Raw genomic sequence first — 71,603 nt, 5'->3', positions numbered from 1 at the left:
ATGAATTGTGACGACCCGTCCCGAATTATAATATATTTTATCTTCAAAAGCGTGGGAATGATGATTTTACCCTTGAAACGATGTGTGGTGGTTGTATAAGCTGGCTAAGGAATTGGACCAATTAATATACCTCTTACTTTCTTGGGTCCAATTAGAATTGTGGGTTTATTTTTATTTAAATTGTTAGCCCTAAACCTTATGGCCTAATCAGGGCCCTGCTCTTTTAGGATCTGCCTAATCCTGTAGCTCAGTCACATACACACCCACACGTACAAACTTTATTTCCTTCTTCTCTCTTCTCAACTCTTCTTCCTTGTCTGTACAATCCGAGCTTTCAACTCTCAAACACCATCCAAACCTCATTGATCGAGCTTGAGCTTTGCATCAACGTGTTTTTGGTGACTTCACGAACCTATCCGTACCATTAGATCAAAGAACGGATCACGGGAACCCGAGAACCTAAGACCTCTGGCGTGGTGCTCTGCAGCTTTGGCATGATCGTGGTTAGTTCACGGAGTTTTAAGGCTTAAAGAAGTCTTAAAACTACTTTATAGAGACCTAGGAACAATTTTTGGAGAATTTGGACGTCGGGATAAGTCAGTTCCACGAGTTCCAGTTTAGTCGGAATTTTCCAAAGATTTTCTGACCACTTTTCATCGGTTTTATGACCTCTAAGAGGATCGTGTTCTTCTAGTTCAGGGCTTAAATTTGATATAAAATTCATGAAATTTGGTTGAAAAATGGCGAAGATATTAAAGTTCAAAATTTTTCCAGAAACCGGCGAGTGCAGTGATGGCTGGCACTGGAATCCAGTAAACCATCGGAGAAGACAAGGAATATTCCGTCAACTTTGATGGAATATACTGACAGCGTAAGATAACACCGTTAGTTTTTAGACAGTATATGCTAATATTTAACGGAATATCCCCTAACGGTGTTAGGGTTACCGCTAGCGTGCCAAGCACGTGCCTACGCGTATGACCGTGCCTTGGTCGGCGCGTGGGGGTGCGTGGGATGTCGAAAAATTATTCTAAAAATATGGGGATGCTCGGGGTGTTGAGTAGGCCACGATCGTATATTCAAACACCCCAATTGAGCAACGTATGAGAAGTTATTTCATAGTGATAGTTATGTGCTTAAAAAAATAACGTTAAATTAGTTGTTTCACATATAGGTGATACGTTTCCAGAGGACGAGTGTAGCCAGGCGAGACTTGGGGGTTATAACCCGACTATATACCAGTGAGTGGGCTTGTTGGTTTTATATATATATATATGCCTTATGTTTTAAATGCCATGTCGTATGCATTATATATTAGAATATGCTTTATTATAGCTTTGCATATTACTGCTCGATGTTGTGGACGCTCAGGTAAGCTTCAGGTGAGTATATAGTGATGATTGTGATAGTAGTGAGTATGGTTATGATGAGTTGCTTTTAGTGATTTATATCCTGCACCTTGGTGTTAGTGCTCTGCCCGTGGAGGGGGCCTAGCCTTCATGTGATCGTTCACCTCCCGCACCACACGTTTACCTTAGATCCAAGGCAAGTGCCAGCTTGTCATACAAACCACATTAGGTGGTTTCGACTCATAGGTGTGATACTTCGCACAACCTTCACTTGATCGTAACACTTGAACATACTTATTTACACCTAGCCTGTCGTACAGACCACATAGGTGGTTTCGACTCGTGTGCAGGATTTGATTTAATTATTGAGTTATTGATTCAGCCGTACATGTCACGTTAGGTGACTCCGGCTAAGATGTCACTTTATATTAGTGCAATTCACCTCGCTTACTTATTCATGGTTGAGATAATTGTCATGGCATACACATGGTTCGGTTATTCTTGAGTATAGTTTTCATATATGTTTACTGTATTATTTTCTAGGAAACTTATATGGGTTTTATAGTGAGGGGTTATTACATTTAAAAAGATAAATGGTTTTGAAAGTTTTGTTTTTGCCCACTCACACTTTCTGTTTTGCGCCCCTCTAAGTTCTAGATAGAAGTTCGTGTCAGTGGCTCACGAAGACTTCTCAGCGGTTCTGACAGAACATCCTCCAATGTAGGGTTTCTTTTATGATCTGTATAATTAGTAGTTAGTCTTCTGGGCTGCACTTCGATACCTATGCTCTGGTTATGTGTGTCTTTACTCTAATCACTTACACTCATACTTATAGGCTAGTCTAAGGTAAGATAACTAGTGGTTTTTATTTTTTTATTCACATTTTCATATCATTACCGTTTCCGCATAGCGCACATGGTTACGTCACCCTTACGTGACAGCCAGCATGCCTCGATTGAGGTCGGGGTGTGTCATGAATCTATGTTTTTATGAACCTTATTTATCTTTCCATATTTCAACTCTTAATAATCTTTTATTATTTTGTTTAATTATTATATTGCAAGACATTTATGGAGAGTTAAATTAAGTCAATTGTTGAGTCTGGAGAAGAAGACACCTCTGAGGTTAGAACACAGATTATGGTCATGGGGTGATACCTGAGATGGTGTCATATGCAACATCTTCAGGTGCTAGTTCTTCCAGGAAATCATCCAAGGGTGCATTGGCCAAGGTGCTAGCTGAAAACAATGAATTAAGGAGGAGGGAGGAAGAAGCTTTGTTTATTTTATTCACTCATTAAATAATTTTTATTTTATTTTTATCCATTCATTAAAAAAAACAAATAGAAAGATCCGTTTATTTTTTAATATTAATGTTTTTCTGTTAGCTGTGGACGACGGAAAATAGTTGTTTATAATAGATTTTATTTTTTTTTAAATGTTTCTGTTGGTTAGAACCTACAGGAACATGATGTCAATGACAATATTTTTAATTTCCTAGCGGTTACGAACGACATTAATTCATAATATCCGACAATAGTTAAGTATTTATTGTCGCATATATCTGACACAATTCTATCAGTTTTAGAGCCTTAACTGACAGAAAATTCATTTCATGATGCTGGCAATTCTGTCGCTTATTATATCCACCACTGCATCCATTTTCTATCGGATTTTTCTTAATATCCGACAGTAATATACGTTTCTTGTCAATTATCATAGCGACACTAATAAATGGCTTCGTAGTAGTGCTAATTTATATTCTACTTGGAACCTCCAACATAGAATGTATATCTAACATGCAACCCGTCCGGACATTTGAATCAAATCTGAACATGAGAGACTCATTATATTTTATGAAAACCCTTTGAAAAACAATGCAACCCCTAAGACGTGGTGTTCATCTTAAGTGAAATTACAATTATTAACCACAAGAAGCCAACATCAATGTTAGTGAACATTCCGACCAAAATTGCATCAAATTACTTTTCTAAAGATCCTAATGGTGATCAGGCATTAAGACAATTAGATGGTTTAAAAAAGTGATCAATAATTCAAAGTATGCATGCAATCAATCATAAGCAATTAAATAAAAATCACATATTCATGCTAAAGCTCAAGGCTTAGCCCTAGCAAAACGAATTAGTTATGCATATTCCTAATTGAAATCATAGAAAATATTATTAAGAAGAAAATGAATGAAAACACCTTAAAGTAGAAAATCTCTAAGAACCCTAGCAATTATCTCTGTCTCCAAGATTGCATAAAAGAAAGCGTAGAGAAAAACTGGGGCTGGCAACGCCGTATACCTACGCCAAAAACCAACGCACAATCCCTAGAAAATAGTCTTTTGTTCCAACTAGGAAACCAAATAATAAATAAAATATCTTAGAAAATAAAGTCCTAATTATGCTAGGAGAATCTGCCAAGTACTTGTCCAGCCACGTTTTAGCCTCTGATATCCTCCAATTCTGGCCAATGATAGCTTGTTTTGAAGATCGGGGCGTTGTGACCATATCTCTAGAAGGCCACGAACTCATCCGAGGTCATCTTGGGATACAAAAAGACAATTCAAGCCCTAAACGTCATTATTCCATCACTGCACATCTCTCCTTTATTTTATTGCCAAAAAATCACCGCTAGATAGAAAAATTCCAAATTTTGATACGATTAAGCCAAGTGACTCATGAATGTCCTTGAACTGGAATTACTCCAAAATTCGTCAATTTGACCATGTTTTGCTGCAGAGGAAGTCGAAAGTCCTATATTAGAAATACAATTCAAAGTATCAAAATTCTTCTAAAATATTAACCAAAATATACTAAGAATAGGTTAAATATATAATATAAAATCTACTCATCAACAAGCTTGATGTCTCACATTTACGTGTGTTTGGGTGTGCATTCTATGTGCCAATAGCTCCGCCACTACGTACCAAAATGGGTCATCAGAGAAAAATAGGAATCTATGTCAGTTATGATTCGCCATCAATTATTCGCTACTTAGAGCCCTTGACAGGAGCTCTCTTTACAGCACACTTTGCGAATTGTCACTTTGATGAGACAATCTTCTCGTCGTTAGGGGGAGATAAGATTACTAACGTTCTTGTAGAACGCCGCGAATTGTCGTGGATTACTCCTACTTTGTCTCATTTAGATCCCCACACTCCTCAGCCTGAAACTCAAATGCGTTGTATTATAGATCTTCAGAGCATCACTTAAATCATGCCAGATGTTTTTACTGATCTAGTGAAAGTGACGAGGTCACATATACCCACTACAGACGCACCTGCAAGGATCGACATACTTAATCTACGTCGTAATAGCATCCTAGAAGGCCGAACCATCCCTGAAGGTGGGGCGGCCATACCTCCAATGCAGCCCGGTACATTGGTGACTAGCCAATCATCTGCTCCTACCCTAAAATATGGCAGACCTGCTGGTTCAAAGGATTCACAACTCCAGAAGAAGAAAACGGCACAAACTAGTGAACCGAGTCTAAATCCAACCATCGCTTACTCATCTGTTCCAACGCATAAGGTTATTCTAAATTACGGTGATGTCTTAGAAGAGACAAACCAACCTCCCGAGAATCGTGACATTTCCGTCCATTATGCAGTATTGGATGAGGTTTGGAATCGAAATGAGATGATTATCGATGCTGCATTTACGTATACAGTTATTACTGACATCATGCTTAGCGATAACATTGAACCACATTCCGTTGATGAATGTGGACGTAGAACCAATTGGTCAAACTGGAAATAAGCAATCCAGGTTGAACTCGATTCTCTTGCGAAATGTAAGGTCTTTGTTCTGTAGCTCTCACTCCACCGCATGTGAAGCCCCTGGGCTACAAGTGCATTTTTGTAAGGAAGCGTAATGAGAAAAATGAAATAATGCAATACAAAGCACGCCTCATAGTGTAAAGCTTCTCTCAACACCCTGCGATGGATTACAAGGAGGCGTATTCCCCCGTAATGGACATCATAACGTTCTGTTACCTTATCATTTTGGTAGTTTCCGAAAAACTGAATATGCAACTTATGGACGTGGTAACCGCGTATCTCTATGGGGATCTAGATACGGAAATCTACATGAAATTTCTAGAAGGACTTCCATTAATTGGTTCAAATAGTTTTAAACCACGAAACACCCTCTCGATCAGATTGAGGAGATCACTCTACTGATTGAAACAATCCGGACAGATGTGGTATAACCGTTTGAATGAATATTTGACAAGTCAAGGTTATGTGAACAACGAACTATGCCTATGCGTGTTTATCAATAAGTCACATTCCGGATTTGCAATCATTGCAGTTTATGTCGACGACATGGACCTCATCGAAACTCCCGCAGAGTTTGAGGAAATTGATCTTCACTTAAAATCGGAATTTGAGATGAAGGATCTTAGGAAAAGTCGATATTATCTTGGCCTAGAGATCGAGCATTGTTGTGATGGAATCTTAGTACATCAATCAAACTACACCCAAAAGATGTTGCGACGTTTTAATAAGGATAAAGTGAGGTCGTTGTATGGTCGTTCGAAGTCTAGATGGTAAACGATCATTTCCGTCCTAATGAGGATGAGGATGAGATTTTGGAGCCTGAAGTTCCATACCTAAGTGCAATTGGTGCTTTATTGTACTTGGCTCAATGCACTAGACCTAACATCTTCTTCGCTATTAATCTTTTGGCTAGATACAGCAATGCGCGCTTACACGCAGACAATGGAATGGTGTTAAAGACATTTTCCGCTACCTTAAGGGTACACCAGATTTGGGCTTGATCTACACCCATCAATCCTCAAGAGGAGCTGCCACCCCCAGTCCTCGGGTTGATTCTCGCCTCGTCAATTACACAGATACTGGTTATCTGTCTGACCCACATAGTGCACGTTCTCAAACCGGGCTATGTCTTTACCGTTGGAGTCATCGCAATATGTTAAAGGTCTACCAAGCAAATGCTAGTTGTGACTTCTTTGAACCATGTTGAGATTCTCACCTTGCATGAAGCCTCGCATGAAAGCAGTTATGAACACATTCGAAGCACTGGTGGTCTTATTACCGTTGTTGACCTTTCTACAACGATCTTTGAAGATAATGCAGCATATATCGAGTAGTTAAAGAAGGGATACATCAAGGGAGAAACACCAAGCACATTGCGCCGAAGTTCTTTTATTCTCACCAGCAACGACATCATCAGAACATTGAAGTCAAGTAAATCTGTTCCTAGGTTAACCTGGCCAATCTCTTCACCAAATCATTGCCCAAGTCTACTTTTCAGAAGCTCGGCCAAAGAATCGGTATGTGTAAATTATCTAAGGTTAATTGCTTGTAGTTTTCTTATTTAGAAGTTATGTCTAACTCAGGGGGAGTATCTAGAAGCATACTAATTTGATCTTAATGTACTCTTTTGCCTACGATTAGGAGCATTTTTTCCAATGGGTTTTTGCTACCTAACGAGGTTTTGATGAGGCAACCATCCTGCGATGATCATACTTCGTTGAGTTCACTACTTTTTGACGTTTGTTTTAGACATTATGCATACTTCTCATTTTTCTCCTTAGTCTATGGGTTTTGTACCTATCTTAGGTTTTACCATAGTGAGGTTTTGTGAGTTTTACTACCCATGCATACTTTCTTTAAATTTGAGACTCGCATTCGCCCGTTGTGCCGATGACTTCATCAACTGTTATACCTCAACTGTTTAAGACCTGATGCGATATTTTGTTTGAGTATTTACACACTTAAGGGGGAGTGTTGCACTCCTATTAGATTAGGAATGTGATCGTGTAAATCCTAGTGTATCTAGAGATATCTTGGAATATTCCCTAGGGTTAGATATTATCCTATTAGAGTTGTAATCCTATTAGGGTAAGAATTTAACCTTCTCTCTCTGTGCCGCTGGCTCCATCTCTCCTTAGTCCTAAATACAGTTTAGTAAATTAGACCTACAACACATATTAAATTTTAGACATACATATTTTTTAAATATAATTGTGTTTTGTACACCTCTGAGTAATTTGCATATACATTTATTTTAAATTAAATTATACATATTATACACGCACAAATATTTTTCATAGTTCTTTTTAATAATACATGTGAAAGTATACATATGTTAACACAATTTTGAAAAAATAAAAATAAAAATTTTGTAACAAACAATGCAAGTGTTTTCTCTCAAGGTTTGGAGGCTTTTCTCCTCGATGTTACTAGCTGGAGAGTGAATGCTAATGTTCAGAAGAAAACTTTGTGGAGTCATAGTAAGATCTGATTAGTTAATAGACCAAATCAGAATTAATGGTCCTCGTGATCGTGATGATGGTGTATTAAGAAGATAGTCCTCGTGGTAAAAAAATTAGAATTTAGACCCTTGTGGTAAAGACCATTAGTAAATTCAATCCAAATGTGAGATTTTTGTCAAACGTCCGTTAGATGCAGGGACAAAAATGTCTAGCCATCCTTTTTCTCGTGGGGAGTGGGAGGGCTTTAAGGTTTCCCTTCTTGTAGGCTTTGAGAGAATCCTTGGGCTGTGCATGCTTTTTGGGGGAAGCAGATTCTCTCCTGAGCTCTTACCAACGAAGTTTAAGGAGCAATTAATCATAGCATTTCAAATTGATCCTATGGTTAGGAAGTTGTTTTAGCTTACAAATTATTTCACACAAAACAAGGTGATTTTGTTTGCCTTTTGCAATTCCCGCGCTCCCCTATTCCCTGCTTTATCACTTCTTCTCCTCTCGAACTAATCTCTAGCATCCCCTTCCTCCGAAAATTTGGAAGCAAAAAAATTCAAATCCTGCATCTCTTTCCTCCGAAGTTCCGCATCTCCTTCCGCCAAAAATTTTGAAGGAAAACAAATCCAATTCCTGCATCTCCTTCCTCCAAAAATTTCAAGGGAAAAGAAATCATCGTCTCGCTTTGTCGCTCATCGGGTTGCCACTGGTCTTCAATAATAAAGGTTAGGCTTCCATTACTGAATTTCCTTTTCATGATATTTCTGCAATTAGATTGGATTTGGTGCATGTTTATGTCTGAAAAAGAGGAGATGTTGCGTTGCCTCTGCAGAAAAGCAGTTTCAACTTATATACAATTTCCCACTATGCCAATTTGGAATAAAAATCGTTTTAACTAAAATTTGGTTTGCTTATGTAGAAAATTTGATTTTTATTGGTTGAAAATTTATTCTTTTTTGCTCAAGTTGTCTGAATCTTGGTATATTTTTGTGGTAGAATTGGATAGTGAATGATATAATGGATAAACCAAATGATGGCATAGAAGGTACTTTGGAATTGAAGCCTACAAAAAATATGGAGTTTGATACTGAAGAAGCAGCATACGATTTCTACAAGTATGGTGGAATTATGGGGTTTAGTTTCGAAGAGAAAGTAGTGGCAAGAATAAAAAGACCCGTGAACTCACTTTAAGAATCTTTTCTTGTGCTAAAGAAGGGTTTCGAGCTGTAGATAAGCAAAATGATATGATTAAAAGACTAAGAGCAGAGATAAGGACTGGATGTGGTGCTCATATGGGTGTTAGGTTGGATAGGCATGGGGGAAAGTTTTATGTTTATACTTTTGTTGAACAACATAATCATCCCCTAGTAAATAAAAAATAAGCCCATATGTTACCATCCCAACATAAAATGATAGCCTCACAAGCCACTGAAGTGGACTTGGCTGAAGAATCGGGGATTCCACTTAGGTTGGCTTATGAGTTAATAAGCAAACAAGTAGGTGGAAGAGAGTCTTTGGGATATATTAAGCAGGATCATCTTCGAACAGTAAGGCAAAAGAAAATGGCATATGGAGAAGTTGGAGTTGTGCTACAATACTTTTCCAAACAAATATTAGAAAACCCATCATTTTTCTATGAACTACACTTGGACAAAGAGGAGCAAATAACAAACATGTTTTGGTCAGATGCTAAATGATAATTGATTATAGCCATTTTGGAGAAGTTGTAAGTTTTGATACAGCTTATAATGTATGATGAGACCGTTGCTTCATTTAGTTGGTTATTTAAGATATTATTGAAGGCAATGTCTAGCAAGGCTCCCAGAACTATTTTTACCGATCAAGATCATGCGATGGCTAAGGCTATTTAAGAAGTGATGCCTCAAACTTACCATAGACTTTGTTTATGGCATCTGATGTAGAAAGTTTGTATAAATGTGAATACTCTGTTTAGAGGTGAGGAAGGAGTTCACAATCCTTTGACAAATTGTTTTTTATCACATTGAGGAGGAAAGTGAATTTGTAGCTGCTTGGAATTTTATGCTTGATGAGTATGATGCACATGAGAATGACTAGTTGGCCACCACATTTAAGATTATAAAGAAATGGGCATATGCATATGTGAGATCGGCATGCTTTATAGGAATACGAAGCACACAAATTAGTGAAAGTTTTAATGTAAGACTGAAAAAATTATTTGAAGATCTCAATATTGTTCAATTTTTCACAAACTTTGAAATGGTTCTTACCGATACTAGGTACAAGGAGTTGGAAGCGGAGTATGACCTACAATGCAGAATTGCACATGTCAAATTTGACATCAAAATGTTGAAACAAGCTAGAGAATTTTACACGAAAGCTATATTCAAATTGTTTCAAGATCAATTTGAAGAATCTATTGAATTGTCAATAACAAATTATGTTGTTGATGAGGATGACTTTGTATACACGGTTAAACTAGACGATAAGTATAAGAAGCGTAAGGTGAAAAGGGAAGGTATATCTATTGTTTCTTGCAACTATAGACTATTTGAGATAAAAAGTATACAGTGAACAATATATACAGTGAAGAGGTGGAGTAAAGAAGCAAAAGTTGAGAGTGTGGTAGACTTGTGTGGGTGTGAGATTCAAGTGGAGCCTAAATTGTAGCAAGCTTTTAGATATAGGTCCTTGTGTTCTATATTGACTAGATTATCAACAAGGGCATTTGAAAATGTAAAGGCATACCAACTGGTGATTGAGCAAGCAAATAAATTGTTAAAAATGGTTGAAGACCTATTGCATCCACAAGTGAATGATGATGTGCATGAGAAAAGGCATACCAATTGTTATAGCCTTGGAGAATGTTGATGTTGTCATTCCAAAAAGAGCTTAAGAAGAAAGAAAAGTCTTGTCGAGGAAAACGAAGAATTAATAGTGCTTTGGAAAAAGCCTTACCAAGAAAAAAGAAGTCTAATCATGCCTCTGTGCTTAATATATTTACTTATAGTTTAATCGTTGACATGTTTTAGGTTACAATTCCACAACATACTAGTGGTATATCCACTACCACCCTCTCATTCATCATAGGTGAAGCACTTTTGAATGCATTTCAATCTTCATAGCAAGACTTGATTAGTTGACAAATATAAACATGAAATTGGTATGTGATATACAAGTTCCAGTTCACATGTTTGGCAATAATACCTATGTGCCAATTCCATATCATCCTTTTCAAGTTTGTCATCTATTTGCATTCTCTGTTTGATATCTATCATATATATATATATATATATAGTTGCAACCACATAATACACATATGCCGAACCCAATGCCTTGGCTGCCTTGTGAAGAATCTCAGTCGTCAGGTTCCCAACCTTTTCTACTTAAGCAAACCAAATTTTAGTTACCAAGTGCTTTTAGTTAAAACAACTTTTATTCCAAATTGGCATAGTGGGAAATTGTATAAAATTTGATACTACTTTTTCTACAGAAGCAACACAAACATCTCCTCTTTTTCAGACATAAACATGCAGCAAATCCAATCTAATTGCAGAGATATCATGAAAAGGAAATTCAATAATGGAGCCCTAACCTTTATTATTGAAGACCAGTGGCAACATGTTGATTGATCAAGGCGAGACGATGATTTCTTTTCCTTCAAAATTTTTGGAAGGAGATGCAGGAATTGGATTTTTTTTACTTCAAAATTTTTGGAGGAAAGAGATGCAGGGTTTGGATTTTTTTTGCTTCAAAATTTTCGGAGGAAGATGATGCGGGAGATTAGTTCTAGAGGAGAAGAAGTGATAAAGCAGGGAATAAGGGAGCGTGGGAATTGCAAAGGGCAAACAAAATCGCCTTGTTTTGTGTGAAATAATTTGTAAGCTAAACCAGCTTCCTGGCCGTAGGATCAATTTGAAAGGCTGTGATTAATTGATCCCTGGGCTCCATTGGTAAGAGCTTGGGAGAGGATCTGTTACCCTTTTTGGGATCTAAAAAAGATTCAGGTAATCTCTTATCTATTTTATTGGGTAAAGTACAAAAAACTACCTCAACTATTGGTGTCACGACACTTTCATACCTCATCTTTTAAAATTGACAATGTCATACCTCATCTTACGAATTCGTGTCAATGTTATACCTTCTGTTGGCCTGCCGTTAATTTGTCAGTTAAATGATGACGTAGCTTGATCCATACCCCTCTTTCTATTAAAAAAATAATAAAATATTAAAAAAAACTAAAAAAAATCATTTAATATTTTTAAATATTAAAATAATAAAAAAAAGTTAAAAAAAAAACAAAAATCAAAACCTTTCGTCCCATCCACCCCCTGCCCCTTTCTCTCTCTCCCCATCTTCTTCTTCCCTACGTAATCTTCAACCAAAAATAAAAAATAAAAAAAAATTGAAAACCCATCAACCCCCAACCCCCCGAAGAAGAAGAAGAAGAAGAAGAAGAAGAAGAAGAAGAAGCCCCGCCCCTTTCTCTCTCTTCCCATCTTCTTCTTCCCTACGTAATCTTCAACCAAAAAAAAAAAAAAAAAAAAAATTGAAAACCCATCAACCCCCAACCCCCCGAAGAAGAAGAAGAAGAAATAAAAAATACACCCAACCCAATTCGTCCCCCCTGCAACCCAAAAAGAAAAAGAAGGAGGAAGAAGACTCCCCATCTTATTCTTCCCTACGTAATCTTCAACCAAAAAAAAAAAATTGAAAACCCATCAACCCCCAACCCCCCGAAGAAGAAGAAGAAGAAGAAGAAGAAGAAGAAATAAAAAATACACCCAACCCAATTCGTCCCCCCTGCAACCCAAAAAGAAAAAGAAGGAGGAAGAAGAAGAAGAAAATAAAAAAATAAAATAAAATAAAAAAAAAACCCAGATCCCGTTCGCCAGGCCGATTCCGCGAGGGGTGGGTGCGAGGTTGGGTGGGTGCAAGGGTGGGTGTGGAGGGTGGATGCGGATGCGAGGGGAAGACGAACTGGGATTATTATTATTATTATTATTTCTAGGTTGCAGGTAGGGGCTTGGGTGGGGGAGAAGAGGGGATGGGGGTCGTGGGGGTCAGGGGGGGGGGGGAAGGGTGGGAAGGGATGAAGTTTTTCTTCTTCTTCTTCTTCTTCTTCCTCTTTTGTTTTCTGGGTTGCAGGCTTACAGCAGATAGATAGGGGAGGAAGGACTCAGGGGGGGAGGGACGAAGTTTTTTTTTTTTTTTTTTTTTCTTCTTCTTCTTTTGTTTTCTAGGTTGCAAGCTTGCAACAAGTAGACGGGGGAGGGAGGACGCGGGGGGAGGGTGGAAAGGGATGAAGGTTTTTTTTTATTTTTTATTTTTTTTTATTTTCCTTCTTCTTCTTTTGTTTTCTAGGTTGCAAGCTTGCAGCAGGTAGATGGGGGAGGGAGGGGGGAAAGGGACGAAATGTTTTGTTTTGTTTTTTTTTTTTTTTTCTTTTCTTTATTATTTTAATATTTAAAAAATGTTAAATAATTTTTTTTAGTTTTAAATAATATTTTATTAATTTTTTTAATAGAAAGTGGGTCCTGAATCAAGTTACGTCAGCATTTAACTGAGAAATTCACGCCAAGCTAACGGAAGGTATAACATTGGCACAAATTCGTAAGATGAGATATGACATTGTCAATTTTAAAAGATAAGGTATGAAAGTGTCGTGACACCAATAGTTGAGGTAGTTTTTTGTACTTTACCCTATTTTATTTTATTGTTGTAGTGAGCTATAAAGCAATACTCATAACCCAATTGTTGATAAAATCTCATATGGAAGAAATTGATTGATGGAGTGGATGTTGTCGAATTGCAAGGGCCTTGGAAGGCGAGATTTTGGGGCTCAATTAAAATCGTTGTGTTGCTTAAATAATTTGGACCTTTTTTGCTTAGTAGAACCTAGAGGTAGTTCATCTAGAGTGCCTCAGAACTTCCATGATGGTTTATTTGGCAAGTCATTTGCCACCCCAATATTGGGGCAAGCCGGTGGTATTTGTTTATTTTGGAACTCCGTATCCCCCCAAAGCTAAATGTTTAATTTGCTCATGCTCGTTTTGTTTATTGCCTGGTGCATGATATTTTGCAGGATTTTTTTTGGTATACCACTTTTGTTTATGCTAATCCTCAGAAAGAGGACCAATTACAGCTTTGGCAGGAGATTGTTGTTTTTAATCCTGTTGATAAACCCTGGTCGGCATTTGGTGTTTCAATTTCATTGCTAGTTTAGACGAAAAAGTTGGTGGTAATCAGGTTGTTACTAACTACATGATGAATTTTGTACAATTTTTAAGTAATGGTAGCTTACTCTCTCTCTACATGATTCTGGCATGCCTTTTACTTCGACTAATGGTCATAAAGATCATACGGTCATTTTTGAAAAACTGGATAGAGCTACTACTAATTTTCTATTGATAAATTTGTTCCCTGATTTTAAAGTCCATAACTTCCCAATTTATGGTTCTGATCAGTCTTGTGAAATTCACCCTGTACCAAAATAAAATAAGAAGAAAAAGCTCTTTTAAATTTGAAGCTATGTCCTTACAGCTTTCTGGCTTTTAGGATGTAATGAAGCAAAACTAGTATTGTAACTTGACACAACTCGACCTGGATTTCAGTAGGCACCAAATCGAGGCGTGCTGGCCATCACTCAGATGGGTGACGAAGCCATAATATGCATGAAATCGTAACTAAAATTATGAACTAATATAATCTATCGAAAATTCGACAAAACTTCCCCTAAAATAGGGATGAGCCCAAATAATAACACTTGCAAGTAGTCACTTTATATCAAAACATCCCAAAGGGCCATACTTAATGGATCTCCAACCCTCAGTTACGTGCATAATAATAGTTCAGAGCATAGTTGCCTAAAATACAACTTTTACTAATAATGCTGAGTAGATAACATACCTGGTAAGAATGTATCAGAGCTTTGGGAAGAGGCCTCAATGTCGAATAGGACCATTGCTACGTCTACTGAATCTTGTCTAGACTGAAAGCTGATACACACCTATATATTGAGTATCATCCACTTACCGTAGCTAGTGAAAGCTGGATAACAAAATCATGTCATTCGAGTAATCTCTAGGCAATGACAAGTTGAGACTACAATTGTTATCATGTCATTGCCGAGTAATCTCTAGGCAATGACAAGCTGAGAATATAACTATAACCATGTCATTACCGAGTAATCTCGAGGTAATAACAAGCTGAGAATATAAATGTAATCATGTCACTATCGAATAATCTCAAGGTAGTGACAAGCTATGAATATAATTGTGGTACCCCAACACACGTGTAAGCTGATATATATATATATATATATATATATATATATAATCATATAATCATTCACTAACCGAAGCTAGTGGAAGTTGGAAATATAATCACATCGTTGCCGAGTAATCTCTAGGCAATGACAAGCTGAAATGACATGTCCACGATGTGGACAAGCTGGAAGTACTCATACACGTGCAAGCTGTGTCCTACGGCCATAAACGTAGTACAAGATGAGAATATAACTATGTAATCATGTTATTACAAGAATTCACATAAAATTAATATTAGTTTATGATAATTTTTCTTGGGATGTGCATTCGAGATTCTGTTAGAAGGCCAATTATTGTTGGAGCTTGTTGAAAATATGGCGATGTGCATGCTGTTCTCTACAACAAATCACATATAATTAATATTAGTATATGATAATTTTATTGCCACAATTTATTAAATAAAATAAGAAAATAAGAAAAAATACTTATCTTTTGTAGGTAGATAGCGCTCTTTGTTGATCCTTGATTATAACAAGATTTTAGGTTGAGACGTGTAAGTTCATTGTCCTTAAGACTAGATTTCCCCCCTCTAAGACAATGTATTGGTGTAGCAGGTTATGGTGCCCTACTCTCTACGATACAACAAACCTATAATCCTCGTAAAAGTACACTCGTAGTACTTGAATCGGGTGAACAACTCAATTTTTTCATTTGATATGAGGGAGTGAAGATGAAGAATATAATAAAGCTTTCAAGAATGATGGATCAAAAAGATAGAAGAAGAAAGAAGAGGAGATGATTGTCATCTTCATTCTTGACAATGTAGATTAACAAGTATATATATAGGGTTAACAACATTGGGAAGCGAATACCCTTAAATTCAATACTAAACAATAACGTTATAAAGTGATATTAACGGATGCAATATGAATGTTGCCTGTTGGAATGGAAACCGTCCAATAGGAATTAAAGACCTTCAAATACCTTGAATTTGATAATAATGAGTCAATATAAATACCATTTGGATAGCAATTAAGAAGAGGAAAATATCTATATGACTTATATGATATTAAACACTTGTATTTTGAAAATACCCTTACATATTCCAATTCTCCACATATTTCAAAAGACAAGGAACTCAAGGATTATGAACCAGCCTTACGACGAGCTAGCAGTAACTCACAAAAATTTGGTGAAGATTAAATTTTCTATGAACCAAGATTTCTTTGTGTAAATCATAGGACTAGCCACCCACATTGAATCCTCATAATCGAGCTTGTATGAACCCGTTGAAGCGAATAGACCATGCGCTCACCTAGTTTTCATGAGCACTCTAGATAACCTACCTAAGCTCTCATAGGAAGCGTCCCCATTCCCACACTCATATGGGTGAATCCATCAAGTGTGCACTGCAAGTCAAGCACACCCCCCATATATAAGCTATGATATTAAGAAAATAAGTTCAACATTGGTCAATGCAGTACTTGCATATCTATATCATAAGGATAGACTCTCAACAATAATAACATTCGACATAAATTGATAGTGCACGGCCAACCAACAAGTGACTTGTTCTTACCCATATGAACTTATTTCCTGCTATCTCCATTCATATAGGTTGGGTTACCATCACTCTTGATTGATGTTATAGGCATAAAGTCTTATCCCCCTCGATGTCATAATCATCACTAGCACTTAGCTTAGTGGATTTGTCAAAGGATTAGCTAGAACCATTTCTGACTTCAAAATATTATATGGATGAATTATGCAAGATAAATTTATATTCAGCTCAAGCTTCAATAACTAGGTTAGCACCACATATAAACACAGATAAATTGGTATCTTCCACAAATAGTGAGATACCTCAATAACAAATATAGTAGGAACTAGTCTCTTACATATAAAGGATTTTAAGAACATTTGCCATCCAATGTTAGTCCTCTTTAAGACTACCAACTGGTATTTCATAGTGGACGTGCATGTCTAACTAGGATAGCTCTAGACATTGCATCTCAATATATCAAGGTAAGTATCACAGTGGAAATAAATATTATCATCATACATTTAACGTAAAACTCACCATACACTATCCATTAACAAAGAGTACCTCTCATATATTTTGTACGAAAAGTATATCTCTCTAAGACTTTTTAATGTACTCCAATTACGTGTTTCATCACATATGAATTCACAACAACTACATATTGCAGTTGTCTTGGTATCTTCTTAGCTATACCCCAGATTTTCAAGTATGTTATCACATGCATGAAGACTTTTCCGTACAAGGGCTCTCCATCCCCACAATTTAAATGGTATTGTGAAATTAACTTGCAAAAATTCATTAGTAATGACAATAGTCATATAGCTAAGTAAATGATTGTAGTCACCAATCAAATAAAAATCAAGCATTTAAAAGGAGGACAACGAGAGACATAAAGTTTTAGGGCTCGTATGGATATGTTTTTAAAATGAATGAAAGTGTTTTTAGAAAAAATATTTTTTGGTTCCAAAAGCCCTTAAAAATGCTTTCTGTAAGAAGCACCAGTTATGTGCTTTTTCAGGAAGAAATTAAGTGTTTTTCCAAAATTTATTTGCATTTTTACTAAGGATTGGTTCCAAAAACATTTTCAACAAAAAACGTTTTCAGTCATTTTAAAAGCACATCTAAACGAGTTTTTATGTATCAAACTAATGCTTCAATGTTCAGAACCGTCACAAAAGAAATTCGTGTTAAAACTTTAGTTCAAACTAATGCATGCCAGCAACAAAATAATGACTGCCGTTTAGAGTTAAATAATGAACGCAAGGAACCCCACAACAAAATTGTTACTTGCAGTTTACCTGAGAAGGTGTAAAGCAGCGTCAAGACCTGCAAAACACGAAGTAACGTAGTTCCACCTTTGTCTTAATCGGTGAAACGTATAACAGGCTCTAACAATGAATGGCTGCAAGTTAAATTAGAGAGTAAAGTACAAAAAATTACCTCAACTATTGGGGTTACGACAGTTTTATACCTCATCTTTTAAAATTGACAATGTCATACCGCATCTTACGAATTTGTGACAATGTCATACCTCCGTCAATTTTTCTGTTAGTTTTTCTATTAAGTGCTGATGTGGCTTGATTCGGGATCTACTTTCTATTAAAAAAATTATTAAAATATTATTAAAAACTAAAAAATAATTATTTAATATTTTTTAAGTATTAAAATAATAATAAAAAGTAGAAAAAAAAAAAAAAAAAAAAAAAAACCCTCATTTCGTCCCTCCCCTCCCCCCTCCTCCCTCCTCTCTCCTCTCTCCTCTCCCCATCTTCATCTTCTTCCCCCACCTGCAAATCCCAACAAAAAAAAAAAAATCCAATTTGTCTTCCCCCACACCCACACTTAGTTTCCCCCACACCCACACTCTTCTCCCTCCTGCAACCCAGAAAAAAAAAAAAAAACCCAGATCCCGTCGGCGGGATCTTGGGTGCGCAGAGAAGGTGGAGGATGGGTGCGGAAAAGGATGTGGAGAATGGATGAGAGTGGTGGATTTGGGGTTTGATGGGTTTTCAAAAATTTTTTTTTTTTTTTCCTCTTCTTCTTCTACCTCCTTCTCCTTCTTCTTCTTTCGCAGGGGAGTTGATGGTCTTCAAAAAAAAAAATTTCTTTTTTTCCTTCCTCCTTTTTTTTCCTCTTTTTCTTCTTCCTTCTTCTCCTTCTCCTTCTCCTTCTCCTTCTTCCGCAGGGGGGTGTTGATGGGTTTTCAAATTTTTTTTTTTTTTTTTCTTCCTCTGCTTCTTCTTCCTCCTTCTCCTTCTCCCTTCTTCTTCCGCGCCAACACGGGGGGGGGGGGGGGGGGGGGGGGGGGGGTTGGAATTTTTTTTTTTTTATTCCTTCCTCCTTTTTTTCCTCTTCTTCTTCTTCCTCCTCCTCCTTCTCCTTCTTCTTCTTCCTCCTCCTCCTTCTCCTTCTTGTTCTTCCGCAAGTGGGGTTGTTGGGTTTTCAAAATTTTTTTTTTTTTTTGGGTTTGCAGGTGAGGGGAAGAAAATGAAGATGGGGAGAAGAGAGAGGAGGGGGGCGGGGGAGGGGAGGGACGAACTGATGGTTTTTTTTTTTTTTTTTTACTTTTTATTATTATTTTAATATTTAAATATTTTTTTTAGTTTTTAATAATATTTTAATGATTTTTTTAATAGAAAATGGACCCCGAATCAAGCCACGTCAGCATTTAACTGAAAATTAAACGGCCACGTCAGCATTTAGCTGAAAAGTAAACGGCCAAGTAACAGAAGGTATAACATTTGACCAAATTCTAAAGATGAGGTATGACATTGTCAATTTTAAAAGATGAGATATGAAAGTGTCGTGACACCAATAGTTGAGGTAGTTTTTTGTACTTTACCCTAAATTAAATAGGCAAATGGTTTTGGATTGAATTGAATTTTTGTAAGGATAATCTATGATTCAAGACTTACAAAATAGATGGTTCGGATTTTGAAGTTCGATATGGAGTGGACCCCACACGTAATCCCCATTTTTTGAGGATCACTTTGCATAAAATGGCCTATATATGTATGTATGTGTGTGTAATATATACGTATACATATTGTATATATACACATACACACATACACACATACACACATACACATACATACATACATACATACATACATACATATACATATATATATATATATATATCTTCAAGTTAAAGTCCCCCCCTTCACATGCAGTGGCAGTAGGGGTGGGCAAGGTTTAGTTTGGTGCGATTTTGAGTGAAACCAAAATCGAAACTTTTTGCAGTTCGGTTCGGTGCGGTTTTGAAGCTAAAATCGAAATGAAACCAAACTATTTGGTTCGGTTTGGTGCGGTTTCAAACGGTTTTGGTTCGGATTTTAAGAAAAAATATACAATTTAAAATACAAAATGCTCATTATCTCAAGCTTTACATGAATGCAATCAACAAAGAACTTTTTTTAAAACAACTTATCTAGAAGAAAATTAGTTTCTAGTAAGATCATAAATTAGAACTTGAAATGAAAGACATCATATATTAGAACATATTATTAAGTATTTCCCATTCTAGACATCTTTGAGAGTGCTACTAAAGGGTACAAATTAAACTTAAGCAGTAGCTAATCAAACCGCTACAAAATGTTATAATCCATATATAAAATGAAACTAATCCCTTATTAAAAACCAATCAAAAGTCCTCATAGAGCAACCTTATTAGCTAGCTAAGTACCCATTGCCACGCAAAAATTTAAGGCTTTGGAAGAAGAAATGAATGAACGGTTTGCAACTTTACATGTGTACTCTATGCAATAGATAACATGTATGAATGATTCAATTTCTTGGACTCATGGCAGATATATATTATAATTGCCCAACAAACAGACTTGCATGGTTGCACCCTCAAATCTATGAGGAAGCTATGCGTAATTTCCCCTGCAATTTCAATTTCTCAAAGTCCTTTGTGTGGAACATTTACCCGTTGATCACATATCCAGTGTAGGACAACGCATTCAAGTGCCCACCTCTACTGATAAGTGATGATATTATGTCAAAGAGAAAGAAAGTGATGAATGATAACATTCTAGTGTAGTTGAGTTCATACTAAATGCATGGACTCTAACAAACAACCAATTAAAACATGACATCTAATATGGACATTTAATTAAATGCTTATTAATATTTACTGTGCAGTTCGGTTTCGGTGCGGTTTTCAAAAGCTAGAACCGAAACCAAACCATTTCCTACTTTGCGATTTGGTTTCAAAACCAAAACCGTTTCAAAACTACAAAACCGAACCGTTCAGTGTGGTCCGATTTGGTTCGTGTTTTGGTTTCGGTTTTAAGTGCCCACCCCTAAGTGGCAGTATGGCACTGCTCTATTCGATGGATTGGAACCATCTCGATATGTAGCTGTGACAAGGATCATCATAATGTACCACTCCTCCTTTATAGTTGCTCTGATTATAGTACTACAAGGACTCGCCAACAATATCATTAGTTCCATACAGATTAGAGTGATATCAAGCATAAATCAACATCACAGTTAAAAATGAATGAAAGTAACTCCCAATTAGTTTCAAAATAGTGATGACAACCCCCCCAAGCAGCCCAAAGTCTTCCATGACCCCCGATTCCACGTAGGCTTGATAACCTTCCGTAACCATCCACACCACAATCCACTTGACAAGCTCCGAATACGTGACTTGTGCTTAGCATGAATAATGACTAAGGAAGCATGGCGTGATGAATAGGCATGAGTATGGCGTGAATATCTGGCTTAATCATCGTGACATGGCATGTTGGTAAATATATTTTTCGTCGATCCCTCGCCTTGGCATGTGTTTGGGCTTGAATGTAGGCTTTGCATGACAATTGGGGCTTGAGACTCGGTTGGATTGGTGTATGACATTTTTAGGCCCCAACACAAATTATACTTGATTTATTGTCATATGTATTTTTACCTGCTCCCACATGTAGTGTAGTAATCTTTATTCCAGTCTTCTCTAAATCAATATACGGGGCAAACCTTTACATAGTGAGGAACAAATACAGTGACATAGTCTATTAAATGGGATTTGGATCCTCTCCTAAGTCCAAGGAGAGGATCCTCCTAACCAAGCAGTGTGGGCTGGTGGATTTTTATCCAACGGCTATAATTAATATAACTTTAAAGGGATCCTCCTGTTTGTAGCCGTTGGATTAAAATCTAACGACCCACACTACTTGGTCAGGAGGATATCATTAGTTCCATACAGATTAGAGTGATATCAAGCATAAATCAACATCACAGTTAAAAATGAATGAAAGTAACTCCCAATTAGTTTCAAAATAGTAAGCAGCCCAAAGTCTTCGATGACCCCCGATTCCACGTAAGCTTGATAACCTTCCGTAACCATCCACACCACAATCCACTTGACAAGCTCTGAATACGTGACTTGTGCTTAGCATGAATAATGACTAAGGAAGCATGGCGTGATGAATAGGCATGAGCATGGTGTGATTATCTGGCTTAATCACCGTGACATGGCATGTTGGTAAATATATTTTTCGTCGATCCCTCGCCTTGGCATGTGTTTGGGCTTGAATGTAGGCTTTACATGACAATTGGGGCTTGAGACTCGGTTGGATTGGTGTATGACATTTTTAGGCCCCAACACAAATCATACTTGATTTATTGTCATATGTATTTTTACCTGCTCCCACATGTAGTGTAGTAATCTTTATTCCAGTCTTCTCTAAATCAATATACGGGGCAAACCTTTACATAGTGAGGAACAAATACAGTGACATAGTCTATTAAATGGGATCTGGATCCTCTCCTGAGTCTAAGGAGAGGATCCTCCTAACCAAGCAGTGTGGGCTGTTGGATTTTTATCCAACGACTATAATTAATATAACTTTAAAGGGATCCTCCTATTTGTAGCCGTTGGATAAAAATCCAACGACCCACACTGCTTGGTCAGGAGGATCCTCTCTGTTGATAAGGTTGTTAGTAGTCATAAGCCGTCCTACCCACAAAGTATAAGCCGTCCTATAAGCCGTCCTACCTACACACTTGTATCCCTTAATTTAGGGTGATTTGATCTTGATACTTGAAGTCATGTATATAAATCCTTGTAACCTTGTAGAGAAAGATAATGAGAATCCAAAAGTTTACATGGTATTGAGCCTCTGATCCTCCTTTTTTTTTCATGGCTTCCGCAACTTCATCTTCCACCTTTTCAATCCCCAATATCTCTACCCTCGTTTCTGTTAAGCTTTCTGAAACCAACTATCTTCCTTGGGAAAGTCAGGTTAAGCCTTTTTTGATTGGCCAAAATCTTTGGCGTTTTGTTGATGGAACTCACCCCTGTCCTCCTCTCTTTATCACCACCCCTGCGCCTGTTGCCTCCCCCACTGCTTCTGTTGATTCTGATGTTACTTCTACGGTGGTTCCTCCTGTGGTCACTACGACTCCTAATCCCGATTACTTTGTGTGGTACCAGACTGATCAGACACTTGTGAGCCTGCTACGTGCTACGCTTACTGAGCCCGTTCTTTCTTTGACTGTTGGGCTGTCCACTTCTCGTGAGATATGGGAGCATCTTCGTCAGAATTTTTCTCAACAATCCCTTGCCAATTCTACCCATAATCGGTTTCAGTTGCTTTCTCTTCAGAAAGGGAACCAAACAATTGCAGAATACTTGGGTCTGGCCAAGCATTTGGCAGATCAATTGGCCTCCATTGGTCAACCTGTTCAGAATGATGATTTGGTTACGTATGTGCTTAACGGCTTGGGGCCTGAATATGAAATGCTTGTCTTGGCCCTGACCAATTTTCCACCTCTGCCATCCTTTAATGATCTGCGTACCCGGCCTCTAGTCTTTGAGTCCAAGCACGCCATGAAACAGGTTGCTGCATCATCCCATTCTGCTTTCTATTCTGCCCGTCATACAGTTGGTGGTTCGTCTAATGGACGCGGTGGTCACTCTTCTTCTCGCCCCAATGGTGCTTCTGGTGGCAATCGGTTTCCCCGTACCCCTAGTGGTGGCCGATCGAATCAACATGGAGGTGTTGGGCGATATGGTCAACGTGGTGCTGTACAACAACGCCTTGGTATTCTTGGACCTGCTCCTGTCAATCGTGGTCCTCAGTGTTGGGCCTGCAACCAATTTGGCCACATTGCTGCATTGTGTCCTCAAGCTACTCGTTCAAATGATGATATCTCTCGTGCCTTTGCTGGTATGCATCTTGCTTCTCCCTCTAATCCAACATGGTATCCCGATACTGGGGCTACTCATCATATGACGAGTGATGCTCGAACAATGACTTCGGCTACTGGGTATGGTTCTCATGACAAGGTGGTTGTTGGTAGTGGTGAGGCCCTCCCTATTGCGCACACTGGTAATATTTCATTTGAGTCTGGGTCGTTTATTTTTCGATTATCCCAAGTTTTACATGTTCCAGCAATTAAAAAGAATTTATTGTCGGTTGCTAAGTTTACACGTGATAATCTTGTTAGTTTAACGTTCTTTCCTTGGGGTTTTGTCATCCGTGATTTAAAAACCGGTGTTGTTCTTTTTCAGGGCCCATGTGAGGATGGCCTCTATCCCATTAAGCTTGGTCTTGCCTCTAGGAATTGGTCAGCTCCCAAACGTGCTTTTGTTTCCGTTTTAGCATCGTCATCACTTTGGCATCGTCGTCTTGGGCATCCATCTCGTCAAGTTCTTAGTGTATTAGCCTCTAGTGATGTATTAGGCTCGTCTTTTTCAGTTTCAAATAAAAATTTTTGTAATCATTGTGCGTTGGCTAAATCCCATCGTCTGTCATTTCATTCTTCTGAACATTATGCTAAGTCTCCTTTTGAATTAATTCATTCTGATGTTTGGATGTCTCCTATTTTGTCAGTCTCTGGTTTTCGTTATTATGTCTTGTTTACCGATGACTACACACGGTATACATGGATTTATCCCATGCGTAATAAGTCAGAGGTTTTTACTCACTTTAATACTTTTCTCACTCTTATTTATAATCAATTTTCCACCATGGTTAAAATCTTCCAAAGTGATGGGGGTAAGGAGTATGATAATTTATCGTTTTGGACCTTGTGTGCACAAAAAGGGATTCACCACAGATTTTCTTGTCCGCATACCCCGCAGCAAAACGGCCTTGCTGAACGCAAACACCGTCATATTTCTGAAATGGGACGCACATTGTTACTTGCTGCCAATCTTCCTCCTAAATTTTGGGCTGAGGCACTTTGCACCACTGTTTATGTTTTGAATCGGTTACCCTCTCATGTTCTTAAGTGGGCCTCTCCATTCCAAATGCTATTTGGACGGTCTCCAGATTATATGGCTTTCCGAACTTTTGGTTGTGCTTGCTTTCCGTATCTTGGTGATTATATGACTAATAAACTACAACCTAGATCTTTGGCTTGTGTTTTTCTTGGCTACAGTGACCAATACAAGGGTTATCGATGTCTTCACCCTCCGACTGGCCGAGTATATCTCTCTCGTCATGTTATTTTTAATGAGGACTCATATCCTTATGGTGCTCTTGCTGCTTCTTCCACGATGCCACCATCAGACTTTGCATTTGTGCCCATTATTCATGCACCTTACTCGCTGCCCTCTGAGACGCAAACTTTGCCTACACCGCCATCTACTAGTTCTCTGCAACCACCTGTTGCTCCTCTCTCTGCAACAGCTGCTTCAGATTCTGGTACTGGACAGGGTGTTGTGCCTCCCTCTGGTCCTGGCATCACAGCTCCACCTGCATCTGGTAGCTTACTCCCGTCAGCTAGCGAGCCATCTCAAGCTATTGTTACTGCCCCAGTTCATATATTGGACCTCAAACTCGCTCCAAATCGGGTATCTTTAAACCCAAAGCTCGGTCTTACTTTGCATCGCGCCATCCCATTCCTCACGCCTTCATTGCTTTGGTTGGGGAAGATTCTGAACCTACATGTTACAGCCAAGCATCTAGGTCCCCTGAATGGAGACAGTCGATGTCAGATGAATTCAATGCTTTATTAAAACAACGTACATGGTCTTTGGTTCCTCCGGTTCCTCGTGCCAACATCGTCGGTTGTAAATGGGTGTTTAAGTTGAAACAGAATTCGGATGCCTCGATTGAACGTCATAAGGCGCGTCTTGTCACCAAGGGGTTTCACCAACAAGCCGGTGTTGATTATTCAGAAACTTTTAGTCCCGTGGTTAAACCTACGACGATTCGCATAGTTTTGAGTTTAGCAGTGCACTTTGGGTGGCCTCTTCATCAACTTGATGTGAAGAATGCTTTTCTTCATGGCTCTCTTATGGAGGAGGTTTAAATGCAGCAGCCGCCAGGTTTCGTTGATCCCACTCGCCTTAATTATGTGTGTAAATTGCACAAGGCACTCTATGGTCTTAAACAAGCACCACGTGCTTGGTTTCAACGCCTCAGTGCTTTCCTTGTCCATTCTGGCTTTGTTCAAAGTAGGGCAGATAGCTCCATGTTCACTTTTCATCAGGGTTCTACAATTTTGATTTTTCTTCTCTATGTTGATGACATAGTGTTGACGGGTAATGCTTCTTCTCTACTTCAAACCTTTATTGCAGTTTTGGGTAAGGAGTTTGAACTTAAAGACCTTGGGCGTTTACACTATTTCTTGGGTGTCGAAGTCTCCCATCTATCTTCTGGCCTCCGGTTGACACAAAACAAATATACTCTTGATATTTTGAAACGTAGTAATATGCTTGAGTGTAAACCATGCCCTACTCCAGTTGCTGCCAAGACTTCTTTATCTGCTACCTCAGGTTCACCTCTTCCAGATGCATCCCTTTATAGACAAATTGTGGGCTCACTTCAGTATCTCACGTTAACGCGTCCTGACATCTCCTTTGCGGTGCAAACTGTTGCTCAATTTATGGGACGTCCTACCACTGACCATATGGATGTTGTTAAACGTATCTTGCGATATCTTAAAGGGACTTTGGGCATGGGAATTACGTTCACACCCTCTGCTCAACCATTTCAGCTTGCTGCCTATTCGGATGCGGATTGGGCGGGGTGTCCAGACACCCGCCGTTCTACAACTGGTTTTTGTGTTTACTTGGGGAATAATTTAATTTCTTGGTGTGCCAAGAAGCAACGGACAGTGTCTCGCTCTAGTGCTGAAGCGGAGTATAGGGTTCTTGCCTTTGCTTGTGCCGATACCATTTGGATCCTCAGTTTACTACATGAACTACGGGTGCCTGTTCGTCTTCCTGTTTTGATGCATTGTGACAACTTAAGTGCAACGTACATGGCTGCTAACCCCGTGTTTCATGCTCGCACTAAGCATATTGCCCTTGACTATCATTTCGTTCGTGAACGAGTTGCTTCTGGTACTCATCGAGTTCAGTTTCTGCCTTCCACATTGCAGCTTGCAGATGTCTTTACGAAGGGGCTGTCTACGGCGCGTTTTCGATCTCTGTGTTCAAACTTTGTCTCCTCCCCGGAGTCAAGTTTGCGGGGGGATGTTGATAAGGTTGTTAGTAGTCATAAGCCGTCCTACCTACAAAGTACAAGCCGTCCTATAAGTCGTCCTACCTACAAAGTATAAGTCGTCCTATAAGCCGTCCTACCCACAAAGTATAAGCCGTCCTATAAGCCGTCCTACCTACAAAGTATAAGCCGTCCTACCTACACACTTGTATCCCTTAATTTAGGGTGATTTGATCTTGATACTTGAAGTCATGTATATAAATCCTTGTAACCTTGTAGAGAAAGATAATGAGAATCCAAAAGTTTACACTCTCCTTGGGCTCAGGAGAGGATCCAAATCCCAAATGAGCCTTCCTTGGAAGTGTTGGTCATCACAAGTACCTCACCATCATCTATAGATATCGCAGACAAGTCAAATATATATGTAACAAATAACAGTTCTCCATTAGAAATTTGGAATGAATAATATGTCTTTCATAACTAATTAAGGAGATCAAAACAACTCAAGCATGTGTGTGTATTAACTCTATAACGCATATGTTTTCCAATTTAAGTTATCTAGTTAAGAAGTGTACCACACAAGAAGCGCCAACGAGCGATGCAAAAAAAATAGCTCACCATGGAACCTCACAAATTGAGGGAAATCTCGAGAAAATGTAGGACTTACGAACCTTATAGTGCATGCTCATATCACAAGGCTATCTTTAGCACATCACTGCTTTTCATCATAAGCACGCCAACATGAATGAAATTACAATAGATTACTAATAATTTAAAAATTATACAAAGAAATAAATCAATAAATAATTAAAATAATGTGTCACTTATCTGTAAACTCTTTTACTGTATGAGTTCTGGGTGTTCCCTGAGATTCTCCATTTCTTAGTTAGTTTATTTCCTAGCAAAAAAAAGATTAATAATTTTTTTTTAAAATGACTGAATTTCTCATTGTTTTTTTTCTTTTACAAAAGCTATCGAATCATACATGTACGTGTTTTTTACGTACGATATATGCGTTGTAAGTTTAGTAATTATGATTCGGATCAAAGTAGGCTGTGGCAATTGCATATAATCAACTTCAAAAATCTGCTAACACATTACTTTAGGCACCAGATATGTGATTGAAATCAGTAATCAAACTGCATGACAGTGATTTATAAGTGAAAAAGAACTATTTTAACTATTTAATGTATTATTGTTTTCATAAATAACAATGAATCAATGATAAAGGAGCTAGAGTAAACATACTACTCTAGCTCACACAACCCATGCCTACGAGATCAAACAAGAAAGCATTTCTAGCAGCGGTAGGCAAAAGATCAATCCCACAAGTCAACTTCATATGCGTAGCCTCAATCAGCTATAGCATCCGCTAAAACGTTAGCCTCTCCATAAGAACATGCCTCCAAGAAATATGATGAAACATTGAGCAGTTTGTTTGATATCTTGAATAATATACCTAAAATCTTCATGAATGACGTACTTTTAAAGGATCATTGATCACTAGTTTGGGGTCCCCGTCAATGCAAACTTCTCTAAAACTTTTCCTTGTGTCTAAGGATAAATCATGCTGCAGCCGGTTGGCCTTCGGCTGAGCATCAAATTTTATTTTGAAATGGCAGATTGAGAGTAGTTAGGTTGGAAAAACTCATCACCGCACAAAGCAGAATGGCATGCATGCAAAAGATGAAAAAGGATGTGCAAACATCACTCCATAAAATTTCTTGTTACCTACTTTGCCATGTCAGACAGTCAGAGTCCTATTACTCTTTTACTTTACTTGATGACTCATAGATGGAGAGAAATGTTAGTGTCTAGGCCAAACTAGCACAACATTATCTCCCAGCTCCAAGTTCCTAAAAAACCTAAGGCCTATATTAGATGCAAATTAACAGGGGAGAGAGAGTGAGGTTGAAATGGTGTTGGACCAATTCAAAGCGAGTCCAACCGTTAATCCAAAGTTAGTGTTAGTCCAACCGTTAATTATTTTTCAACTTCTAAAAAAAGCCACCAAAACAGAAAGCTTCCAAAAGCCAAAATCTTTGTCCACAAACATTGCCTCTGTCTTGGGGACTCACAGCCTATCTGGGTTGTCACCTCCTTCCCTCCACTTATAATCCAAACAAAACACCAACCACCCTTTTGAAGGGATAAAAAAATAAAAAAAATAAAAAAATAAAAACCCAAAAAAATGTAAAAAAGTTATAAAAAAAAAAAAAAAAAAAAATTACCAATTACAATTAGTTTTAGACCCCTTTTTCAAGTACATTTGCCAACTCTTTTGTGCTCGAACCTCCTCCTCGCCCAGGAGGGATGGAGATAGAAAAAAAACCGACCAAACAAAACCCAAACCTTTTTCTATCCTCCTTGCCATCACCATTTTCGACACCGATGGCTCTCCTCCTGGTCCTTCTCTTCTCCCTCCTTGTCTCCCCTGCCTTAGTCCTTTCTGCCTCCTCACCACCCTTTACTCCCCAAGACAACTTCCTCATCGACTGTGGCGCCACCAACAAGGCCACCCTACCTGATGGGAGAACCTTCAAAACTGAATCAGAATCCACGCAGCAGTTGAAGGCAGACGATGACAACAAGGTCTCTGTTGACAAGGCAGATGTGCCTTCCCCCCTGTATTTGACTGCCAGGATTTTCAAGAGCGATGCCACTTACACTTTCCACATGGCAAGGCCAGGATGGCATTGGATTCGCCTTCATTTATACCCGCTGAGCAACTCGGTGTTCGATCTTCAGAAGGCTACGTTCAATGTCATGACAGAGAAGTATACTTTGCTGCATAGCTTCAATGTCAACGAGAACAAGAACAACAACACCAAAAACCAAATTTTTATGAAGGAGTACCTTCTAAACATAACGGAGCAGCAATTCTTTATCAAGTTCTCTCCCATGAAGAACTCTGCGGCGTTCATCAATGCGATTGAGGTGGTTTCAGCTCCTGATAATTTGATCACCGACACGGCCAACAACCTTCAGCCGGCGAGCCAGTTTCAGGGGCTATCCAAATTCGGTTATGAAACTATGTATAGGCTTAACATGGGAGGACCTCTTGTCACGTCCACGAATGACACATTAGGACGTACTTGGTTGCCTGATGATGCATACATTAAGTCAAAAAACATGGCCAAGGCTACATCTGTTGGGACTAGTACGATCAAATACCCTGATGGGCTAACCCCCCAAATTGCGCCACCAACTATTTATGCAACAGTGGTGCAAATGGCTGATGCTGTTGTGAGCAATCAAAATTTCAACATAACGTGGAATTTCCAGGCGGAAAACGCATTCGCATACCTAATTCGGTTACATTTCTGTGACATTGTAAGCAAGTCACTTGGTAACCTCTACTTCAATGTGTACATTAACGGGAACATGGCGATAAGCGATTTGGATTTGTCACACACTGTCAATGGTTTGGCAATTCCGTACTACAAGGACATCGTCGTAAATGCTTCCTTGGTATCCAACGGATTATCAGTCCAGATTGGTCCTTCAAGAATGGACAATGGTGCACCAAATGCCATTTTGAACGGTCTGGAGGTGATGAAACTAAGCAATTCCGTGGACAGTTTGGATGGAGAATTCGGGGTTGATGGAAAGAAAATGGAAACAGGCGGTGGCGGGCCTCACAGAGGTGCAGTGGCTGCAGTCGGGTTTGGTTTGATGTTTGGGGCCTTTGTGGGGCTCGGAGCAATGGTTTACAAATGGCGAAAGAGACCTCAAGATTGGCAAAAAAGAAACAGCTTCTCTTCTTGGTTACTTCCTGTCCACGCCGGAGATACTAGCTTCATGTCTAGCAAGACCTCAATGGGGTCTCACAAGAGCAACATGTACAACTCCACCTTAGGCCTTGGCCGCTACTTCACTTTCCAGGAGTTGCAAGAAGCCACCAATAACTTTGACTCAAGTAAGATCATTGGTGTTGGTGGATTTGGCAATGTGTATCTTGGCGTAATTGATGATGGCACTAGTGTAGCTGTTAAGCGAGGAAACCCCCAATCTGAACAAGGCATTACAGAGTTCCAAACAGAGATCCAGATGCTGTCCAAGCTAAGGCATAGGCATTTGGTGTCACTGATTGGCTACTGTGACGAAAACTCAGAGATGATCTTAGTTTATGAGTACATGTCCAATGGACCTTTCCGCGATCATCTCTATGGAAAGAACTTACCGCCACTATCATGGAAACAAAGACTAGAAATCTGTATTGGGTCAGCTCGCGGGCTTCACTACCTTCACACAGGGACATCACAAGGCATCATTCACCGTGATGTTAAGACAACCAACATTTTGCTTGATGATCAATTCACTGCCAAGGTGGCTGACTTCGGTCTTTCTAAGGACGCGCCTATGGGACAGAACCACGTCAGCACCGCCGTGAAGGGAAGCTTTGGGTACTTAGACCCCGAATACTTCAGGAGGCAGCAATTAACAGACAAGTCAGATGTGTACTCGTTCGGCGTTGTTTTACTTGAAGCACTGTGTGCAAGGCCTGCTATCAACCCAGCACTTCCAAGGGAGCAAGTGAACTTGGCTGACTGGGGAATGCAGTGGAAGAGGAAGGGCCTGCTTGAAAAGATCATTGATCCTCTCCTCGCTGAATCCATTAACCCAGAATCAATGAAGAAGTTTGCCGAGGCTGCAGAGAAATGTTTGGCAGAACATGGTGTGGACAGGCCTACAATGGGAGATGTGTTGTGGAACTTGGAGTATGCTCTGCAGCTTCAAGAGGCATTCACTCAAGGAAAGGCTGAGGATGAAAGTAGCAACGCTGTGCCGCTTTCCACCGAGGCTGCTGCCGTGGTTCCTCCTCCTACTGCCCCTACTTCTGCTAGCCGCCCGGCTACTATTCCGGAAGGCGACGAGGGTTCGGTTGATGCTCACCCCATTAATGACCAATCAGGAACTGAAGTGTTTGCTCAATTCTCCAATCTAAATGGTAGGTAAGTTCAGAAAATTTGGTTCACCAAATGAAAGATGATGATCTAGTACTATTTGTAGCCATGGTGGCCTAATAATTTGATCCTTCCTCTTGTTCTCTCTCTAATTGTTTTGGGGTATTGGGGTTTCAAGATCATAACAAAACTCTAAACTTTTATACAATATGATGATGTACTGGTTGAGGAAATTATATACATATTTTAGTGTAATATTTTGTAATTTAATCTATTTGTAGCATAGATGCAAATTAGACTTTGAAAGGCAAAGTAAAACTGTAGCCTGTAGGCTGCATAGCATTGATTTATATACCAAGAAATACAAGCCTCATGCTATTGCAAAGATGCAAGTAAGATCCAAACGTTAAAATGTAACAAATGATCAAAGAAATTCGAACAGCTCATAAGAATTTAAATAGGATAGTCTGACAAGTTGAATGGTCAAAAATTTTGACAAATAACCGGTTATGTCGTAAGTATGACAAGTTGAATAGCTAAGCACTCTCACAAATAACAATTCCCGCCGTATTCCAACACACGGTGCAAATGAACTTCTGTGTCCAACTTCGCCCTCCAGAAACAATCGCTTGTATAAAGAATAAGAAACCGTAGTGTAATACGCAATGTGTGAATTAGAGAAAGGAAAGCTTGGGAAAAATAATGGTTATGTATATATACAGGAAGCCTTTAACGAAACGGGGATTAGTTATGGTGCTCACATCACATTGAATTTTAACAATCTAAACCGTGTATTTTTCAAATTGCACCTTATAGATCATCCTTGCAAAATGTTAGCCAAATCGGAAATATTTAAAGCATCTAATTGAGTTGAAAGAAATTGACGAATACTTTGATCTCTAAAAAACATTGAAATTTCATCGTGATAATTAAATAGGCAAATAGGTTCGAATTGAATTAAATTTTCACAAGAATAATCTATGAATCGAGATTAACAAAATAAATTATTCGAATTATTGAAGTTCAATATGAAATAGATTCCACAACTAATCTCCATTTTTGAAGCGGGCAAGATGCTCGTTGCCACCTCTTTGGTTTCTCAAGACTGGGTTTTGACTAAACTACCCCATTTTTGAAGCGGGCAAGATGCTCGTTGCCACCTCTTTGGTTTCTCAAGACTGGGTTTTGACTAAACTACCCCTTATTTATGTTGACGACATTTGCACCCTCCAATTGTCATCAGATACAAAGTACAAGTAACTGAGTTCAAACAGAAGCAATGAAATCTTTGACCTGGTTAACCAGCTGGTTAGACTCAGGTAATTCAGGAAACACATAAAACGCGTGGACCATGTTTGGATACTCGATTAGCTTCGCCTCCTTCCCCGATTTCTTCAGCCACTGGTAGTACCTCCTCTGCCAGTCTTGTAGCGGATCCAATCCCCCTGTGAATACAAGCGTATTCGGATACTCCAGACCCGCAATGTCCACCGCGTTCGGCCCACTCGGGTTCGCCGCCTCGTGGTCCCGGTCCGACCCGTCTGGCAAAAACACTTTCCACAGCCAGTCCGTTCGGGCCACCGATACCAGAGGAGCTCCGTGGAGCCGGATCTCAGACTCGACCCGCTCTTCTCCCCCAAAAAATGGCTGTATCGATATCAACCCGACAGGTTTCACGACCCGGAATCGATCCTTCTCGCGGGCGGCGCGAACAGCCACGTGGTGGGCCAGGTTGGCTCCGGCGCTGTCCCCGGCGAAGAAGACTCTAGATCTGTCTGCGTTTTTGGGGAGGACGTCGTCGTTTTGGTCAAGGAAAGTAAGGACGTCGAACCCGTCGTCGTATTGGGAGGGGTACCGGTGTTCGGGGCAGAGGCGGTAATCGACAGATACGACGACGGCGGGAATTTTCCGAGCAAACTTGCGGCAAACGACGTCGTACGCGAATGAGGCGGGGCTGAGGAAGGTGAATCCGCCGCCGTGGAAGAATACGACGACGGGAAGATGGGATGGAGTCGGCGACGTCGTTTGGGGGACGAAGAGGCGGAACCGGAGTTTGCGAGCGGGGTCCACAGTGACGTCGGATGAGGTGACGCCTCTGACGGGAGCGGCAGGAGTGGCTGAGGACTTGAAGTCGAGTATGTTCATGAGACGGCGATTGACAGTGCCGTCCGCGCGGCGTGCGGCGTCGGTTACTTTTGAGAGAAGGGACAACGACACCCGCGTCCTCCAGGGGAGAGAAGTCCATGACTTTGCGGTCTTTTGAGTATTGGATTCCAACGACGTCGTCATGGATGCGAAAGTGGAGAGAAAGTTTGATAGTGCGGGCGGCTTTTACAGTGAAAATATAGGAAGGCCGGAGGGAGAGTGAGTAATTGCGGTTCACCGAACAGGCCAACCAACAGCTAACTTTTATAGCTGGTGGGCCCACTTATTTTTTTACTTTAGTTGGGTTGTAATATGTCCACACCGTAATGGTGAGTATGACCCGAATCAATGGTGGTGGGGTTGGAGAAATTTTTCACCCTAAACACGAGTGATACTATACAAAGTAGTTAGAAGTTTTATTTTTTAAGTTGTTAATTTTTTAAGTATAAATATTTTATTATTTATATAATAACACTTAATATATTACCGCGTGATCCGAACATACTGAAATTCTTCTTGAGAAGGGCTACCCACACTTTGTCTCTACTGCCCTAAATAATATAAATTATAAGGCAGATTTATTGAGAAACGTAGTAGGTGTCTGCATTTAAAAATGTGGGATGGGGTCCATCTCTTTTCGCATGTCGTTTACGTTATCATGAAAAGGGTAGAGTAGTGGAGGGATTGGGACCATTGCAAGATTTGTATTTAATTAACCACTATACAAGATTGGCAATTTGGTCAAACTAAATATGCTGGAATATTTATACGTGAATAGACTATTTAAAGAGAAAAGCAAGATATGGAAATGATTCGATGGTTACAAACAGAGGGTCTCCCTAAAAGTTATAATAATTGTAGTCGTTGAATCAAATTTCAACGGCTCGAATTCATTGATTAGTGGACTCAATTTTGATGGATCTGAAGGGGATCCGGTTCCTGATTCCATCACGCAATAAAAGTTAAAAATTAAAAAGTTATTGCACCAATGGAGAAATAATTTTAGAGCGCTCAGTGATAGGCTTTGCATTAGACCTGGCAATTTTTTACACGATCTGTTAACACGACACGAAAATAATGAACTTTGGGTTAACACGATAACTAATCGGGTCGTTATCGGGTCACACCATAAGAATCTGTTAATAATGGGTCCTTAAAAAGTTTACACAAAGGTGACGCTCAGGTAATCCTTTTGACACAATAAGAAAAAGTTATGTGATGACTTTAATTTTTTAAACTACTAGAAAAACTTACTATAAAATACAATAGTCATGTGTATATGTATATATTGTATATTAAATATGTATTATTGTATTATTATTCTATATAAATCTAAAAATTTAAGTTATTGTTGTGACATATGTTCTAATACATATTGTGATTGTGTAAATCTTAAGTAGAACTTCTACATTTGGGATCTAGAAGTTCTTTCCTAATAGACTTTTTATTACTTGGAGAACAAGTTTCTCTCCTCTTTATTACTATAAAAAAAAGGCACAAGGACTGGGGAATTAACACACAATTCCTGAAGCCAATTCTCCACCCTCTTTCTCTCTATGACACACCCCTCGGTTAAATATAAGCCACAACACGTTATCAGCACGCTCCTTTGCTGCGCTAAGGAATCTGACGTGGTTATTCTTCAATCAGGGGAGTATTACATTTCAATTATTCTTAATTGATTAAAATTTTTGTTTTTCTTGAATTCATATACTTTTATTGATTCAATTTATTTTTCTTATGTTGAATGTGATACGAGGTTTGAAGATGGAAAGCCGAAATTGAAGAAATAATTTTCTACATCAAACCACTTCATCAATATAATTACACAATCAAGTTCTTCCAAAACAACGGTTTTTATCTCGACATTTCTGCAGCCCTGATAGCATGAACATTCACCATAATGCATGACCAAACTTTACGTTTTTCGAATTTTAGATTATACATAAATTGTCTATGCATTATATCCATAATTGTGGAATTATGTGAATTGATATTGCATGAAATTATATATAGATCGGTATTAAATTATATATGCATATAATTGAATCTGAAAAAAATATAAAAAAATTACGGTTTTCAACCCAAATGAGCCACGACTTTAAGCCACTTAACCCTGAGCAGCCAAGCCACCAGCCTGCCAGGCCAATAGCCTGAGCCGCTGAAGCCGAGCCAACCCGGGAGCCAAGGCACGGAGCCATAATGGCTCATGCTCCCAAAACCCACCTCAACACCTTCCATGGCGTCACCACCACCAAAACCAACTCAACCATGGCCTGCAGTCATGCCCAACCATCGTGGCTGCCTCCCCGACGACCTAAAGTCGTCCCCATCTTGGTTTTTGGCCGAGATTCACATAAATCTTGCCGAATTTTGAAAATTTGATTTTCAAATTCAAAGGTGCCCTAGGGTTCGTAGACGTCAAGTTCTTCAACACTCTCTCGCTGGCCTAGTTTCTCCGATGAACCCCAATTCGAAAAGTCGTCTCTGTCCTCAAACACAGCCGCCAGCAGCAGCGGCGCTGGGTTTTCTTCCCCAACAGCCATACCCAGCATACGCTAGGGTGTTCTTGAATTGACCCAAATCCCTTATGGGCTTTGCTTGTTACGGCTCGCAGCAAAACAAATTTTTATTTTTGTTTTTGGGCCTGCTGGCAGCAGCCCACTGTCTTTCCCTGCTCAGCCCACATGACATAAGCCCGTAGGGCCATGGTGTCTCAGTGTACCGTGAAGCACACGATGGTGCATTCGTGCCTGCGAAACAGATGATCGCTACCCCCGTTTGGTTGCTAGACCTTACCCAATTTTGGGCCTACTTCCTGACTCTCGGCCCATGACCGTTCCAACCCATTTTTTTTGGGCTTGGATCCCATTCCTTTTCACAGTTTTTAAAAGACTATTAGGGCTTTGGTCCAATGCCTTGGGCCACCAATTATATTGCCTTTTTTTAGGCCTTATGGGTTTTAATTTTTTCGCCCAACTTTTAATTTTTGCCCAAAGTCCAAATAATTAAATTATAATTCTAGACCTGAAGATCTATTTGCACATTTTCTTGTTCCATATTTTTTTTATATGTTATGTTTGTTTACAGATATTATGAACTTGAAGTTCATAATTCTAAACCCGTAGTTTCGAAAAAGTGTCATATAAACCTAAAGTTTCTTAACGCACAACACTCATGTTGAAACCCGAAGTTCTCCATGCTTAAATCCATTTAAATCAACCCATGTCTTAGAACCTGCATGTTCTAACTTCGCTGTTTATGGAAATTTTATTTCCTAAAACACCAATCACATTCTTGTTTCCACCATTCAGTTTATTATCGAACCTTAACAAGTTCAATTTCACTGATTTGGAAGTTTCGAACAAGAAACTACTTTATGTGGATACAAGACGTGACACCCTACTTGACTACGACTAGTTGCGAAATCATTGTAACCAGTGATGGTGTGGAAAAGTTGAATAAGGCTCTGCCATGATCTTTATTCGAAGACTTATGCCTGAAGCATATCAAATGGAAGTACCTCACTACCAAGGACACCATGGCCCTTTGACTCGCTATGGACCGTTTCAAATCATGCAAAGATGAATTCTTGCCCGAAGCAAAACATGATTGAAACCTTTACGTCCATGAATAGGTACAATTCTGAAGTTTATATCCAATCAAATTTTGACTAGAAGAAAATCTTTCTCGTCCTTCTATAAATTGCTCTTAAAGTAGCAGTATAAAGAACGGAAGTTTACCAAATTCTCGGATTTGATTACCACCACACCTGTGAGAGAAAGGTATCATAACAATTCGGATGGGAGGTACCGGACGATATAAACCCAGTTTCGGCTATAGTGTACCGAATGGTGGTGCCCTGCTTCAGCAGAGATGCACCAACTTGCATGCTCTGTTTCGGCAGAGGTGCGTCGAACGGTATTGCTCTGCTTTGGCAGAGGCTACGAAATAGACCCCTCTAATTTCGACTGGAGCTTACCGAACCTAAGTCTGGGTCTGTCTCTTTCTTTCATACAATCTAATTTCGAGTTTGTTTTACAACTTATGGTAGAATATGGGTCTGCCAAGAGGTTGTATCATGCTCGAAGCATGATCATTGGCACCTAAGACCTAAAAACTTCAAGAATGCAGGATAGTACTCTCGAACCTCAACCCTGCAGAATCTAACTGCATTTTGATGGAATAGATCATTGGTTATGCACTTTTCTGTGCTTTTACCAATGTTGTTGAAGAGTACCATTCCCATGGTCAATTGGTGAGATTGATTTTGCTCCACCTAACACATTTGGCGAGCGAAATTTGACATGGAAGGCCTTACTAGCTGAACCCCCTTGTATATTTGGTTTACTTTGTGAATAATTTATTTTGTTCTTGGATTTAAGAATGGTGTTTGGATGTCACTATTATTCTCGCATAAGAATTAATTAACGAAAATAATAGTGACATCCAAGAATGGTGCTTGGATTTAAGACTGCTAACTACAATTAACTAATGCTTAGGTATGTTTTGTGGGGAAGTTAGCAGTCTAGTTTTATGCTAACTTCATACCTAAGCATCCCCTGATAACCTTTCAGGCTTATCCAACCTGATTTGTGGGATATGGCACTACCCTATATTGTCTAATGGTACTAATTTTACTATAAAGGGAAGCTTTATACTCACTCGTTCTGGAAGAACGCCTTTTGATCTTTAAGAATATTCGATAGCATTATTACCATATTGAAACCAATGTAAAAAAATGGAGTAAAATTCCTTGTCTTATAACCATATTGCACTTCCTACGAATATAGCCAAAAGCATATTCTAGAGAAGATGGAACGTTTAACGAGTGGATTACACCCATTCAGGCCCATGGCTGGCCAAAAGCCTGAGATTTCAAAGGAATTTTCACTATGGATGTACATTTGGGATATCTAGGATGATCCGTGATGCGCTGTTTTGGGCATCCTCTTACCAGAAGAAAAAACATCATACCTGGAAGCGTATCATGCCTAAGCACCCTCTATCTTTTCTACAAAGGATTTAAGGGGACATTTATGGATTGATTCAACCACCCTACAGACCATTTAGATACTTTATAGTATTGGTTGATGCTTCTACACGTTGGTCACATATGTAGCTGTTGTCCACAAGCTACATTCTCCATACTGGTGGCTCAGATTAACAAGCTCAAGACTCATCACCCTAATTATCTGATCAAATTTATTTGATTGGATAAGTTGAAGAATTTACATCAAAAACTTTCAATGGATATTGCATGTCGGTTGGGTTTTGAAGTTAGACATCAAGTACCCCATATTCATACCCAAAACGACCTAGCATAAGCATTCATTAAAGGCCTTTAAATGATTGCGCGATCGTTGGTCATAGGTACCAAGTTCTCAATCTCTGCTTGGGGTCATGCAATATTGCAAGCAGCCATGTTGGTTCGCTTGAGGCCTGTCACGACCCAACCTTATAAACCACGTGTCAATTGGTTACTAGATATGAACCCGACATATTGCATCTACGCGTCTTTGGTTGTGCGGTCTATGTGCCATTTTGTGCCGCCCTTACGTACAAAATATAAATAAATAAAAAGGGGTCTTTAGGGAATGATGGAAATCTATGTCGGTTATGATTCTCCTTTTAATATTCGTTACTTAGAACCGTTTTTGGCAAGCAATCTCTTTACCACTCGTTTTGCAGATTGTCACTTTTATGAGGCAGTCTTCCCGTCATTAGAAGGAGATAAGAACGTCAACGTTCTTAAAGAATGACGCGAATTATCATGGACGTCCCCATTATATGTCATCTTGACCCCAATCTAGATCATCAGAGTATAGCCAGACAATTCCCCTTATCTAGGAAAAGTGACGAGATCACATAAACTAGCTGCAAATGTGTCTGCAAAGATAAATGTACCAAATGTATGAAGAACCTTCGTCCTCTTCCCTTCTATACACACTCCACTCCTTAAATCCACACCCATTGGAAAAGACTGGATCTGGGTTGCATGGAAATGGGGGATGAAGATGGCTTTTTTTTTTTTTTTGCAAGTTTTGCTCGGGTTTTTTTTTGCCGGGGGGGGGGGGGGGGGAGAGAAGATGGGAGGTGGGTGCGCGGAGGAGGTGGAGGATGGGTGCAAGAAGGGACGATGGATGGGAAGATGATGAAAAGGGATGGGGTTTCGGGGGGTGGGTGATGGGATCATCTGGGTTTAGTTTAGTTTTTTTTTTTTTTTAATTTATAATTTTAATTTTTTAATATTTAGGTAATATTTTTTTAGTTTTTAATAACTTTTTAATAAAAAGTGGGCTCGTCTCATGCCACGTTATCATTTAACAAAGGAATGGACAGATAATTAACAGAAGGTATGACATTGCAACAAAATTCGAAGATAAGGTATGACATTGAAACTTTTTATAGACGAGGCATGGAACTGTTAATGAGTCAATAGTTAAGATAGTTTTTTTGTAATTTACCCTTAAAAATTTCATCAAAAAGTGAGTGGGGGATAAGATAATGGGTGGGAATAACAACACTCTAAAGTAATTGTTAACGTTTTTTTCCATAAAAGTGTTTTTAAAGTCAATTCTTTAGTAAAAATACAAGTCAATCTTGGAAAAACACTTTTTAAGTACATTTTGAAAGAAGTACTAGTTATGTACTTTGTAAAACCCTCCTTAAAATTATTTTGTAATTTTACATTTCCCCTAAAAGTTTATGTAATTTTGCGTTTTGGTCCCCTTATCTTATACCCAATCACTTTTAGGATTCTCTCAATTTTTCCTCCTCTTATTGACTGGCATGCGGCAGTCTCTCAACTCCCTCTATCTTCTTCTCTCTTTCCCTTCCCCCGAGTTAACCATTTCAGCTCTCTTTCTCTCTATCTCTCTCAGCTTAGTACTTTCTCTCTATCACACTCTCTCCCCGATCGAACCCGCACACCAGACACCCCCACACCCAAGGAGGTCCACCAAAGATGACGCCACCACACACACCATCGTGGAACCCCGGCGAACCCCATGGTGTTCGAGCGAAAACCCGGCCACCATTCGACTTTTTCAAGGTATAAATTCTCTTCCTCTCTGTCGTACCTTCCTTTTTGTAGTTAGATTGGAGGTTAGTGGGTTAGTGGGTTAGTTTGCCATTAACCGGAGCATGGGAGGCTCCGGCTTCCTTCCCCGGCAAGGAACAAAACCAGGCCTTTGGGCCTAAACCAAAAACCCAACCTTAGGGCAGCCCAAACCCAAACCCTTGTTAGATTAGGCCTTTGGGCCGTATAAGACCAGGGCCTTAGGCCCATTAACCCCTTAAAGCCCAAACCCAGCAACCCTTTTTATTTTTATTTATTTATTTTAAAAACCCAAAGGCACTTGGTATGAGCTTTCAAGCCCAAGCCTTTTGACCCAGAAATCTTGGACCCTAAGCCTTTGAGCCAATCTACTTAGGCCTTTGGTCTGATAGCCTCAAGCCTAAAACCCTTTGACCCGGCCCGTGACCTGACCCGTTGACTTTGACTTTGACCGGTCAACGGTCAACATTGACTTTTGTTGATTTTTTTCGGGTTTCGTCCGGGACCCCTCATAGGCTAATTTTGATGTCTTAGACCCGTTTTTTACGTCCGTTTCCCAAATTCAATCATTTGAGTGTAGTTTTGTTAATTGTACCCTTTATGTGCTTAGGTGCAATTATTAGCAGTGTTTCCGTCCCACCTATTTCATATGGCTCTTCGACGACATAATATATGTTTGTAGACCCCTTCTAAAATTCATGTTTTAATAGTAGAAATGCATACTTGAAAAGCATGATTTAATGATTAAATTTTATGAAACGTTTTATGAGATATTATGCTTGCTGAGAATATTTTGAAATATCATATTTTATCGAACTGATGTTCTTTGTAATATATATGATGGATGACTATATACTATTTATGAACATGCTTTTACACACTTCTTTGTAGTATATATGATGGATGACTATATGCTATGAAGTTGTTTTAAAATATATGTACCTATGTTTGGAAAGACTATATTCAATGTTTTTGTGTGTAACTAGTGGTCACTGTTTTGCCTACGGGCGATGATACTTATATTGGCTTTGGCTGGGCGTAGGTTGGTGCCTGTTTGGAAAATGATACTTATATTGGTTTTGGTCGAGCATAGGTTGGTGCCTGTTTGGCAAATGAAGTGTTCTAAAGGAGGTGTTCTAAATGAAGAGTTCTCTATGCCTTCAGACCATACTGATACCACTAGTTAGCACACTATATACAAGATATGTTTCATGAAAGGTTTTATGGCATGCTAGGGTTTCAAAAAAAGCCTATTACACATTATACTATTGATTTTCCATAAAACTTTGGGGGTTAGTATGTTATTGAATAACTGTTTCCGTATTATATATATATATATATATATATATATATATATATATATATATCAACTTGGTCCACTCATATTTGTTTTGTGCCCCCTTAGGACATAAGGACGAGGATTACGAGGCTTTTCCCTATCAGTGATATCGTGCCATCATCTCTGCTTTGACATCATTGTAATATCACCTTCCGTTGTACTCTGAATTAGAATATGCTCCGAACATGTCATGCACTATCACTATTTTCATGCAGAAATGAATAGTCACATCTTATTATTTTGCTACCATTTGTATGCATGTTTCCCATGTTCTCAACATTTGCATTCATAAATGGCTTGCGTCGCTTTTGGGTGTCGGCTAGCACGTGGCCATCCCAATGTCCCTCGAACATCGGGATCGAGGCGTGTCATATTTCTTGCAGAAAGTATTTCAAATACTTTTGGAATCCAAAAATGTTTTCATCAAAAGCGTTTTCAGTCATTTTAAAAGTACTTTCAAATGAGAATTGATGTTCATTGAAGGGTTAAAAATTAGAAAGAGATATTTTATTGTCACCAATTTATCACGTGACAAATGTTTATAGGACGAATGACACCACTAAAATGTATTTTAGTTGTAAGAGAACATCAATCGATATTAGAGGCCAGCCGTACATAACCTGAGAAAATAACCACACATTAAATGATCCCATATCACACGAAAATCCGTAGATACTCCAACTTGGAGTTACATAAATCTGTCAAAAGTCTTTCCAAAAAAAAATAATAATAATCTGTCAAAGTTGAGTGAATGAGCCTCAAATCGTTCAACGTCCCTGATCAGCAACAACTTGGAAAGCTTATATTATGACACAAATCTTTCAAGGTCGAGTGAATGAGTCCCAAAACGTCCCAAGGCTAAAGGTCGCAGTTAGAAAGGGAGAAAATTCAAACAAAGAAGGCCCCCAAAACGTACCATTAACGAAAGCCTAAGACAGCCTAAACGGAAACTTCGATTACAAGCAAAGGCTACGAGCGCTGGGCACCTTCCTTAAAATCAAGTGAAGCCCAAGCAAGAATCGATCGAGTACAAAACCCGTCGGCCTCCTAAGGCCCCGATGCAACCTGAGCAACCCTCACCGTCCCTCCCTTGTATACAATTTGTTCGGAACCATGACATTGCGATCACTTACGACTCTCGCGAGTCTCTAAGAAGGTGTGCATCCAAGCATCTGATCAAAAGGATCAAAATATAAGCCAAGTACACTCACTAGAATGTTGGCTAATAACGTCAAATGTCAACCATGGCTCTGTTTGGTGAGCTGGTTGGGATATGTTGTGACCAATTAAAATAGACTTGAGTTCAATCTTTCGTTTGTTATGTCAAAATGTGAGAAGATAGGATTGGACATGATGGGTTACGAATCCATAATAGAGTGAGTTAAGTAACATATACTTGTACATGGATTACAAATCATGTCTTAAATGTCTCTGCCAATTGCCAATCTAATTCTATCCTTAATGCTTGATCTTATCCGTCCCACCAAACAGGCCCTCAATCGTCAGAAATTGACTACTCGCAAGATTGTGCACGAACACTTCAATACTTATGCCGCATGGAAGAGAAGTGAAAGGAAAGAACCTCTGGACCTGTAAAGGCATTAATGTACATTTTTCTTTCGATATACTTACTTCTCCTAATTAGAAGCCTTTGCACTATCTACCTTTGAAGTGAGGATCTAACGTAGCCATCAGAAAATGTAGGCTAGCACCACACTAGCTAGTACCACTTTCAGGTCAACCAAACATTGACCTTAATTGATTCGTTGAATTTCGAGCATTAACAATCTTGCACTTCCATGTTTTCATTGAAAAAAAATGAGTATTAAGCTTAAAGAACTGGTTAAATAGTTCTTCCACATTTTATACCGTCAACTTAAGGGCCTGTTTGTGATTCTAGTTTTTAGTATTCATTATGCTAGAGATAGTAGAAAGTATATATATATATGTAAATGTGATCTTTAAAGTATTAGTTTGATTTTATCCGTGGCTAAATTTATAAAATTCATAGCAAATGAGGTAACCATTCAAAACGGATCGGATGACAATAAACAGAGGCAGCGTTGGAGGCGTGCAAAAGGTGCACCGGCACTTGGTCCAAATTGCTGAGGGGTCCCCAAGATTTCATCCTCCTATATATGTAAGCTACAGATATGTATATTACATCTGTAAGAAAGTTAGAGAGTATATATGAATAGTATTCTCCTTCTTCCAACAAAAGACTAGGAAAAGAGAAAAAATAAGGGTACGTAGGATGGGCAAGGCCAACGAACAAGAGGGAAAGTAGATAAGGATGTGGTGAGGTCGGCGTCAATTAACCTAAACCAGACACGGTGTGAGCAGTTTTGAGAGGCTCCAAAACAACCCACTTTTATCGAACCCACAACATAAGTTTGCAACCCTAATCCCCATGACGTGTGAGCTCCTATATATCCCCACTGCCATTTATACATACCTGACCTTTATATACACATCCCATTATTAATTGTTTCTCCACATATATATACACTTAAAACACATTGCGGTACGTACGAAAAAACCTCATAATATTCTGAACTTCTTCTTCAACCTCATTTCTCTCTTCTTGTACTGAGAACCATGGAAGGCGAAAATATGAGAGCATTCGACATGGGCGCACTAAGAACAGGTCTCCCACAAAAGTAAGAACACAAATCAGTTTTTTCTTTCTAGATTTTCCATTTTGATTTTGCATTTTCAATGTTTCGGTTTCTCAAGGGAACATTTTTATCGATTATATATGATGTGGTACGTGTGTGCACAGATCAATTATGTATTAGTGTCGAATGCAATGCACCAAATGTACACAAACTTGGTTAATTGAATGCAATATGCACATGTGTGTTTCTCAGCAGGAGAGGGTTGTCAAGGTACTACTCAGGGAAATCAAGATCATTTACGTGCATGGCCGATGTAAGAAGCGTAGAAGATCTGAAGAAACCGGAAAATCCCGATGCAAAAAAGAGGAAGAAACATTCGGAGAAGAAGAACTTTCCTGTTCCAGCCTACCCTCCTTATCCATGTCGAAGAGTTTCTAGCACCACCCAATGTACTGCACCCTGCGTTGGTGTGTGAATAATATAAATCAACTGAAGACGAACATGGAAAAGCGCTTAACATTCTTTTCTGCAATAATTTGCTGCTTTCCAAAATCTTAAGAGGTGCCTTTTTCGAATCCCGTTCTAAGGATTCGTGTGGTTTTTGGAGGATCTAGCTACTGGAGAACCAGAAACGAAGAGCTAGCTTTCCCTTTCTCCCACACTTTGTGTAAATAATCTAAGTACAACTTTAAACATATACATGTATTAGATCCTATATTTCTTACTCAATTTCGGTTTTTGTTTTCGATACAGAAAACAGACTTGTGTAATTGTATCTGTACTAAAATATGGCTTCGTGTAATATCTTTGTGATGAAATCGAACAGTTTCAAAATTTTAAAATGAAAACTAATGAAAAGACATCAAAACTTTAAATATTAACCAAAAGCATTTTAAAAACTTTATTTAATGATAAACACAGCAAAGGTCTAAAATGTTGTAAACAAATGGGCTTTGAGTGGCATGCCAAAAAATTCACATATGAATTTCTCTTTTTCCGCTTAAACACATGAACAAAGGAGAATTCTAGCTACCTTCTCTTCTTGCTTTCCTCTTTATCATACAACATGCCGGTTCTACTATGATCTTATGGTTCATTCATTCATTTATTACGTGTATGTGTTTATTAATAAAATATAAACTTGTCGTGTCTAACCATGTTATAACGGGTACATCAGTAGCATCACCTGACCAAGTTAGTTCCTTAAAATCCTCAAGTAGAAGATGTTGCTGCTTTAACAATGAGTTGTATAATCCCCTCAAATTGCTGGTATTATTAGGTTTCACTTTCATATGCAACTGTGCTAAGGAGGAGGCTGTAACACACAAACCTCGTATGCAACAAGAGTGAACGCTCTAAACCACTTTGAGCAACAAACCCTTGCCACTTGCGCATATAACTATCGCAAATAAAGGCTCGTTTTGAAGTAATTGTAAGAGGTATTAGAAGAATATCATTTCATTTCTCAAGTGAAATAAGATTACACTTTGAGTATATATAGACAAGTCATTTACACACTTGTAATGACAGCTCACCTATTCTAACCAAAGCTTAACAGGCTTAGTAACAAACTCTACGTATTAACCTTTATAGATACATTTACAATATTAGCCTTAATAGCTCCCCTCAAACTGATATGAGGTACTCGAAAAGGTTTGTCAGGAAGAAGGAGAAATATGTGCTTGGATAATGCTTTGGTGCAAATATCTGCAATTTGGTCTTGTGTGCAAACAAAGTGAACTGAAACTTCTTTAGCTAAAACCTTTTCTCTAATATAATCGTAATAAATTTCCACATGCTTAGTCCAAGCATGAAAGAGAGGGTTTTTAGTCAGAGAGATAGCAGAACGATTATCACACCATAACTGCGGAACACATGAAAATTTGAAACCAATATCAACTAAGAGTTTGCAGATCCAAGTTATTTCTGCAGCAGTATTGGCTAATGATTGGTATTCTGCTTCAGTGGATGATTGAGCCACTATTGGTTGCTTCTTAGCACTCCAACTAATGATGGACTTGCCAAAGAAAATACAAAATCCTCATGTAGATCTTCGATCAAGAGAGAAACCCAATCAGCATCTAAGTATGCATGTATGGATAGAGATGTAGGTGACTTGCAAAACCGTAAACCAATGTCAATTGAACCCTTGAGATAGTGCATGATTCTTTTGACTGCTTGAAAGTGAGACAACGTGGGACTGTGCATGAACTGACACACAAGGTTCACTGTAAAGGATAGATTAGGTCTGGTCCATGTTAAATATTGCAAGGCTCCTACCAGTGATCTGTATTCTACAGGATTGTAAAGAAGTGGAAAGTCATGGTCCAATTTTGATGTACTGAGAAGAGTTGTACATAGTTTTGCACCATCCATGTTAGCCTTTTTGAGTTAGTCCAAGATATACTTGGTCTGAGATATGAAGATGCCTGAGGAAGATCTTTAAGCTTCAGTGCCCAAGAAATAGTGTAAGGGACCAAGAACCTTGATGGGAAATAACTCACTGAGTTGTTGAATAACATGTTGACAAGGCGCAATAGATGGAATAGTTACTAGAATGTCATCCACATACATAAGGATGAACACCATGGCAGAACCCTTTTTGACAAATAGTGAGTGACAGATTAATGAAGCCAAGAGAAATAACAGAATTGTGCAGCTTTTCATACCAAACTCTAGGAACTTGTTTCAATCCATATAAGAATTTATTTAACTTGCAAACATGGCTTGGTTTGGTAAGAATGCATTACTTACATCAAGCTGATTTAGGAACCAATCAAATTGAGCTGCTAATGTGAGAAGAAGCCTTATAATGACAGGTTTTTCCATTGGACTGAATGTTTCAGTGTAGTCCAAACCTTCTTGTTAGTAGGAAACCATTTGCTACCAACCGTGCCTTAATACTTGTCTATTAAGCCATCTGGTTTCCTTTTGGTTCTAAAAACCCATTTACGCCCAACTAGGTTTTGAGAAAGAGATGAAGGAACCAGAGACCATGTGTCAGTTTCAATCAGGGCATTCAGTTCCTACTGCATTGATTGGCTCCAGTGAGATTATTTGAAGGCTTGCAAATAGGTGGTAGGTACATAGTCAATGTTGAGATGAGAAGGAATGAAATATTTTGTAGCATTGAGGGCTTTTGGTTTGAAAACCCTAGATTTGGAACGAGTTTGCATGGCATGAAAATTAGTAGAAGGTTGAGGTTGAGGCTATGGTTGTGGTGTAGGTGATGAATGAGAGGCAGGAGGTGAAAGTGACTGTGTAAGGGAGATTGTAGTAGTTGAGGTAGCTGAAGATGGTTCACAATTATTGTTGGCAGGTGTGGTAGTGACAGAGGAAGAGGTAAGGGTTGATGGAATTGATGAATGTATTTGAGAATTGGGTTTTGGTGAATGAGACAGAGATGATTTTTGATGAAATGGATAAATGGATTCATCAAAAATTACATGTCTTTATATGTATATCTTATTTGTGGCAGGATCTAGGCAGTTGTATCCTTTGTGATTAAGGTTATACCCCCAAAAAGACACAGCTTACTTTTAGGTTCCAGTTTGGATGGAGTGAAGGGTTTTAGCAGCTGAAGAGTTCTAGCAGTTTCCACTAGGTGAATATGCTTCCTTTCAGCACATCCATTTTGCTCAGGAGTGTGTGGACAAGCAAGTTGATGTTGAATACCATTCTCAGATAAGTAATTAGAGAAAGCAGTACTGAGAAATTCACCACCAGAATCAGAACGGAAAGAAATGATCTTGGTACACAACATGTTCTCAATAAGATTCTTGATTTGAACAAATGTAGGATAGACATCAGATTCACATTGCAATGGATAAAACTAGCAGTACTTAGAATAGTCATCCACAAATACGACATAGTTCCCAAAGCCATGAATTGAAGTAACAGGGGGTCATCCCCAAACATCAACATTAAGTAATTCAATGGCTTACTAGTATGACTAGTAAGCCATTGAATTACTTCGGCAGAGCGGCCATGGATCCATCAACGATGCCGCAACATTGGAGCAACGGAAGCTTAGAGCAAAGAGAGGACTTCGGGTAGTAATTTGTGGTGGTGAGTTTGATTGGAACCATGGAGCCAATATTCTGAAGTGTGATCGAGGTGATTGAATTGACGGTCGAGGAATTAGGGCTAGCAGCCGCCTCTAAGAGGCAGATTTAGAGGAAGAAGCAGGAATCACCATTGCCAGAAATTAGGGTTCGAAAAGGTGAACTCAGAGGAAGAAGGTGAGAAGTCAAGCGGGAAGCAAGAGAAATAAGAACACACTTTACATGGACAAGTCATTTACACACTTGTAATGACAGATCGCCCATTCTAACCAAAGCTTAACAGACTCAGTAACAAACTTAACAAACTCTTATCCTTTCAGATACATTTACAATATTAGCCTTAATAAGAGCATAATCACTTCTGGCGAAAAGCACATTGGAAGCACTTTTCCATAAACTCACTTAGAAAATTACTTGTTAAGTGATTTTACAAAGAAACACCTTCCATTCTGTTTCCGTATGCTTCACCTAAATATTTTCCAAATCCATGGTGGAAACTAAATTCATGATGGAATGAAAAGGAACTTTGAAACTCACGGTCACTTGTTTAGTTATTTCAGGTACATTTTCAAGGTTATGGTTTTCTCTTCAAGTTACACTGCTAAAATTATGTCTACTAAGTTAGGAAGACGACGACACATTACACTTTCAACCACAAAAAGAAAAAATAAATAAATAAAAAAGGGAAGCATAGACCGCTTAATTTGTACCGGCTCGACCTAACAAACAACTGAGCCAACCTCCCAAAAAAGAATGAGTGCTTCTCACTAATGGTACAAAATTAGAACTGAACTGAGGCCTCCACGTTATCCACGGAATAACTATTGCAACTTTATCTTCTTGTCCATGACCGAATCCCACTTATCAAATATCACAAGCTCATCGTCGTCATCATCAAGTTCCAATTTCTCGGGATTTCTTGTACTACTGCCAGCAACACTTGATAAATCTGGATTCGCGGACTCAGAAACCTCAGACAGTTTTCTTTTCTTTTCAGGAGTAGTTTCAATATCATCAGTCTTTTCAGGCTCCATAGATGATGATGCATTTGATGAGCTTCCAGCATTTGCAGTAGACTTCTTGTCATCCTGTGCCACTGCAGGAGCTTGAGTCCACCCAGATAGAACCATTCCATCAGGTTCTTTCTCTTCATCAAATTCCTCTCTGCACGAAATTAAACTTGCTAAATTATCACGTCGATTTATATTACATGATATAAAAGAAAAAATAGTATCACCCGACCCCCAGAAAAAAGAACGGCAACTAGAATCAGAAAATGCTTCATGCAACCTAAATAGCCTTACTTGGTTAGGTTTGGGGGGTGGGGGGCCAACAAAGGAAGAGGAGATAAATTGCAGGATGGACATTAACTTTCAAATAACATGGCTCCTGTTTGCTTACTATCTTACAAAAAAATTTCAACTTAAACAGCTTAGTGAAGCTTTATTTCTATAAACCATAACAGGAAAAGTAGCTATTCCAAATGCTCATGTCTTGAAGTCATCCATCATGTTGTAAAACCTTAGATCTTAAGAAGCAATTTAATGATGCATAGGAGCTTGCAGATCAACTGGATAAAGAACCTGTGTTTAATATTGATCTTGCACGACAGTTCTTGCTGAAAATCCTCAATTGTCAGCATGGTCCCACTGGTAACTGGCGTAGGAAACTCAGACAGCACCTGCAATTTTATGTAAAATATTTTAAAAAAAATCACACATACAAGACACATGTATCAGGTGAACTTACTTTATCAAGTCTTCCCGAAACACAGGAAAGAATTCATACCTTATCAAGGTTTGCTGCATAATTTGCTACCATGTCTTCATCCAAGTCATCACCAACTTCATAAAGAAGGGCTGAACCATGCATAATGAGTGGCAAGCCCATCCCGAGCTTGGCTCTAACAATCTTTTCAACTACATCCCGCAACTTTGTACGGTGAGTATTGATCTCAAGTGAAAGTGGTGTCTGCTTACAATCATATTGCATTAGGGCACATCGCAATTCTTATTTAATTGTCAGCTAAAAGATCCCACAAAGATGGAATTTTAGAAGGAGCAATCAGTGTACCTCTGAACAGACATAGCAAGACTTGTTAGGTTCAAATGGATCCACTGGCATGAGCAACATTTTTCTTGCTGGATGTTCTAGACAATATGTCATCCTACATAACCATTCAGATCAGGGTAGAATCAGACCGCACGGAAAAAAAACAAAAAAACAAAAAAATACAAAAAAAAAAAAACAAAAACAAAAAACAAAAAAACAACTTAGTATGGAACAAACCAGTGGCAAAAAGAGTAAAGCCAATTTTGTCACTGATATATCGTTCAGATTTCAATTTCCCTAATTGTTAAACTGGTATGACTTCAATCAAACAAAAGGAAATTGAAAATGACTTAAAGGTAGGACACGTCTGATTACCCCTATGTGCAAGCCAACCAGTACAAAAATTCCTGTTTTCTTCCCATCAGAAACGGTCAAGAATCTTTTTCTTATATGTTCATGGCTCTAGCCTACGATGCACATCAATTAATTATAAGTACATTTCTGCATGTGAGTAATGTACGTGTACCGATGTGTAGCACAAGTGTGTTTGTGTGCAGATACAATCAGTCGATAAAAGATAATAATGAAAACCAAAAGCAGAACATTTTCTCTTCATTTTGAAATACTAAAATTCAGAATAGCAAACTATGTGGAACATGTTTTTGAAGTTAAAGGAAGAGAAACAGAGAACAAACGAAACACTTTTTTTATTACAAAGGCAATTGCACAAACCTATAGTTCTTTGTATCATTTTGCAGCACCTTGATTGCCTCAATGACAATCAACCCAGCAATAATAGCATTCGTTGTTGCAACAGCATGTACAATATTACCAGCAATCCCTTTAGCTTCAAAAAGGCTATGCAACGGGATTCCAAAAGAAGCAGCCCGTATATTTGCAGCAGCGGTAACAAACTCCACAGCTAGCTGATCATCTTTATCAAAAGTGAGATTTCCAATTTCCTGCCACCAGTACCCCAACCCCACAAAGACAACAAAGACAAATGAAAACGCTAAGAAAGTTAGAGTTCTCAGAACAAAATAAAGTCATGAGTTCAGTCCAGACATAAGGAAAATAAATGATCGTGCAATGACTTTCCTTAATACAAGAATTCAAACTAACCTTCTGCCTTTTCATGAAAAATAGTTTCAAAGCCTCAAGAAAGACTCTGGAATTTTCCATAAGGCTCCATATATCCTGTGGATTCTTCATTCCTAGAGATGCCATGGCAGATACTGAATATACATCATTGGCTGCACCATTCTTTTCCATACTTCCATTCTGTTGACCGAGCTCATTGAGCATGAAATCCCTGATATACATAGGCTTTGGTCTATCGCGGTTCTTCCATGTCTCCTCATTAGACAAAGCTTGCTCAATATTATAACCAAATACATGATCATATATTCTCCTTCCATACTGCTCAATGTCTTCATCATTGCTATGTTCAAATACATCTTCAGCCTGTTCTGATGAGCTAGCACCATCACTAGAACGCACATTCAAATCATTTGTCTGATTCTTGTCCCCAAACAACTTTGCAAAAAGAAGTTCCTTTGCCCATACGATACAGTGAACAAACTGCAAATACAGATTATATAGTCAAAGTCTAGACCCACGGAGCAGGGGGTTATCTTAAAGAATGATGTATTTATCCTTTTAATGAGTTGGAGGAAAATGATCATCGTCCAATCCAACTAATAGTTTGTTCCAAGCAAACTACCAAACCATATCATCTTAGTTATCTATTGTATAACTGTCAATAACATTTTTATGGCAGAAACGTCATCCAAAAACCAGAAAGCTTATACCGATTTCATGTAAATAGAATTGTAGCAGCAGCGGTACTAGTAATATGGAAAAAAGAAAACTAATCTATTAACTATTAACGGTTTCACAGTTCTTGGTTCCCCATGGATTCCTTTGTGTTCTACTACTTGTGTTGTTTTCTCTTCCAAATTATTCATTCTCCATGGTAGAATTAGAGAGCTTTAATTCACGGGATACAAGTAAACAACTATCAAGTAAAAATTCTGAATTACTAATACAAGCGACACACAGTTGTTCCGAGATGGCACCAGAGAAAGGGAAAAAAAAAAAAAAAAACCTATCCATCAACAATACCTTTGATGGAGTACTGGTAATGGTACAGACAGGATAAGTTTTAGGAGCAGGTTTTGGTTGACACTCATAGCACTCTGTTCTTCCCTTCACATGTACAGTCACCTGATTTCAAAAATTCAACAAATAAGTAGAAAGGGAAGGAAAGAACCTTCACACAGAACCATCTGCAATGAAGCATTTTGTAAAAAAAATAAAAGAACAATTGAAATAATCAAAATGACGCAGAAGTTTGAATATGTTGGTCATACGAACTGGGTTATTTCCACCATGTGTTTCTAAACAAAACTATAAAGTCAAAGTAAATGGTACTAGAAATCTCTCTCCAAATCTACATCTAACCACACTAAAAAAAGGATAGTTGAAACTATTTAACATTATGCAGGAATCACATAATGGAAGACAAAAATTCATATAGCTTACCTCGTATGATTGGAACAAGGGTAATGATGATAAGATGATGATGATGATGATTAATGTAGCATTTCTATGACACAAACTATCATAGACAAACACATAATGTAGAATATTATAGGATCCTTGGCTCATCTAGTTATCCAATAAAGCACGCAAAAGCTTAGACAAAGATAAGATAGTTCACTGCATGAACTCAGCTAAACACAATCCATTTTGAAATCCTTTCTGCAACTGCTATAGGGCATTATCCAGATAAAAAACCAGTACATAAGAAGCAAATAAATTATATTTCAAGACCTAAACATCTTTGACATATGAAATTGGCAATTCAATAAACCAGTTACAATTCTACAATGCTCAAGTGATCTCAGATCAACAATACACACACACACACACACAACATACAAGGAACCAGAAGCCTAATGGGTAGACAAAAATTTATTAGATACAACAAATTGACAGACCAAGTTCAATTAAAAAAAATTGTTTCTTGTCAGACAATTCTAAAGCAAACCTGTCCAAGGAACCCAGTCGTCCCACTTTCAATCAAGGGAACATCAGCTCCCAAGCATAGGCGATTCACATGTCGCCTCGCATCTAAGTTGTCAAGTCCATTCAAAACCACATTAAATTGCTTAAAGAAGTCCACATTGAAGTCAGAATCCTTAACATTTGCATGGTACGAAGTTATGCTTATCTCAGGCCTAAACTTTAAGACAGCTTCCCGAGCAACCTGTTAAAATATGGATGAAAAGACCATACACAGCACACCTATTCAAATTAAAAAGTATATGATATAGTAAATATACTTACTTTGGCTTTGGATTGGCCAACATGTGATTGTCGGAAGAGGAATTGTCTGTTGAGGTTACTCACTTCTATTGTGTCCATGTCGATCTGCAATTTAAGATAACCAACTGCAAAATGAATAATTACCCAAAGAAACAAAGTAAACTGGCTCATTCTTGCATATACACGGAACCGGGAAAAAAATAATGTTTTATTTATATCAATCTGAAGACCATGAATTGAAAATTAATATAGGGATCTATTCAAAGTAGTGGTAAATATATAGTTCATCTGTTTTCTAAAGTAGATATCATATACCACATCAATATTGCTAAAATATATAGTATTGCTATCTTTCCGCTTATTAAACTTTTACACAAATGATAGTAGTTCCACTACATAGCATATGAAGCAATAAGAAATGAACAGCAACGAAGGTACAAACTAAAGAATTAACCAGATAACACTGAAGAAAAATTAATACTTATGTGTGGGTTGAATCACTTCAGGATTCACCCTGACTAACGCTAGTCAGCTACAATACCTTACCATAAATTCAAAATATTTCACTTGTTACTAAAACGAGCAATCCAAGACAAACCCTAAGGTCCAAGCCTTAAGTAACAAGCCGCCACCAATTTGATTCCTGAAAACCTTAGAATAATTCTCTGCCAATTTGATTAGGCAGAACCTAGATTCTTCTAAGAACATCTTAATCTTATATTACTGCCTCAATAATCACAAGCAACAAACAGCAACGACGATGATCATGAAAGAAGTACCAATACTGATTCATCATTTCATCGCTTCTCACTCTAAATTGACACATGATTACCTGTACAGAGAAGTCAACTTTTTTAAAGAAAAATGAAGTAAATTTGGTAATAAAAGAACTCTTTTCTCTAAATAAAACCCTAAAACCAACACATAAAGTTCAATCAACAAGCATAAGATGGGGAACACATAATGAAAACCCTAGAACACAAAATCCTAGTAAACCACCCTAAAATAAGAAAGTAGCAGAAACCCATCCCTTAAAATTAACAACAAGAGAGAGAGAGAGAGAGAGAGAGAGAGAGAGAGAGAGGCGCACAATATGAATATCTTGGAAGCCAGAGAGAGCGAGAGTCTTGAGAAGCTCGCAGCCGATACCACCTGCCCCAACCATGAGCACTTTCGCGCCCTGCAAAAAAAAATCCAGAAATATTTTTCAAAATTAAACCCAATAAAACCCCAAAACCCACTCAGAATTCGAGCAGGGAGAGACTTTCACAGTTGGGGTTAAAGATTTTCAACAGAAATTTTGACAGTTGGGTGTTGCAACAGTACCATAACAGCGGCCAAGTGTTTCCGGGAAGCCATGAGAGTTGCGGAAGAAGAAGAAGCTAGAGAGAGAAAGGGAAGGACCACAACAGTGGATTGGACTTAATATCCGAGCAAGCAAGCAATTTGTGAAATACCAGAGAGGGAGAGAGAGAGGTCGGTGGGTAGGCTTAAGAGTTTAGATGGGTTTGTGGAGAATCGAACAGGGGACGTGGGGGGGGGATCTTGGACTGTTGGGTTGCGGTCGTGAGAGGACGGCTGCTGAGGGCGCCAAAAACACAGCAAAAAAAGTGGAAATTTCACAGCCAGAAAAACCTTCCTTTCTTACTGTTCTGTCGTTTGTGCGCGAATCCTCTCTCTTCCTTTCCTCCTTAATTGGGGTTTTTGAGGGTTTTGACTCTTTTTGGCCTACTTTGCTATGTCTTGGGGTAAATGGTATAAGCATTTTACTTATGCCACAAATATGAGAAGGCAAATCAGTCCATAGGGGAAGACGTTGCTTTGCTTGAGTGTTGTGTGTGCGTTACTCATGATTTGATCACGAGAAATGAGATGACAGTGCAACAAATGTGGAAGAAGATTCATGCACAATTTGTCGAGCAAATTCAAGGCACCTTTTAGACCAAGTAATCTCTATCAAGTAAGTACAAACATTCACATAAAAAGTTAAAATCTTGACAAGAAGCCCATACAAAGCGGAAGCAAATTTATCGAAGTGGCAATAATCTTGCCAACAAGGTAATAACATTTTATTATTAATAATTTAATTAACATGCTACTCTTATAATATATTATGTTATTTCACAGTTTTTTTTTTTTCAGCAACTACAAGCACAAATGTGGTACAATCTTTATAACAACAACAAACCATTCACACAACACGAATGTTAGAACGTTGTAAAGCATACTCCAAAATACAAAATTACGTCATATGTTGGATGCCTAGCACCACACATCGGATGCCCTAGGTTGTAGGCTACTGAGAATAATATTATTTTAATATCGTATGAGGTTGTAATGCTATGTTTTGTTTTATATTTGAAATTAACTATGAACTTTTTAAGTTTATTTTTAAAGAACAAACTCATAAAATTCATATTTAATTGTTGGAGTTAAAAATGGAATTAAATTATTGGAGTTAAACTTAAACATGGAATTTTAGTTTTAAAAATTAAAAATATATATTTCTAAAAATAAAAATTCATAATTTGTACAACATGATAGAATTAAGCATGTAGAGGTTGACAGGTTCTTCATTAAGGAAAAGCTAGAAGGGAAAGTAATTGAAGTTCCCCCAATCAGGACCGAGGACCAAGTGGCAGACATACTCACTAAGGCTAGCTCCAGTGAAAAATTCTCTGGATCAAGTTAGGCATGTGTGACATATATGTACCAACTTGAGGGGGAGTGTTGACTTTGTATAGATTTCCTTTTATTCCGGGATTCCTATAATCCTAGGTTTCCTAATTTAAGAGATATTGTTTGTAATTATTATTTCCTTGTTAGGGTTGTACATGATTTTATATACCTCAGAATGAGAAAAGTACACACAACATTCAAAGCATTATCTTCTCTTAATAGGTTTGGAAGGTTAAACGTTTGGGCGTTTAATAGGACTTTCGCCAATCACCAACTCAGTTTTGTGAATAATTGTTGATGACTCAAACAATTCCAAAATAATTTTGTGATATTTTTCTCAATTCCAAAATAATTTATCAAAGCGGACAATATCATGCTACGGTGGAGGATATCGGGCATGAGCAATGATCCCCCTCAGGCGGGGATGTGACATTCTTCTTCTTCCAATACTTTGACATATGACTAGCACTCAAAGAAACTTTGCAATGAACAACAAAGTGAAATCTTTCATGAATGTTCACATGTATTTGTGACCAAATAAATTATCCGATTGCATCGTTTCTTTCAACTATTTTCCTATTTCAATTCTATAACGTCATAGATAAAGGTCTAAACATTGGCGTCAAATATTTTAAAGCGTAAATAAGCACATAGTGCAAAATACGTCTAAAAATATTTTAGTTGTTTATGTCCCAGAATTCAAGAAATTGAATTAACTCAATTTCATTTCTAAAATAAACATTTAACTCTTAGATTTTGATTTTTATATTTTTAAACAAAATCTAACAGTTAAAAAATAACATTATATTTGGATGAAGAAAATAAACTTGAAATTTTGACAAAAGCTAGAACTTATAAATTGACTCGTACAATTCTCTTGTTTGGATTCATAAACATGGAAATTTAGAGAGAAAAAAAAAAAACTTGGAATTTTGGACCTTTAATTCTCAAGTTTAAATTTCGTGTAAATATATGTCATTTCTAAATTTCTACAAGTGAGAGTTTATAACTAACAAATTTCGTATTAAAAGTCCATTGCTTTCTAGGTTAGTCAAATAAGAAAATTCATAAATTCTAGAAAATAAATTCTATCATTTCAATTTCTTTCATTTTAAAACTCCTTACCAACGTTAAATTTATTCGTCCAACACATAGTGTAATCAGGATATTTCGGAGCAACCAAGAAAGTTCAGGAGAGAAGAGTAATCAGAGTAGAGCCTGTGTACCTTGGTGTGTACTGTACGGTACCTATTCCCATTCCCATTTGCTCACTTTCCCTAACACAAAGTCAGATTTTGATTACAACCCATTCCTACATACGTTCAATGCATGCTAGATTTTGATCACAGCAACCATCTGCTGTGCTTTTGTTTCCCAGAAGAAGTCTCGGAGGTAAAGTTTCAGCCTTTTTACTTTCCTTTTCTTTCAGTGTTTTCCTTTTAGCATTTTGCATTTAGTGCTTGCTCTCTTTCCTTAAAAATAGAAAAAAATTGTGACCCAAGCTACTGTTTTTAAGCGTGTTTCTACCACCAAGGTCTTTTTTTTTTTGTTGGGTTTTCAAAGAGAAATCTTTCTTTAGTAATGGATTAATTTTGATATTTTTTTATTTATTATATATTTGTCTGAAATTTGTAACATTTAGAGCTAGTTGAAGATGCATGGTAGCTTTCTGCAAGTTCCAGATTCTGGGTTGTATTGGCTCCAAATTGATGTGTTTTTGAAATTTGAGTTTGTCTCTTTTGTTAATATTCTGTGTTTGCCCATAAAAAATTGCATCTATGGAATGTTGGTTTTACCACATTGCATGTGTAATTTTATTTGTGTGTCTATCAATTTTATTTGGGCAAATTTGTCTGTAGTTTATCACATTGTATGTGCTTGGTTCCATCCAGCTGCTTTTACATGTTTGAATAACACTGGAAGTTATGTTAGTAGTATATGATCGAGTTGATTGTCTGGAGGAGTGATGATATCACAAGGTTGTTTTGCAGCCTCTATGGATCATCATCAAATTTTCATTGATATAGAGGATGACATTCCAAAAAACAGTACAGTAGTAGCACTGCCTGTTATTGCCCTTAGTTCGGATGACGAAGACGAGGGAAATAGGAAAAAGCCACTTCATTTGTATCAGAAGGATGTGCTGGAGCTGGAGCCTCCTCCCCACGGTCATCAACAGGTCATGGATATGGATGATGAAAATCGTAACAATGCTACAGAAACAGCGCCGCCTGTTGTTGTCCTGGGTTCTGATGATGAAGATGATGGAAGTAAGAGGCTAGTTCAACATCAGAAGGTTGTACTGGAGCCTGTTGGAAGATTTCTGAAGAAGAACTTGCCAGTATGTTCTTCCCCTGCATTTGAAAAACTAGAGTAGCTTGCCTAAAATTATAACGATTGACTGGTACGAGTAGCACAATTGGTTTCATTACCGTTGGTCTGATGAGTGCTAATTTAGAATGTGACACATTGTTGGATTATTACTAAAGTGAAAAGAATTTAGTAGCATAAGTCAAAACCTACCAACTCAAGAGACACCAAGTTTGGCTTGCATTTGAACTACGTACTATATCAAATTAGAAAGATCATCTAACTTGCCAAAGGATTTGGAGCAAGCGTCTATCTTACCCAATAATTGAAACTTAATTTTGTCCATGTACTACATGTTTTCATTTGAAGTTTTACATTCTCCACTCATTGTTCAAAAATATGTTCCGTATTATCCTATATGCGTGTATTGATTGGCATGGCCATCATATTCTGTTTCAGGAGTCTGTAACGGGCAAAGATCAGAGTAATGAGTTCGAAACTCTGCTTGGAGAATTCGACATTTGGATAGATAAAGATGTAGATGTTGGTGCAGCAGACGATAGGGTGATTGGTGTTTAGAACTCATTATTCAAATTGTTTTCTTTTTGAAGTGCATATTGGTTTTCATGGCCATCATCTTCTGTTTCAGGATTGTTTAGAGAGCACAGACCAGAGTGAAGAGTTGGAAACTCAACTTGGAAAGAACTGTCTTGGGATGGATAAAGATGCAAATGTTGGTACAGCAAACAATGCGGTGATTGGTCTAGAACCCATTATTCAGATTGTTTTCCTTGTTATCCATTTTGGTTCTAATAGTCATCATATTCTTTTTCAGGATTGTTTAGAGAGAGAAGAGTTGAAAACTCCACCTGGAAAAGTTGATATTTGGACAGATAAAGATGTATATATTGGTTTAGAAGACAATATGGTGATTGACCAATTTCATTTTTCAAATCATTTTCATTGTTATCATGTATCCATATTGACCGGCATGATCATCATATTCTGTTTCAGGATTGTTCAGAGAGTAAAGATGAGAGAGAAAAGGTGAAAACTCCACCTGGAAAAGTGGATATTTGGATAGATAAAGATGTATACATTGGGTCAGAAGACAATATGGTGATTGACCTGCAACTCATTTTTCAAATCATTTTCACTGTTATCGTGTGTATGCTTATGACTGGCAATGGCATGATGAATATATTTTACTGGCTCAGGATTGTGAAGAGAGCATAGGTCAGACAGAAGATTTGGGAACACTGCCTGGACAAATTGAGATTGGAATAACCGAAGATGTAGTAGAAAATATGGTGATTGGTCTACAACTTATTGTACCATTTCCTAGTTATCCTAATATGCATATGGATTGGCTTGTTGATCATAGTTTAATTTTACTGGTTTCAGAAGTATGTGGCGAGCACTCAGACAGAAAAGTTGGAAACTCTGCCTGGCGAAATTGATACTGGGATAGACAAAGATATAAATGCTGGTGTAGCATTCCATATGGTGATTGGAAACGGGAACCAAAGAGCATGTGAGAAAGAGGAGTGGAATAGTCAAATTAATTACAGAGAGACTAGAGAAAATATGGAGTGGATAGCTACAAGAACAGAGGTAGGAGTTCTGGCTGATAACATGGATGCTGGGACAGACAAATGTGAGCATGTTAATGAAGAACATGATTGTGATAAGGTGGTTGGGGAAGATAATCACAACACTTTCCAGTTTAAAGAACAATATCAGAAAAACGATATAGAGGAAGATGATCTAGCAGACATATGGAAGGAAATGACAATGGCAATAGAATGTTCCAAGGTATCCGCATTTGATAGCTTTGAGTATACAAAAAAATTTGTCATTGATTTTGCACCAAACTTTCCATCCTTGTAGTCTCTGGTTTTTTTTTTCCAAATTATATTAAATATGTGTTGCCTGATTCTCCTAGGATTTTGCTGTTGATCCTTCAGCTGATGAAACATCAGGTGAATGTGGGGAAGAATGTGATCACATTTGCATCCTGAAGGATGATCTTGGGTTAGTTTGCCGTATCTGTGGAGTTGTCCAACAAGGAATTGAAACCATGTTTGAGTTCCAATATAGCAAGGTACTTGTGCTTTTTTCTTGTTTTCTGCAAGTTATTCCATTAGATAAGGTTTAATATGATGGGGTGGTGCTATTGACACACCCATTTTTACCTCTCACACTCCCCTCTCAATTTCCAGCCATCGAATCGAATCATTTAAAGAAGATCAATGGATAAAAATTAACAAGGGTGTGTGGGAGGTAAAAAGTGGTGTCTGAATAGCACTACCCTATTTCATCTCAAAAAAAAATATATATAAAAAAAAAAAAATAGCACTACCGTATGAATGAACTAGTGAACTAGTCATGGGAGGTCATTATAATAGTTCTGAAATTAGATGCTGGATATATTTGGAAAAACTCCGGAGTCTTGAGTAGGGAGAAATAAGCCGTTCTACCTGTTAGCTGGGAAGGTACATGTACGCTGTACTAGACTATTTTATGCAGCTATTTGTTTAACATGAGTTTAATCATTAAAATATCCTTCATCCTTGTTTCTCTATTAACAGGCCAAAAGGACTAGACGAAGTTACATGTGTGAGTCGCAGAATGCTAACTATACCGAGTCAGCTCAGAATTTCTCAGTTGGAATTAAATCTACTAGGGACAATTTAACGGCAACGGAAATCTCTGCTCATCCAAGGCACCGAAATAAAATGAAACCACATCAAGTGGAGGGCTTTAACTTTCTCGCTAGCAACTTGCTGGCCGATAATCCAGGGGGTTGCATTTTGGCTCATGCCCCTGGTTCTGGAAAGACGTTGTTGATTATAAGTTTTGTTCAGAGTTTCCTGGTTAGATTTCCCCATGCTAGACCATTGATTGTCCTACCTAAAGGCATTTTGTCTACATGGAAGCAAGAGTTCCAGAAATGGCAAGTGGAGGACATTCCGTTGCATGATCTATACACTTCAAAAGCAGAGAACCGGTCTCAGCAGCTGGTTATTTTAAAGAAGTGGGTAGAGCTGAAGAGCATCCTTTTTCTTGGGTATCAACAGTTCTCCACCATAATGTGTGACAATGGGACCAGTAAAGCATCAGTTGATTGTCGAGAAATGCTGTTGAAGGTCCCTAGCATTCTGATTTTAGATGAAGGCCACACTCCAAGGAACGACGATACCAATTTGCTGCAGTCCCTTGCAAGAGTCCAAACACCTCTAAAAGTAGTCCTCTCAGGAACCCTTTATCAGAATCATGTGAAAGAAGTTTTCAATATTTTAAATCTTGTTCGTCCGAAGTTTCTGAAATTGGATACTTCCCGGGATGTGGCTAAGCGTATCATGAGCAGAGTACAAATATCAGGTGCGAGGAAACAATTAAAAACTGGTACAAATTCAGCTCTATTTGACTTGATAGAATACACTCTCCAGAAAGATGAAGACTTTAAAAGGAAAGAGGCTGTCATACAAGATCTTCGAGAGATGACCAGGAAGGTCCTGCATTACTACAAAGGAGATTCTCTGGACGAACTCCCCGGTCTTGTTGATTTCACCATACTACTCAACCTTAGTTCAAGACAGGAGCTTGAAGTGAAAAAAATGAAGAAACTGGATTACTTCAAGAAAGCTTCTGTGGGTAGCCTTGTTTATATGCATCCAGAGTTGAAATCTCTTACAGAGAAATATTCATTGACTGGCGAAAAAGGCTGTGAAATTGGTAATGACAAGATGGATACAATTGTAAAAAAAATAAATGTGAAAGATGGAGTTAAAGCTAATTTCTTTCTTAGTTTACTACGCCTGTGTGAATCAACTCGTGAGAAGCTGCTGGTGTTCAGCCAGTATATCCTGCCGCTGAAATTTATGGAGAGATTAGCAGTGAAGCTAAAGGGGTGGAGTCTAAACAAGGAAATTTTTGTGGTTACCGGCGATTCAAATTCAACACATAGGGAACAGTCTGTAGGAAGCTTTAACAATTCAGCCGATGCGAAAGTCTTCTTTGGCTCTATTAGAGCCTGTGGAGAAGGAATCTCTCTAGTGGGGGCTTCTCGCATCCTAATTGTTGATGTTCCATTGAACCCTTCAGTAACTCGCCAGGCAATAGGCCGGACATTTCGACCAGGACAAATGAAGAAAGTATACGTCTATAGATTGGTTGCTGCTGATTCGCCTGAAGAGGAAGGTCACTTAATCTGCTGCAGGAAGGAATTGATTTCGAAGAGGTGGTTTGAGTGGAACGAGAGCTGTGGACATCAAGACTTTGATTTGAAGACCGTTGACGTGCATGAATGTGGTGATATGTTCTTGGAAAGTCGATTGTTGCAGGAAGATGTAAAGGTTCTACAGAAAAGGTAATGTGCAGCTCTTCTGAATTTCGAATAGTCTTCAAGATCCTTTGTTCCGATGATCTGATAAATCGCTTGATGAACACTCATGCTTTTTTAATTTAGTTTTCAGGAAGCTATAAATTTGACTTTTAACTTTTCTTCTCAGGTAAACCATCCGGAGAGGCTAAGCCTTTGGGGGAATGTAGATAACTGAACACATTATGTCGTAACTACGAAGGCTTCATACTTATCGTTTAAGGCTTTGGTCAAGGATACCGTAGGCTCTGTAGGCAAGTCCATTTTGAACAATGCAGATGGTAGGTAAGAAACTGCTGCGCTCGGCTTCTCTTTCTTCTGTATATGAATCTGCAGACTGCAAAATTGAAACAACTGCAAGTGGACTTGGATACTTTTAGGCTTTTAGCTGATTCAGATGCTCGTTAGCGTTAGATCTTGTTAGCGGAAGTGTTGCTGAATGTTCACCCAAAAGCAGGAAAATTTGTCAAGAATTTAGTAGTCTTATGAAAGGTTTTGGAAAGTTTTGTTGTCAAGTGTCAAGTGTTTTCAAGAATCAAGTCCTGAAAACAGGAGCTCGGATTCTTGCATATCAACGGAGGTATATTCTCGTGTGAGTACTCATTCGCACGGCAACATATCCCCGGTGACACCCAAAGTCTTTCTTCCGAGGGAAGGGAACGAAACCCCTCTTCTCGCCTCTAATTAAATTTTATTCAATACCATTAACAGAGTTTGGCACTGATTGTACATTTTCCCCTTCCAACATACTAAACAAAAGAATATGCATCTGATTTTTACAAATATGTAGACCTTCACTCAATTTCTTCATATATTACAACTGTACTAGTAGTATGTTTCCAGTGTCCAGAGGAGAGCGATGTTTCTTTTCGCCATTTGCAACGCAAAGTCGAATGTTCCTGAACAAGCGGTCGAAAGCCTCTCCCTGTCTGATTCCTTCTCCCCCCACGCCAAAAATAGTTTGGAAGTAACCAATGTGGATATGCAATGAAGCATCTTTCACACTACGAAATCACGTAATAGATGGGAGGAACTAAATCTGTGTTGCTGCTGGTTCCCGGAATCAAGGCATTCAAAATCTGCTGTCTCAGATCCTACAGAAGAAGCTGCAGGGTTGTATAAATCGTCCCCTCTCACGGCAACAAAACCGTGATGAGTCCCACGAGAGATAGGTAGGCTACCGCCACCGTCACAATGCTGCAATCCCAATGTCAGAGACACCCCGCTTCCACTTCCAAATCTCCCCAGCTCCGGCATCTGGTACGCAGCAGCTGCTGCCATATACCTCTCATTGTTCCTATCAGTCTGAACATTTGCATCAGAAAAGAGACCACAGTCATCCATACCAGGCCTTTGCCCCTCTCTAAGCTTCACAAGCCCGTACTCAGCTTCAGCTTCGTGACGAGTCACATTCTGGAAACTGGCAGTCCCAGCGGATCCAGCCATTTCCACGTCATGGAAATGGTTGGATTTGGAGTCCATAAATTGTCCAGTGCTGCATCTCTCAGTGCCTGTCGAACTTGCACTAGGTTGCATATCTTGTACTCCGTCTTCCATGGCCCTTGTGTTGTCACCTTCTTTTGTTTGAGGTGCATTCTCAGATGAAGAGTTGGAATCCATCTCGGCATCACCAGCCTCTTCTTTGTACATCTCCTCAACCATGGGCTTCCAGAGACGCACTCGTGCATTTATAAACCAGTTTGAGACCTGTGCCGCAGTAAAAGAGTACACGAACTTTTAGATATCGAGTTATTTCAAATTAAACTGTAAACATTGTACTCAATGATCGATTTTCGTTATAAATGTGATTTGTTTGTTTATGCAGCATTCTTGTTGCTGCAAGAACCTGCAGAATGAAACAATTATCCATATCCTAATTCAAAAGAATTTAGCGAGGATCAAAATGGTATACGTATTAGAGTCGAAAGATAATAGATCTTACTCTCTGTTATGTATGTATGTGGTACCTAAGGAAAAATGCTATGTAAAACACGATTACTTCGTCATTACCTGACTTCTAGTCAAGCCTGTCTGCCTTGCTAGCAGGATCTTATCAGAATCCTTGGGATAGCTGGAAAATATCGATATTAACATTAAATTACGTCAGGAACTCTGATATATTTCGATCAATTAAGCTTTCTGGAAAATAAATTGAGAAAAGAGTTGAAGTCAGGATTTACGGATGAAGGAAATGCTCAAATAGCCATGCTCGCAGAATTGAGACAGAGCTTTCCGGCAAACCTCTTTGTGGTCTCCATGCATGTTGTTGCATCATGCCAAGCTGCTGAAGGGCCCTCTGCTGCTTGAGATGCTGGTCCACATAACGGAGGCGAGATATTCCAACTCCTTTCATGCTTCCTGAGGCACCTTGCTCCCCAAGGCTTTTACGGGTTGCTTGTATCTGGCCTGTGATTGCATCACGTAAGCACCGAAAGTGGCGTGAAATAGTCTGCAAGGCTACTGCTGTGTACGGTTTAGCTGACCCACCTCCCGCTATCACATCAAATGATGATACAACAATCTGCATCTGATGATAATACTGCTTGTACCGTCTGTCAACCTGTGATTGTGGTATAAACACCATTACACCTCATGGGACAAATAGGAGCTCCAATCTACCAGACAAAGGTTTACGAGAAACAACCAACCACAACCACAAACTTCCTAAAACATCCTCAAAGAAAAAATGATCGTATAAATGTTTTACATAACCATTAGCTGCTGCTGATGTAAACCGCATAAATTAACAGACACGAACACTAGAAATATTATCATGAGCAACTCAGGGACCATGGAAATTTTGGCCCCAAATAATGGCATTGTCCTTCTCCTCCTGCATCAACAGTTAACAATGGTACCTTCGGTCAATCCTGCGTCTTAGACTGTTTCTGATTCTTAGCAGAACAGGGTACTTCCGTCAATTGTCAACAAAGAAGGATTTCCTTGATGTTCCATCATGGTCCGTAAACATACGGCGGAATCAACAGACATATTGACAAGCAAATCATGGGAAGAATTACCCCAATATTTTCACATAAGGGTGCTATGCTTCATTCCATTGCATCCCGTTCAATTTAGACACATAGGACAGCTTAAGAATAGTCGGAGATAATTCCGTTGGGAAAAAGATTAAAAGTCCCAACTTTTTCACATATCAGTCAAACACAATGCAAGGCTAGAGGTGCTTCAACTGGAAAGATGGAGGATCAATTAATTCCCAGTGAAAACATCACTTGGACATGAAAGGTTATACTCAGAAGTCAGAACTCTTTGAAACTTTTGAAACTTCATCTTCATTTAAGTATGTCTGAATCGAAGAACAAAACTGAAATGGAATCGTTACCAGATGTTGGTTTATCTATCAATGCATCACTGTAAGACTACATCATTAATCAGTTATTTTCAGTTGGAACAATCAGATATTGACAGAAGCTCAACATCAAAATCATTAGCATTTTGTTTGGTTTTGCTTGAGTAGACTGCTACTGCATATCTTGTTCCTTTCGTATTTTGTATTTTTCAAAATTAAGGAAACATATCATTGATCCTTTCGGTCATTATCGTGAAACCAGTAACTATGAGCCTAAGAGAACAGAACAATATCATGAACATAAAAGCATACCGATCACTGGTAATAAACATGCTACATAATATCACCTGCCTAATCATGCACACACATCACACACATGAGAAGTGATAAAGGCAGGTGACGTAGCCATCTAAACTGCAAACAAAGCAATCATCACAGCATAGAAAGAATGAAGACGAAAGGATACTGCCAATCCAATTTGCAACTAAAATTGATTTTAAGCTCTTAACATTATGACCAACTGATGAGACAAGCAAGATTGATCATATAATTACTCATAGAGAGACATAAAACTATATGCATTGCTCGTACCTCATCTAGCATTGACAGAAGCTTCGTCAACTTGCTTTGCAACTCTTGTTTCTCGGCATGTGAAAGCTCACATGGTGAGTTACTGGCCGACTCTTGAGGGTTTGAAGATACTCCACTCTCCAAATCATTCTTTGATCCATCATCTCCCTCCTTGAAACTCTTCTGATGATCGTGTGTGCTTTGGTTCTTCTCTCTATCATGTTGCTTAAGTGCTTTCTGGACATTGACGACTTCATCAAGCAGTTGTTGTGCTGCTTTGAGGTATTTGTTATGGGGAATGGTTCTTGCAATACTTGACATCCCATAAGGAGACAAATCCCCTTTACTTGAATCTGGATTGCCTCCCGGAAAACCAGATGGCAAATATTCAACATTTCTTGGCTGCTCATCTCTAAAAGAGCCATTCCTGCCATCACCCTCACTGGAAACGGATGGGTTAGGACTTAAGAATGAAGCAAAACCCATATTGGGATTCCGGTATGAGATAGAAGGCATTTGCATTCCTGATGGGATTTGTGTACTGAGGCTGAGGGACAACCCCTGACCTTGCAAGTTCTGTCCACCATGAAGAATACCTGAAGAACTACCCATGGGGTGCGTAACTAGCATCTCATTTCTACCCTCCCTCCATGGACTGAATCCCTGCTCTCCAATACGCGTTCCACCAAGATGTGATAGGACATTGTGCTGCTGCTGGTTGGAATCTGAACCCTCCACTGAGGAGATTACTTCAATGCAGTTGTTTTGCTGCTGAGAACTCCCAGCCACTGCATCCGAGTATGACCCAGAGTTCATATACATCATCATGTTACCAGTAAGAAGAGGTGCTTCTGGATAAGAACTAGGCAAAGGTGGTTCCCTTAAATAGAGCATTGGCGTAGCATCTTTTTGATTATTCGAACCAGCATAGTAAGCTGACATAGCTCTCTCAACCCCTGAACCGGTTATATGAGCCCAACTACACACTCATCCCGAAGACTGAAAAAGGAGTAGAACTTCCATCATTGGCAAAACAGTACCATATTCGAAAAACTAACTAGTAAGTTTGCAGGAATTTCAGGAATTAAATAGTGAGTATATTATTACTCACTCACACCAGTATAAGCCAATGCATTAAAGCAAACTACTAAGAACAAGTAGAGAAAAAATTTCTACTTGGAATTCCAGGCAATCCTCATTCCTCACAGAAGAAAATCAAACCAAAACTAAATTTACTACCAACATACAGTAGCTCATTATTAATGCCCACCAAACAGGTAGAATTAAGTATCCAAACACCAATCTTTGTATACAAGAACTGAACTTAACATACGTGATGCCGACATATGCACTTTTTAGGTTCCTGGCAATCAAAGGATTTATACAACTTTTTCAGTTTGAAAGCTTCCAATTACTTGATGATTGTAAATTACATAGAACCTCTTAAAAAGAATGAACATATCTCTCTCTCTCTCTCTCTCTCTCTCACTCTATATATATATATATATATTATAGATAATACATGCAAACAGAATCAGAATTCAGAAATCAATCCAACAGAAGGAAAAATTAAACATATAAGAACAATATCTTTAGATAAATTGACGATAAGAACAATAAAAATAAATCTACTAACTCTGTGTACTTCCAAAAAAGCACTTAATGGATCATCATTTTAACAAACAGAAAGAAAGAGAGAGAACGGAACCGAAGAAAAGGAGAAATTCATGAGTGAGACAGACAGAGAGCAGCTAAAAGATAATTAAAGTAAAAAAAAAAAACAAAATGGAAGAGAAAAAAAATACCTGGAAACCCTTAAGAGCTGTGGGTTGTGTGGGGAACAGAAAAGTCTTAGAGAACATCACCCGATCGTCTCAGAACCAAACTTTCCGATCCCAACAACAACAAGTATATTTATTTAACAACACAAAAAAGGACAGAAAAAACAACTTTAGTGTGTTGGAAAATAATTGAGAGATATGAATTTCACTTTATTTTATTTTTTTTGCTTTTTTGCAATCATAGATATTCTCCATCCATCAATGAATCAAATTCAAACCCCACGTCAGACTCACACTCACAGAGAGAAACAAGTTTTTTCAGTTTCTACTGCTACTCAAGAAAAATGATGACTTTTCTTTCTATTTCCAGAAATGGGGTTTGGGGGGTTGTTTAAGGCTTTGGTAGGCAACTCTGCTTTTCTAATAAGTGCTTTTGCTTGAAACCCAGTTGGGAAAAGTCATTGGCTTTACTACTTGCTTCTTCTTGAATTCAACAATTGAATTCAAGGGCTAATGGCATTTGCTTAATTGGTTTGGAGGGTGAAGATCAAGTGTTTGGTTAAGGAGCTCAATCTCTAACCACCAGTTGGTGAACCTAAAAACCTCTCTTAAACCCTCCCCATATCCTCCTCTCCCACCATCTAATCTCTCTCTCTCTCTCTCTCTCTCTAAAAAGAACAAATGCTATTTCTAACTTGAACCTCTTTGGCTGTCTCTCTCATCCCTCTGAGCATGGAAGGTCTGGGTTTGCTGCAATATCCACCATATAATCATATTCTATTCTTTTCCTCTTTATTTTTTGTATTTCTATATTTTGTCCTAACCTTCTATTCTATATTTTTGCTATTTTTTATTTTATTTTTCCGTCTTAAATGTATGAGGTAAACCAGTAAGCATTAGGTGCCCATATCACTGTATTTGTCGTTTTCTGCCAACTAATGTGTGATTTTTGCACTGGTGGTCCTGCCATCTTTATGTATTTATAGTTGTTTCCCATATTGTTGTGGTATTGCACATTTGTCACAATCCTCGTATTCTCTTTTTGCATAATTTTAGCTATTATTTTGTTCAAGTGGTGGGGTTGAAATTTTATTTCTTTTCAAAGATCTCCAGACCAGTACATATATGTATAAAGATCAAAGGACAAATGTCAGATTTGCTGATCAAATTTGCATAAACTATTTTGAGATAAAAATTAAGAAATCTATAACGACGTATTTACACTACAAAAAAAAAAAAAAAATAGTATAAAACTCGTTATTCACAAAATTAGTATGGAATTCGATTATTGGGTGGGAAGGATTTTAACTCAAATACTCTCACATTCACGGTATGAGTAAGATTACCGTCTTTCCTTCTAATTCAAAAAGACAATAAATCTAATTATTTGAACAAAAAAACCACAACTTTACTCTAGCCGATAGAGAGAAAAATAGGGTCGGGCCTTAGGGTCAGTGGCAATTCTATCTTTCCCCTCTCTTCCCTTTCCAATTTGTCCCATCTTCTAACTATCTTCATTTCTTGGTTGTGGTCTCCCTTTCGTTTTTGCAACAAGAGTCTTTGTGGTTTGCTCGCTCTTTAGCTTTGTCAAGGAGAGACTTTATAGCGGCTATGGCTTACTACTCAAACTTGAATCTTTGGTCAGCGGGTGGTGGTTTTGCACACATGTCAAAAGACTATAAGGAGGAAGCTCTGCATTTTTTTTAATTTTTTAAGTTTACTCGTAGTAGTGCATCTTTGTTGACGATTGCAAGATCATCCAACAGTGATGCATTCTTTCCTTGTGGTGCACTTGTTGTAGTTCTACAATTTGCAAAGTTTAATCCTCGTTGGTGTTATCTTTCATGTTTGTTTGATGTGTATCTTCCGTAACTAGGATTGATTTGTATTCCTGATGAGTTTGTAATTGCAAAATTTTAATGTTTCTTTTAATTAGCGTGTCTGACCTATTTGTTGCATATGACATATTTGTCCTTATGTACGATAAAGGCTAAATTTCTTGAATGGCCAGATAATAACTAAAAGTAATTTGCATGTTGCAAAAAAGCATCTACATAATTGTCACCCAAAAAGTTAAAAAAAATTAGGGCACAAACATTTGATATAATAATGATGGGGATATGATGCATCGGAGCTTGTATTGTACATATGCAAGATGACACTTGCCTAACCCACTCACAAATGTGACACTACTTATTTGTATTCCCCCACCTTTTGCTTTCTTTTTTTGATGTTTTAGATGGTAACAATGAAAAAGGCATCTCTTTTCTCCT

The 71,603-nt window shown here is 38.4% G+C and overlaps 6 protein-coding genes and 1 long non-coding RNA gene across 7 annotated transcripts; 3 read left to right on the top strand and 4 right to left on the bottom strand.

Moving 5' to 3' along the window:
• Window positions 1-7,841: 7,841 nt before the first annotated feature.
• Window positions 7,842-11,294, bottom strand: LOC137727085 (uncharacterized). The gene is made up of 3 exons (XR_011067722.1): window positions 11,160-11,294; window positions 9,835-9,871; window positions 7,842-8,411 (listed from the first exon to the last, which is right to left on the bottom strand). It is a non-coding gene; the product is annotated as an uncharacterized lncRNA (long non-coding RNA).
• Window positions 11,295-25,645: 14,351 nt separating this feature from the next.
• LOC137725027 (uncharacterized mitochondrial protein AtMg00810-like) lies at window positions 25,646-26,899 on the top strand. Its single transcript, XM_068463638.1, has one exon. It carries the CDS (start codon window positions 25,646-25,648, stop codon window positions 26,897-26,899), a length of 1,254 nt encoding a protein of 417 aa, XP_068319739.1.
• A 2,065-nt stretch (window positions 26,900-28,964) lies between these two features.
• LOC137726486 (probable receptor-like protein kinase At2g21480) lies at window positions 28,965-31,987 on the top strand. Its single transcript, XM_068465422.1, has one exon. It carries the CDS (start codon window positions 29,095-29,097, stop codon window positions 31,738-31,740), a length of 2,646 nt encoding a protein of 881 aa, XP_068321523.1. The 5' UTR covers window positions 28,965-29,094; the 3' UTR covers window positions 31,741-31,987.
• Window positions 31,988-32,828: 841 nt separating this feature from the next.
• LOC137726348 (probable carboxylesterase 18) lies at window positions 32,829-34,213 on the bottom strand. Its single transcript, XM_068465265.1, has one exon. The coding sequence runs from the start codon at window positions 33,975-33,977 to the stop codon at window positions 32,955-32,957; it is 1,023 nt and encodes a 340-aa protein (XP_068321366.1). The 5' UTR covers window positions 33,978-34,213; the 3' UTR covers window positions 32,829-32,954.
• Window positions 34,214-49,425: 15,212 nt separating this feature from the next.
• Window positions 49,426-55,961, bottom strand: LOC137725445 (SUMO-activating enzyme subunit 2-like). The gene is made up of 11 exons (XM_068464131.1): window positions 55,623-55,961; window positions 55,387-55,476; window positions 54,318-54,401; window positions 54,019-54,237; window positions 53,091-53,192; window positions 52,089-52,547; window positions 51,699-51,928; window positions 50,988-51,081; window positions 50,703-50,885; window positions 50,498-50,595; window positions 49,426-50,078 (listed from the first exon to the last, which is right to left on the bottom strand). Exons 1-11 carry the CDS (start codon window positions 55,653-55,655, stop codon window positions 49,736-49,738), a joined length of 1,935 nt encoding a protein of 644 aa, XP_068320232.1. The 5' UTR covers window positions 55,656-55,961; the 3' UTR covers window positions 49,426-49,735.
• Window positions 55,962-58,173: 2,212 nt separating this feature from the next.
• LOC137726005 (protein CHROMATIN REMODELING 35-like) lies at window positions 58,174-64,228 on the top strand. Its single transcript, XM_068464855.1, has 11 exons — window positions 58,174-58,367; window positions 58,967-59,316; window positions 59,745-59,849; window positions 59,935-60,039; window positions 60,121-60,213; window positions 60,300-60,404; window positions 60,503-60,595; window positions 60,690-61,100; window positions 61,231-61,389; window positions 61,877-63,657; window positions 63,800-64,228. Exons 2-11 carry the CDS (start codon window positions 58,972-58,974, stop codon window positions 63,801-63,803), a joined length of 3,201 nt encoding a protein of 1,066 aa, XP_068320956.1. The 5' UTR covers window positions 58,174-58,367; window positions 58,967-58,971; the 3' UTR covers window positions 63,804-64,228.
• A 124-nt stretch (window positions 64,229-64,352) lies between these two features.
• On the bottom strand, window positions 64,353-70,107 carry LOC137726006 (BEL1-like homeodomain protein 7). The gene is made up of 5 exons (XM_068464856.1): window positions 69,355-70,107; window positions 67,571-68,548; window positions 65,850-66,229; window positions 65,680-65,740; window positions 64,353-65,376 (listed from the first exon to the last, which is right to left on the bottom strand). Exons 2-5 carry the CDS (start codon window positions 68,489-68,491, stop codon window positions 64,669-64,671), a joined length of 2,070 nt encoding a protein of 689 aa, XP_068320957.1. The 5' UTR covers window positions 68,492-68,548; window positions 69,355-70,107; the 3' UTR covers window positions 64,353-64,668.
• Window positions 70,108-71,603: the final 1,496 nt, after the last annotated feature.

Source organism: Pyrus communis, chromosome 2 (genome assembly GCF_963583255.1).
Source record: "Pyrus communis chromosome 2, drPyrComm1.1, whole genome shotgun sequence".
Classification (NCBI taxonomy): Eukaryota; Viridiplantae; Streptophyta; class Magnoliopsida; order Rosales; family Rosaceae; genus Pyrus; species Pyrus communis.
This window is presented reverse-complemented; position numbering and strand designations above follow the sequence as displayed.

What these genes read in the sequence shown, in the direction of transcription:
- LOC137726005 (XM_068464855.1), top strand. Translation starts at nt 58,972, where the DNA reads ATGGATCATCATCAAATTTTCATTGATATAGAGGATGACATTCCAAAA. An exon ending in AAGATGTAGTAGAAAATATG is followed by an intron (nt 60,596 to 60,689) that starts GTGATTGGTCTA and finishes TACTGGTTTCAG; the next exon opens with AAGTATGTGGCGAGCACTCA. An exon ending in TTGAGTTCCAATATAGCAAG is followed by an intron (nt 61,390 to 61,876) that starts GTACTTGTGCTT and finishes CTCTATTAACAG; the next exon opens with GCCAAAAGGACTAGACGAAG.
- LOC137726006 (XM_068464856.1), bottom strand. Translation starts at nt 68,491, where the DNA reads ATGTCAGCTTACTATGCTGGTTCGAATAATCAAAAAGATGCTACGCCA. An exon ending in TTCTGTCAATGCTAGATGAG is followed by an intron (nt 66,230 to 67,570) that starts GTACGAGCAATG and finishes CCACAATCACAG; the next exon opens with GTTGACAGACGGTACAAGCA. An exon ending in CAGGCTTGACTAGAAGTCAG is followed by an intron (nt 65,377 to 65,679) that starts GTAATGACGAAG and finishes ACTGCGGCACAG; the next exon opens with GTCTCAAACTGGTTTATAAA.
- LOC137726348 (XM_068465265.1), bottom strand. Translation starts at nt 33,977, where the DNA reads ATGACGACGTCGTTGGAATCCAATACTCAAAAGACCGCAAAGTCATGG.
- LOC137725027 (XM_068463638.1), top strand. Translation starts at nt 25,646, where the DNA reads ATGCAGCAGCCGCCAGGTTTCGTTGATCCCACTCGCCTTAATTATGTG.
- LOC137726486 (XM_068465422.1), top strand. Translation starts at nt 29,095, where the DNA reads ATGGAGATAGAAAAAAAACCGACCAAACAAAACCCAAACCTTTTTCTA.
- LOC137725445 (XM_068464131.1), bottom strand. Translation starts at nt 55,655, where the DNA reads ATGGCTTCCCGGAAACACTTGGCCGCTGTTATG. An exon ending in CGACTGGGTTCCTTGGACAG is followed by an intron (nt 53,193 to 54,018) that starts GTTTGCTTTAGA and finishes TTTTGAAATCAG; the next exon opens with GTGACTGTACATGTGAAGGG. An exon ending in TTACCAGTACTCCATCAAAG is followed by an intron (nt 52,548 to 53,090) that starts GTATTGTTGATG and finishes CTGTATTTGCAG; the next exon opens with TTTGTTCACTGTATCGTATG.